The following is a 58,198-nucleotide window of genomic DNA, read 5'->3' as shown; positions in this document are numbered from 1 at the left end:
CTCAGTGATTGGTTCTGGCCATTGCAGCCATGGTCAAAATTGCCTCTAGTTACTTCTAGTTGTTTTTACCTATATTTTTTAATATATATATATATATATATATATATATATATATATATATATATATATATACACACACACATACACACACACACACACATATATATACATACATATATATATATATATATATATATATATATATATATATAAACAAATCACATCTCTATAGAACTTCCAGTTTTTCAGCACAATTACATGTAAGTGGAATGCATTAAAATAATACTCAAGGATTTAAAACCAGCTATGTTTTGAAACAATCACCATCTTGCTTTTGCGCCATTTTTTTAAAAAAATATTTATTTCCTTTTCATCATGATTCACAACACATTTGCACAGTATTTCTTACATGAGAAAAATTGCACAAAGGACGGTTTTTTCTGTTTCTTTTTAATTGTTCTATGGTTAAGCATAGGAGGTTATGCTAGTTGGCCTTTAATACATATGGGGGTATAACATTGAATTATTACAGTTGTGGAATATATGTGTGTGTTTTAAATAATATACATAACTAACAAACAATCCTAAATAAATTCTAAAGCATGTATTTATGTTTTTTTTTCTTCATTTAGCTTTTCCCAAAAAAAGAATTACTCAATGCAAAGAAGTCAAAAATATACACAGTATACAAAATGCATCAATTATTAAAAAGGGCGAAAGGGTTGTTATACTGTCATTTAATTTCTTTCAAACTTGGTGCTAATCTTATGCAAAGGTCATACTCTATATGTTTACATTGTTCTAGCTGCCTCAAAGGAATCAGCAAAGTAATTTCTTTAACTCAACTTTTCTTCCTCTTCAAAAAGTTCACTTGGCTGATGCTATCTCAGTTAGAAACAGCTTTCCTTTGGGAATAAATATTGTAGTGTGTGACATTCACTTTATATTTTAATGTCAATTGTAGTATAATGTCTAAGTCACTACACTAGAATCAACTTTGATGTATAATGGGACGTTAAATATACACCCAACGTTCATAATCTGTGATTCGTCTGCTTTTGATTTGGTGATGAAGTGATCAAACCTTAATTCAGAGTTAGTTTCTAAAATATCAAAAGTGGGAGGAGGATCAAATATACAGCTCCCCGGCCTGAAAAAACGTTTAAATGAATTATTTGTAGCCTCTCGGAAAATCAAGAAATGGTTACATGGGACATTTTTTATAATGGTAAGCTATTTTAAATTTATCTTTAATAAGTTTGATTTCAGAGGTTCATATCACAGCACTTTTATTTTATTCAGCATGTTTTATTTCAAGTTATAGCCATTCAGTCTTACATCTATCTGCAGACCTTTTCATAGTTTTCACTAATTTACCCTAAAGGAAGGTAATACTGGTAAATCTTTAGGACATTTCAACTCAGATCCTAGTAACACCTATGTTTTTTTATGCTTGTTTATTTCGCCCGGTGCCTTTGTGTCCAAGTGTCTGCATACTCTAACATGATAAAACTCCAGCAACTCCCATGGTCAAGAAGCTTTGGAACCTTCTTGATCATGGACCTTGCTATAGATAAACAGTGAACTCTCAATTCACATCCTGAAAGTAAGAAAGAGCTTGGGATCAGTCTAACTCACACATACATACTCATTATTGCATGACTGCCACCTTGTTTGAATGGGCAATGGAAGGCATATCAGGGGAATCAGGACACATATCCAGCCGTTGGCAAATGAAAAAAAAATATGCAAGTGTTGCACATGGTATCTTTGAAACTGCTATAACATAACGGTTACTATTACCACATGTTGTAAGAGTGATTTTCATTAGTTAATCATTAATTGGATGGAGAAGTAACTGGCACATTGTGATTTGCTCATTTGAGCTGAAGAAAGTGATGAACAGCAAACTCCAAAGCACATTCACTCAGAAGTTAAGTTTCCTATGAGCATTTCCTCGGCACTTTCTGAGTAAGTGTGCATATGATTGTGGCCCCAATGAAATTCATGTTTTGATTATTAAGACTCTGCACACACTACATAAGAGTAAGCTCCACTGAAGGTACTGCAACTTATATCTAAATAACCAGTGTGTATGACTGCATTTCATGTGTCATTCGTTTCAGTACAATGGTAAGCAACTGTGTAGAAATGAAAGGCAGAATGATCACTTCAGCTGATTTCCCTGTTATTTGGATTGCAGAGCCTCCAAGTGTCCCTATTTTGTAGGGACATCCCTGATTTAGAGAAGCCATCCCGATTTCTCATTTGATCCCGGAATGTCCCACTTTTCCTTAGGATGTCCCTATTTTCATTGGAGAAATGTTGGGGGTATGGAGTTAGGCAGCCCCCAAACTGTCTGAAAGCAATCCTGTAAAGGGAAGGGTTTTTTTTAATGTTTAATGTTTTATTATGGTTTTTATATATGTTGGAAGCTGCCCAGAGTGGCTGGGGCAACCCAGTAAGATGTGTGGGGTATAAAACCTACATTGAGCAATATACTGATTATATGCTGTGAAATCCTATTCATAATTATTCAGAAGTTGGATTGTGATATATGTGTGGGTATTGTCATATGTGTGGGGGCCCTGTTTCCACCAGGCAATTCATGGCAATATAGTATTCCTGTTAAAGCACTGGATTGCCCCAGATTATTCTGATTTTCCACAGCGTTGCTTAAGCAATTTGACTCCAATTGAATATGACCTGGTGGGTTAAACTTCCTTACCTGGTGGAAATTGTGTATCTTTGAAAGATGCAGTGTAGTTCTTGACAGTTCTGAAGGGAAATGCATAAATACTTTTTTGAAAGCATTTCAAAAGAAATGAACAGGAACTGAAAGGAACTGAAATTAAGGATAAAAATGTATAAAAATACCTCTACTCGTTCGCACTGCACAATAGTACATAGCACTGGATAAAATTTTCTGCTATAAATGTCTCCTCTCAAATATACAAGAAGAAGCAAGTCCTCTTAAATGAATATTCCTTCAGAACATGGGAGGGGGAATTGTGTCTTTATTGAGCTGTGATAAATATATTGCATGGCCAGGCAGAGACCCCCTGACCCCAGGCAACACCTGGGTGGAGTAATGACTCATGACAACATGCTATGGGATTAAAACTGGCCACAACTTTATTAAACTTTCAGATGTAGGGAGACCTTGACTTAGGAATTGGGCGTTTATTCCTCCCAGTCCCCAGCCGAGGATCTGGGGAACACCAGGGTTATGTAATCTGTGTGGGGTTAGGGCTGGCTCTGGAAGACGTATGTTTAAGCAGGGAGCCCCCCCCCCATTTCACTGCAACACAGGGGAGAGCACTGACAACCTTTCAGCGTATGGCCAGTGACTCTCCTCATCACAACCCCTTTAACGGGGAACCCTGGGATAGCCGCCACGGGGAGGGGGGAACGTGAGTCACCGCTCCCCCCCCCCCATTTAGGGAAGATAGACTAAAGGATTCCACCCAAGGCCTGAAACCACCAAAGTTGGACATTTTGCTGTGGGGAAGGCAAAACCTGCCAATGCAGGGAAATTCCTCCCCGGTCCTTCAACAGCAACCATTAATATTGCAGCAGCGCCTGCATACTTGTAAAGAAGAGGTAACCTGCAATAAGAAGGCATAAACTGAGGGAGGGTAGGGCAGGAGAAGCTCTGGAGCTGACTGAGGGCTCCCAGGTAAGTTCCACCCTCTATTATGTGTGCAGGGCGGTCCCAATCCTACCTGGCCCATTCCCCTGGCAACGTCTCCCCAGCTGGGATTGGTTAATTGTTTAAGGTTAGGCAGGAACCTCCAGGTATCTAGCTTGGGGAGGCAAAGGTGGGCTGCATTGCGGGGAATTGCGTAGGCTTGGGGGTGGCTGCGCACGACCACACAAACAGTGCCCCCCATTTCATGTGGGGAGTAGCCATTTCCATTACAATGTTATTTTCATCCAAATTGATTTAATGGCTTTATTATTATTTGTTGAGTCCAGATGCTCATCATGGCTTTACAGACTTGGGGGAAATTGCAAGTTTTGTTGTCAGAGAAATGAATAGGAGTAAAACAGAGAGAAATCAAAAAAAATTGTGTCCATATTTTGACTTTTTGAAATATGGCAACCCTACCTTACTCCTATATCCATATGATAAAGCTACAGAACTACAATCATTTGCATGCTTGTGTAGGAGTAAACCACATCAAATAAATTAATCCAGGGGCTTCTAACTGACCATGTATAGGATTTCAGGGTCTATACTAAAAATTACTGGCCTGTTACAAAATGTGTACTAAGCCCAAACTCCAACTATTTTCCCAGATCCCTGGTGGATATGAGGCCATAGCAGCTCATGCTGGATTGCAACCCTCTCTCAGTGTGCCTGCACAGCCCCTAACTTGACATTGTATATATACCCAGCATCAGCCAGATAAGTTGTAGCAGTTTTAGGACAGTGATTCCACAACTCTGGACAACAACACAGGCTACTAATTATTGTTTCTTCTCTATTTAGTAACATAGTACATAGGATATTCTGAAAGAAGCAGCTAGAAATACTTTCTGTGGTCTGAATTGTACTTTTATTTTATTCCATATAACTGTAACCATTTTACTGTTGTTGTAGTTGTTATTGTTTCTCTTCTCTTTGTTATAATTTTTTTGTTGCATTCAGATGCTCATTTTACTAGAAAACAATCAAACAACCATAACAGAATTTATTCTCTTGGGATTCGGGAATCTTCATGGTCTACAAATCCTTCTATTTGTGACATTCTTGGTTATCTACCTGATTACAGTCTCTGGCAACATCCTCATATTGATTACTGTATCACTCAGCCGAGGCCTTCACACACCCATGTATTTCTTCCTGTTAAATTTCTCTTTCCTGGAGATATGGTATACAACCTCAGTTGTCCCAAAGATGCTGAAGACTCTTCTTAAAGTACGTGAAGCCATCTCCTTCTCTGGTTGCATTACCCAGTTTTATTTCTTTGGCTCCATGGCAGTCGTTGAATGCTATCTCTTAGCAGTGATGTCTTATGATCGGTACTTAGCCATCTGCAATCCACTTCGCTACACAACCATCATGAACATCAAAGTCTGCTTTCAGATGGCAGCTGGTTCCTGGATAAGTGGATTCCTGACTCCCATAGTGACTATCGTGCTAACTTTCCGATTGCCGTTCTGTGCCTCCAATGAAATTGACCATTTCTTCTGTGATTTAAGCCCTATTATAAAGCTCTCCTGTGCTGACCCTCATATAGCAGAGATGACCACATTCATTTTAGCATCCATGGTGACAATGGTCCCCTTTCTTCTCACTTTGGCTTCATATGCCAAAATTATTTCGACTGTTTTGAGAATTCCATCTGCCAAAGGGAAGCAGAAAGCTTTCTCCACATGTTCCTCTCACCTCATTGTGGTGACACTGTTCTATGTCACTTTAGGTACTGTTTATGCAGCCCCATCAGCAAAACAGTCACCCATTCTCAATAAACTCTTCTCTTTGTTGTACACTGTCATCACACCCATGTTCAACCCCATGATCTATAGTCTGAGAAACAAAGATGTCAAAGAAGCCCTGTGGAAACTCATCTATAAAGAACCTTATTGTCCGTGCATGGCCACCACTGTGGAACCAGAGGCAGCATATAAGGGAACCCCAATAGAAGTGGCAATAGACCAGTGATCCTTACTTCTAATAAGTGAGGTATTGTTTTCTTTGAAGGGACAATTTACCAATTCATCCCAATCTTTTAATTTTAGAAAGATTTAGTATTAATTTCTATTGCGTTTCTGCATAGGCAATTGCTTGGGTCTATAAATGGACGTCATAATTTATGTCAGGGATTCCAAGCCATGTGGCTGCCAAATCTCCTTCCCACACCCACACCCCAAATGCCAGGGCTATATGGAGGCAGAATAGATGCAAAAGACTTTGATCAGAATTGGAATTAAAGGTATCATCATTTTTTTTCTTTAACTGCTCCTTCTATTCAGAGCCAGCATGGTGTAGTGGTTAAGAGTGGTAGATTTGTAATCTGGGGAACCGGGTTCGCTTCCCCGCTCCTCCACATGCAGCTGTTGGGTGACCTTGGGCTAGTCACACTTCTCTGAAGTCTCTCAGCCTCACTCACTTCACAGTGTTTGTTGTGGGTGAGGAAGGGAAAGGAGATTGTTAGCCACTTTGGGACTCCTTAAGGGAAGTGAAAGGTGGGATATCAAGTCCAAACTCCTCCTCCTCCTCCTCCTCCTCCTCCTCCTCCTCCTCCTCCTCCTCCTCTTCTCTGTTCTACATTCTACTGTTCCTCATTTTCAGTTGAACTAGAATGTCTAACACTGACATAATATATGCAGTTTGCCATAACATACAGTCCGTTTAGCCAAATTGCCCCCCCCCACTAATTTCTCAAGGTTACACTCAGACATAAAATGTTTTGATGCATTTTGATGTTATTAAAAGTATGTTTCCATCAATATTTTTTGTTTGTTTGGTCTTACATTGATATGAAAATGCGCTCTTTGAAAGTGGTTTAAAACAAATGTTAATAAATTTCATAAATCTATCCTTCACAAACTTTCCCAGATTGAGAAACAAATATGAAATCAAATATATATATAAATTAGGGCTGCCTTAAGACCAGATTTTCCCAGACGTTATTGGGATTTCAAAGGTGGAATTGATATCTGGGGAGGAGTTTCTGAAAGGAGACACTTTGTCAAGTCAATGATACAAACTTGTTTTATTGGCGTTTTTGTAAGGGGGGAGCTCAACAATTTTATTATGTTGATTAGAGAGAGCTGATGTTTTAGTAGCATCCAATGTAGAAGAAAAATCAACACTAAATTAATATAAAATGAAGAGGCAGTTTATAATTAGCATAACCCTGGTTCAATAAACTATAGAAACAAATATTTAATTCTTCAGTTAGTTCTTCGTATTAGCTGTTCCCTTTTGTTCAATTCAGGCTTCAACAAAATAATGTAGCATTTGGGTGAAAAGATGCAGACCAACAATCCAGCACTGGAGGCTAAGATAGAAAAGATCTCCACAGCTACCATGTATTTCCCCTTAGTGCTCAAGTAGGTTGGAACAAAGGATAACCACACACTGCAAAACACTAACATGCTAAAAGTGATAAACTTGGCTTCATTGAATGTGTCGGGTAACTTCCTGGCAAGGAAGGCCAAAGTGAAGCTGGCAATGGCCAGGAAGCCAATATAGCCAAGGACACAATAAAACATAATCACAGTCCCCTCGTTACATCCAAGTATTATTTCTTCAGCCATTGAGTGTACATCAGCCTCTGGCAACGGGGGAGAGATTACCAGCCACACAATGCAAATGCCTCCTTGTATAAGGGAGCAAGAAAGTACAATGGAATTGGCCAGCCTCTTTCCCACCCATTTCCTCATTCTGGATCCTGGCTTGGTGGCCATGAAAGCCAGAACCACAGTGAGGGTTTTTGCCAGCACACAAGAAACAGCCACTGAGAAGACGATGCCAAAAGCAGTTTGTCGGAGGAGACAGGTCACCATCTGAGGCTGTCCAATGAATAGCAGTGCAGAAAGGAAGCAGAGCAGGAGGGAGAGGAGGAGTGTGTAGGTGAGCTGCCGGTTGTTGGCTTTGACAATGGGAGTGTTGTGGTTCTTCATAAATGTGAAGAGGACTAGAATGGTGACCAAAGAACCGGAAAGAGCAGAAAAGGCTAAACTGAGCCCCACAGGTTCTTCAAAAGACAAAAAGCTTATTTCCTTGGGAATACAGAAATTATGGTTTTTATTTGGGTAAGTTTGGTCTGAACATGTAGCACAGTCAATCATATCTGAAAAGGAAAATATTTGGCTTAATCTCACAAACATGCCGTTAATCTCAAGAGCAGCCAATTTTACAATTTAAATTGGAGAAGAATAAGTTATTCATCCTGTAAAATGTAGTGTGACTACAGTAATTAAGGCTGAATCTTTCTAAAGTGGAAAGTTTCAAATTCTTCCCAACTTTAAGGCCTTAAGCAGCCATTTTGTTTAACTTGAAAACCAAGCAAACAGAAATGATACCACAGAGCCCTGCTATGCATGTTTGCTTATTGCACTAGTAATCTGTATTTCAGTGCTTCTACCAAGGCTCTTATACACATGCAATTCAAATTAGCTGACAAAAGCAATTGAAATACAACATATGGCTGGAAGGAAGTATATCTTGTTATAAAGGCAAAGGACCCCTGACAGTTAAGTCCATTCGCGAACGACTCTGGGGTTGCGGTGCACATCTCGCTTTAGTGGCCGAGGGAGCCGTCATTTGTCCACAGGCAGTTTTTCCGGGTCATGTGGCCAGCATGACTAAGCTGCTTCTGGTGAAACCAGAGCAGTGCACGGAAACGCCATTTACCCAGTGGTGGAGCTTCATGCTTCAGCACCGGGGGGGGGGGCAGAGAGTAGGCAGGGGTGGGGTTGGCACGCATCCTGGGGGCGTGGTACCCAGCATGGGCGGGAGGGCAGCAGTGATGGCACCCCATCAGGATCGTGCTGCCAGGGGCGGTGCGCTCCCCCCGCACTCCTCTTCCTCTGCCAGTGCATTTACCTTCCCGCCAGAGCGGTACCTATTTATCTACTTGTACTATGATGTGCTTTCGAACTGATAGGTTGGCAGGAGCTGAGACCAAGCAATGGGAGCTCATCCTGTCGTGTGGATTCGAACCGCCAACCTTCCGATCAGCAAGCCCTAGGCTCAGTGATTTATATCACAGCACCACCAGTGTCCCTTATACCTGCATCCCTTAAATAATCCCTGCAATTTCATCACATTAAGTTACAACACAAATACAGTGGTACCTCTGGTTGCGGACATTCTGGAGCTCCGGTCAGATACAGAGGTTTCTGCAAATGGAGGGACTGCTTCTATGCGTACACACTCAGCAAAAACCCAGAAATATACTTCCAGGTTTGCCGCTTACATATCCCGAAGTTTATGTAAGCGGAAGGATACGTAAGCAGAGGTATGGCTGTACAATTTTAGAGGTTAACAAAATTGCAAATGCATTTAGTACTGAATGCTAATGACATGGAAGTGGTAAAGAAACCTCCCTCTAAATTCTAGCATCTACTGTTACATCTTTTAAAAGGCCACATAAAAAAATTGAAATTATTAGCTAACAATGTTTGGAAAATGGAATAAAGTGTTATCTGAATGCAGTCCTAGTGTATACACACATCCTTATGCATTTTTAGCCTTGTTTCTCTGAATTTCATGCAATCTTCCTCTTTCTATATGCATTACTGCTTACCCTTCTGGTCTGAAATTTTCCCTTCTGGACAGGGGATGCAGTCGTAGCAACAAAACGGCTTCCCTTCCTTCATTTTCTTGCTTGAACCAGGAATGCACTTCTTACTGCATACAGAAATAGGCCTTGCCTAATCCATGAATGAAAAAAGAGAATATAGAGCTTGGAATCCTCGAGAACTTGTGGGGGGTCAACCTTAAATTGTTACCTTAATTTTAACTGAACTTTTGGTCACAATATAAAAGTGTTGATGCAGGTGCACCTTGTCTAGAATGCACACATTTTTAATCAAGGAACGGAAATAAGGGTGATTTGGGAGGCCAGCAAAGCGGTAATGAGAGGGTTTCTGATACAACAAAACACAATTAGGAGAAAGTCACAGAATGAGACTAAAGACAAAATTATGGAACAACTGAAAGATAAAGAGAAGAAGCTTAGAGGAAACCCAAAGAATTTGCAGATCCAAAAAGAAACTGAAGTCTTACAGGTTCAATATTCATAGTTAAGCAAGAAACTGAATGGAAGATAAGAAGGATGAGACAAAGAAATTTTGAATCTGCAAATAAATGTGGGAAATTACTAGCCTGGCAACTAAAGAAGAGACAAAAACAAAGTACTATTACAAACATTGTTACAGAAGGAAAATCGGTAGAGAACCCTGCAGACATCAGAAAATGTTTTTATAAATATTATAAACAACTGTATAAAAAAGAAAAAGAAGATTTAGGGAAAATCGAGCAATTTATAAAGAACAATGGACTGCAACAGATTCCAAAGGATAAAAAGAATCTACTAAAAGGCTTAATTACAAGTCAGGAAGTGGAATACGCAATAAATTCAATGCAACTTGGCAAGACACCAGGACCTGATGGTCTATCAGCGAATTTATTTATTTATTTATTTATTTATTTATTTATTTACGGCTATTAGCCCATAAAATATGTACAAACATAAAAACACAGAGACATAAAAACAGATATATCCGACAACAGAAGGTGAACACCACGATGCAAGGGTGGGTCATTGAGCAGAGCCAAGTGACAGCTTGGGGCCGGGAGAGCTCCAAGGGGCAGATCACAGAAAAGGAAAACTGAAGACGAACTCCGACATGCACTCTCATCATAACAGTCCAATTAGTTTTGATGTTGTTGTTGTTTTTTTGGTGGTTTTTGAGTGTGAGATAACCGCATTCAGAAATCTCACCACCTGCAGAGTTACAGAAGGATCTGTATCCTGCAAAAGCAGTGCGGCGTGTGACTCAACAGGCCTGCCAACCAAGCGCAGTAAAGCAGGACCCAGGAATTTAGCCCTGGCTATGCTATGTAGGGGACAGTTGAACATTATATGTGAAAGAGATTCAACAGTTTCCCCGTCACACACGCATAGCGGAGACACCAAACCCTTGGAAAATCTGTGGTTCAGCAGGTTTGATGGAAAGACATTGAACCTTGCACGAATAAATGCAAGTCGGTGTGGTACTGATGAAAGAGATGACATGTATGATGGAAGGCCAAGTGGTGGGGTTATTCCGTGATACCTGGGGGAGCAGACACCCCCACCCCTGGCGAGGTTGTGTTGATTTTCAATGTCCGCTAATCTTTGCTCAATAAGGCTTTTGGCTGAGCGTAAGTTCATCTTTAAGGAGTCCGCTGGGGAAAACTATCAGCGAAATATTATAAGACATTGAAAGATTGGCTTATGCAACCTCTGGTAGAAATATCTAATTCAATTTTACGGGGGGGGGGGGGCAAAGCACCTGAAACCTGGAAACAAGCTTACATTACTCTGATTCCTAAACAGGGTCTGGATAGATCCAACGTTAAAAACTACAGACCAATCTGTATCATATGTGTATTATAAATTTTTTGCAAATATACTGGCTAATAGGCTAAAGAAGGTTTTATCTGAGTATATTCATAAAGATCAGGCAGGATTTCTGCCTGGAAGACATATGAAAGACAATATTAGAAATGTTGTGGATATTTTGGAAAAGTTAGAAGCAAAAAAGAGTTGTAAAGCAATGTTAATGTTTATCGATGCTGAGAAAGCCTTTGACAATGTTTCTTGGAGTTTTATGTTACATAACTTAGAGAGTATGGGGATAGGTCATGATTTTCTAAATGGTATTAAAGTGATCTATCAAGAACAAAAAGCTAAAATTATTGTAAATAATGTGGTTCCAGAGGAAATTAGAATTGAGAAGGGAACCAGGCAAGGGTGCCCATTGTCCCCTCTGCTGTTTATCTCGATTCTGGAGGTCTTGCTAAGTATGATTAGAAAAGATGAACAAGTTAAAGGTATTACAGTAGGTTCGAAACAATACAAATTAAAAGCCTTTGCTGATGATTTAGTTTTGACATTACAAGATCCAGATTCCAGTACAGTTAAAGCACTGGAGCTAATACATGAGTTTGGTCAGGTAGCAGGATTTAAATTAAACAAGAGCAAGACCAAAGTAATAGAGAAAAATCTGGATAATGAAGAAAGGAAACTACCACAAGAAAAAACGGGCCTAGATTTTGTGAAAAAAGTTAAATATTTGGGGGTGAACCTGTCTGGGAAAAATTCGAATCTATATAAGGATAACTATGAGAAAATATGGAATGAAATTAAAAGAGATTTAGAGGTATGGTCTAACTTAAAATTGTCATTAATGGGCCGGATTTCTGTGATTAAGATGAATGTGCTGCCAAAGATGCTTTTTCTGTTTCAAGCCTTCCCAATTATAGATAATGTGAAATGTTTTAAAGAATGGCAAAAAGCTCTTTCTAGATTTATCTGGCAGGGGAGGAAACCCAGAATTAAATATAAATTACTTACGGATTCTAAAGAAAGAGGGGGATTCTATTTTGAAGCTGCTGTACTTTGTTGGATTAAAGAATGGATGAAATTAGAAGATACAGACTTATTAGATTTGGAGGGATTTGATAATGTGTTTGGTTGGCATGCATATTTGTGGTATGATAAGGTAAAAGCCCATAAAGCGTTTAAAATCATATAATTAGGAAATCGTTGTATAATGTTTGGATAAAATACAAAGACCTTTTAGAAAGAAAGACACCCAGATGGCTTTCACCAATGGAGGCAAAGGCCCAGAAAAAAATTAAATATGAATACCAAATGGTTGAGATATTATGATTTATTAATAGAGGAAGAGGAAGGTTATAAATTAAAACCATTTGAGCAAATTAAAGATAAGCTAAATTGGCTACATTATCACCAGATTAATGAATTGTATAAATTGGATAAGAAAACGGTTTTGCCTTGGAAAAATCTAAGTTGGAGACGGAGTTGTTGGATACTGAAGGTAAAAATTTATCTAAAATGTACAAGCTTTTGCTGGAGTGGCATACAAAAGATGAACAAGTTAAATCTGTGATGATAGATTGGGCAAGAGATTTAGGACATAATATAATGTTTGAAGACTGGAAAAGATTGTGGAAGAAAGGGGTCAAGTTCACCGCATGTACGTTGTTAAAGAAAAATATAATGAAGATGATGTATAGATGGTATTTGACTCCTGTAAAATTAGCAAAGATATATCATAATTGTTATAATATATGTTGGAAATGTAAAAAAAGGAAGGAACATTTTTTCATATGTGGTGGACCTGTCCCAGGGTGAAAGACTTCTGGGAAAAGATTTATAATGAATTGAAAAAAATGTTGAAATATACATTTATAAAGAAACCAGAGGCCTTTCTTCTTGGAATAACAGGTCTGGAATTGCCCAAGAAAGATGTTAAATTATTTTTGTATGCCACAACTGCTGCTCGTATTTTGTTAGCTAAAAAGTGGAAAACTCAAGAACTACCAACAGTAGAAGAATGGCAGATGAAGGTGTTGGATTTTTCGGAGCTAGCCGACCTAACCAGAAGAGTCCGCGACCAGAAGGAGGAGGAATACCACGAAGAATGGAAGAAATTTAATGATTATTTAGCTAAATTTGTTAAGCTAAACTAACTGGAAATAGCTTCCAGATATTTAATGGGTTTAGGATTGTATCTATGTTAACTGATAAAGTAATATGTTTAATACTATAAGGAGAAGAGTTAAAGATGTTAATGTTTAATTTAAAGTGTATAAAAATTGGGATTTGGGAAACCGTTATAAGGATATGCAATGAAATTCAACTAAGGGGAAACGAGGAAGTCGCTCTACAAAGTTAATAACTATTATTTTCAATTAGGTTATGAATTATGTTTGTTATGTTTGTTCGTTTTGTGTTTTTGTTTGTCGTTAATATTGTAAAAACCAATAAAAAAATTATGGGGGGAAAAATAGAATGCACACATTTTGAGCAGGTAACCTGTTGCCATTTTCTCAAATTAGGCAGTTTGGAGAAGACGGAGAGAGTGGGTGTTGAATGTTCAAAGCTGCTATCAGAAACAGAAGGGTGGTCATTAATGGTGGCTGCGTTCCAGGAGAAAGCCTGCATCTAGCACCTGGAACAATAATCTAATGCTGCCTTATAATCTTGCCAATCCCACAATCAAAGAGAGTGCTCATGGACATTTTGTTCCATATGAATGATTTAACTCTCGTTAATAGTCTCAACCCCAATTTTCAAACAATTTTAGGAAGAACAGTTTTGTTTTGTTTTTTCTTTTTTGTTTTTTTAAGAAACATGCATTTCTAATGGCGTGGACTGTAACCTCGCTTTGTCACTGAGACTACCCAATATAGTGGGGCGGCTGGAATCAATGTGTTACAGAGTATTATTTCTTGTTTTGATAGAAGCAAGTGGGAAATAAAGTTTTCCCCTTCAGAGGGTAGAAGACAACTATGAGGTAAAGCTAACTGGTTTGTTCACCACCCTCCCTCTTACTGCAAAGACTTCAAATAGCTGTCAGGAATTATTGCATGTATCCAATACTTATAGGGGACATATACTTATTGCATGTATCCAATACTTATAGGGGACATATAGTTTAGTCCTATGGATGAAATTTGAATTTTAACTATTTTGGGTGATATTCATTGTTGTAGTAATCTGAGCAGCCTCACTGAAATCAGTGTGTGTTTGCATTACGAGGTGCATGATGCCTGAAGCCCAGTGAGGGGAAAACCAGACATAAGATGGTTATTGGGTTGAAATAGGCCAAAACATTACTGATTACAGACGTAAATAGGTTTTGGCGAAGTGATTGGGTATGTACCTAGTATTAAGGAATCCACCTATTGGTTTATATGCAAGGTAGGATCAGTCCTAATCAGAGGTTACCCACTGACATGCACCAGGTGTTAGGATCCTGCCAGGACTGCCATTGGAAATGATGCTATGGCCCACAGGGGTCGTTTAACCAGCCCACGAGCCTCCCCTGAACCAAGCCACCCAATCAGTGAATCCCCAATCACTGTGCTAAACCGGTGCAGTGCAGCTTGGGGACTCTCTTCCACAGCTTTGGAAACCTCGTCTGCGCAGACGCAAACGGTGAAAATCATGGGTGCGCGCTCAAGGACGCGCACAATCCAGCCCATGAAACAATCTCTGCTGGAGTGAATCGCCACAGTTAAGGTAAACCTCACCAACCCAACTATGGCCCATCGGCCCCGATGTGGTCAGACAGACAATAACAACCCTTCCTGGGTGGGTGGGTGGTGAATCTGGTGGCAATCCAAGAAGTGGGACTCCGGGTGTGATTCTATTTTACAGGGTTGCAAGCCCACCTTCCTACAGGCACCTCATTGGCCTTTTTCCCTGGGATCATGCTGTGGCCTTGGCGGACAGCAAATGCTGCTTCTCCAGAGCCCCAAGACTACGTTCTGACCTCAAGCAATGATAATTATTTTACATATTTTCAATATAAAGGATGCATATTTTTTGTTCCTCCAACAACTTCTCAATAAAATCTAAAGCACATCCCCTGTTTCGGAACTTCACATTTAATTTCTTTAATCAACCCGTGAATTCTTTATAACATCCAAGCACATCATTGTCCAGTGAAACTGTGTTACAATCAGGACTCAAAATACCGACAATTTGATTGTACCTGATTAAACCACTTGTGCCATGTTATAGCATCCTCATGGATGGTGAACATTTTCCCCGAAGATGTCTGGGGATCCATTCTCCCAACTTTAACTTTGTGAAAGGATTGGTTTTGCAAAGCAATCCAATTAATAATATCAAGCCCAGCTTCCAACTCCCCCTTCTGGTTGAAGGAAACTTTGTCTCCCACACTATTATTAAATGACACACCCCTGAGGAAATGGTGGAACTAGATTTTGAAAAGAGAGAAAAGAGAGGTTTATGTCAGTCTTACAAATAAAGACAATGTTAACTGCATCTCACAAGGACCAGAACCATTACAGAGATTGTTTACTGCACTATTTTAACACCAATTAATGGCGCACGGTCTCAAGGGAAATCTGGCCACATTACCTGCCAAAGCTGATAAACCTGAGATGTCAGCTTCATATTGTCTTCCAGTAATCTTGAATTGATTCTGGATGAGAACATGACATGGAGAGCGTGGGCCATGGCATAAACAGCATTGTATATACAGTAGCTATGGCCCGTCATGCTCATTTCAAAAAAAGGTGTAGGAAGCATTTCCAGGTTCTCCTCTCCAGTGCAAATCTCCTGATCCATAACATCTGTGACTGTACTAGGGAAGACACAAGCAAAGGCTTGTTGCCAGAAGTCCTTGATGAAAAAATCACCATCTGTGGTGGAGGGACTTATGTGTTCAAGAAATTTGTGAAATTCTGGTAGAGCATTAGAATGAATTGTGAAAAGCAGAGCCCCATGGATTATTTGTGTATCCCAAGTCTTTTGAAAAACTGCAGAAGTCAGCTCCATCTGGGCTGTCATTATCCAAACTTTACCTCTTGCATCCTCTCCTATCTCTTCTTCTTCTGATAAATATGGAAACCATCTAAGAAATATCATTGAGTAAGATTCTCCATAGAGAACCATCACATTGGCTTTGCTACCCATTATTTTATCACGTATTTTCACACACTCCTGTATCATGTCTTTTAGTTCAGTGATGAAAGATACTTTGGGGATTCTTTCTATGAAGGCAAAACAGATACCACTAGAGGAAAACATTGGAACCACTGTTTGCACAAATTGTTCTCCATTCTCAAGTTCCATCGTAAAGAGCCCAATCCATATCCACTTGAAATGCAGAAGTAAGGAGAGAATCCCCTCATACTGAAGGGCTTCCTGGGGGACCATTTGGTAGAAGGAGAGGCCTGGAGTTTTATCATGCATGATGGGAGCAAGACCATATGTGAGCTAAAGGGAGGAGGGTGCAGAAAAGGAACAGAATGAATAGGAATGCTTTAATGGATATATCCAGTGAGTTTTTCTGCAAGATTTAAAAATGTAGAGCAGCACAATAAACAAAACTGCAAAACTACGAGAACTACCTTATCCCACATGTCCCTATGTGACCGCTATAATATATGTTCTGCGTTTGTAAGAAGATTGGTTAGTTTGGCAGTGCTTTCACTTTGAAACTCCCTGCCTGTTTTAGATCAAGCAGTCGGCTTCACTGTGGTCTTTTTAATTGCTGCTAAAAACAGTTTTCTTTAAATTACCCCACTCAGTTGCTTAGAAAGCTGAGGTAAATTTATATTGTTGCAGTATTCTAACCTTTATATGTTTTAAGGTTTGGTTGTGATTTTCTTTCTTTTTTTTCTTCTCTTAACTGATTTTGAGGTTTCATTTGCATTCAAGCGGTTTTAAGTAATAATAAGTAAACAAATTGTCATGGCTTATGGAGTTGGGTCCCTATGCTTCAATTAATGACTGTAAAATATTTATTAAGACTTGTGTTCTATTTCAGTTATGAATGGACACTCTCAAATGGAATTGAGAGAGCTGGAGCTTGAGGACTGTATATATGAATATTGATAAAGGAGATGAATGACCTTTGCTTCCTTGGTGTCATTTGTACATTCTTGCCCAAAAGATTTGGGCTGATTTCATATATTTCTCAATAATTGTCTTCTATGAAGATTAACAAAGGTGCAACTCTGTTAAATCACATTGTTCTCTGCTTTGAGTTAATGCATCTAACCTCCTTTTGGTGATTGCCCAGCTGCATTCAAGCTGATCCTCAATTTTCTATAAGCTCAGATGATGAAAAAACTAGAGGAATGAAAAAGTATGTTGTTTTGTTTTTCTTAATTGTATTAATAATTTCAGGATTTTTTATTTAAGGTTATGCTTTATTCACGATACCAGTTTACATATTTTAGCATCTATACCATAAAGTGAAACATGGTTGACAATACAAACATTAAGAGAAAACCACCTTAAACCCATAGTGCTCAGCACAGAGACTGTTATACCTGTGGAATTTTGTAGATATCCAAGACTGTTGCTGCATAAAGAGAGGTTAGGGGATCAAGTCCCCCAATGACACCTATCAAATCATTCTGAGTGTCACATTTGTAGTTGGGGACGAATCTGTCTGGGCTGGACGTAAGGAGCAGTGTGGCATGATAAGTCCCCCTTGCAATGAAATAGCTGTCAAAGATGTGGAAGCCCAAAGTGGTATTAGGTAACATCTGAGGGTTGCCATTGATCTCCTTTACTGCAAATGCCAAGGCCAGGACATGCTGGTAATTCTTAGTCACCACGCTAGAATGAGAATTGCAATCTGCATCAGAAAGATATCTTACATTGTGTAAAATTAGAATTACAACATTTTAACCAATGTAATAATAATAATAATAATAATAATAATAATAATAATAATAATAATTATTATTATTATTATTATTATTATTATTATTATTATTATCTTGAAACCACCAACCCTGCTCATTTTATTGGCCAAAATCTGAAATTTTGTATCTTGAAACACCAGCCCTGTGTTGGCCAAAAGAAAATTCAACATAATGCTTGACATCTTCAGGTCTCATACTCAATTTTGGCCAAAGGAATGCTCATCAAAAATATTTGACTTGAAAAAATAAAATGTATAATGTAAATGGCATATTTAACTTTAAACCTGTGATTCTAACATTCACTTAATGTATAACAATAGGTTGTATTCCTGACAGTAATCTTATGCATTTTTAAAGTCAATAGTCTTTTCGCATAAGAGATGCTTAAAGGAAAATAACAAGGTTTTGTTTTTGTTAGCCAACCATTCTGAGAAATAATCAGCATTTCACCTAATCATGGAAGTATTAGTGGACAATAACCAAAACAATAAATTATCTAGTGCAGGGGGAGAGGATGGAGAGGATGTGAATATGAGATCAATAAGTACCATTATCAGGAATATATGAAGGTAGAAAAAAGAAGAAGATTTAGGATTTAGGATTTAATTTCATTTACAGAATAAGGTAGACAATGGTTTTTAAAATTAATAGATATGCAGTTAGAATATTCAGGCTTATATGTCAATTAAATCAATTAATCATTATTATAGTCTTCCTTATTTTATTGTTATGGGGAACAGGAAGTTTTAACCCATTCAGTATACCATTAATTGCATTGTTATTATCGTTCTATGATCACAAGAATTAAACTTAGCATTTTGCATATTGCCCTTGCAACAAAACAAAACTCAACATCAAATTGACCAAAGGAAAGGCAAAACTATTTGATTTATTTTCCTAATGTGAAGTCCATTCATTTAATACATTTGGTGATCTATGCAACATCCTCATCTGTTTTCCTAAGATTGTGGAACACTGGCAGATGAGGTCTCTGTTCTCATTCATTCAGACAATGGATTCATCTGATTTATGTATCCTCAAAATTTTCTCAACTGCTTCTCCTTCTACAGCTGGGCATTTGGGAAATTACCTGTTTTAATGTTTCTATTCTTTTTTTGAAAATAACAGAAGATACAGAAGAAAAAATCAGTAAGGCACAGCTCCCAGATTTGAGTTCTGGGGCTGACTAAACAAAGGGACAAAGGAAGAAGTCCTTACACCAGCTCTTCGGGCAATACCTGTGGGGGATCTTCAGCGAAGGCTAAGGCATTAGAGATGATGTAGCTGTGAGAAGCTATGCCACCAAGGATGAGGTCTCCTGACTTGTGATACTTGTGAAGTGGAGGGTGTGGATCATGGACATGACATTTCACAATGTGAGCCTTGCATGTTGTGTGAGGTGGCAGTACAAGAAGCATCACCAGAAATATCAGCATCCTGAGTACAAGAAAAAATCCCCACTCAAGGGCTATCACACTATGTCCACTGTCAACTCCCTTATTAGAGTATCTATAGTTTCAAAGGCAAATATAAATGCTCATTCAGTCTTTAAAGAAGTCTGAACCCTGAATAATATATATTGTTAATCTCTAGGAGTAGCTCTAAACTCTAATTGGTATATTTACTAAATAACATGTTTCAAATTCTTTCCTATTCAGATTCCACAGGGAGTTTGATAGGCAACAGAATTAATTATTGCCATTTTTCCAATGACAGGGTTTCACTATGGAATAGCAGAAGGGAGCTAGTTTGTCACATTTGAACAAATTTCCCCCTAATTATTCTGGTATCAGAATAAGAGCAAGTCATCAGATGTACAATACCATGGTCTAGAAATGGAAAACACATGGACATGTATTAGGGGGACCACACTGAAGTTTCATACAGAACTTTATTAGCTCATTCTGGAAAATATCAAACACCCTCTCATAGATTAGAAATGTGGGCAAACCATTGGTAGGAGGAATTATCAGTCGGTGTTTGTGTGTGCAGGGTGGTTTTGCTTACTTTTAACAAAGACATGCCTCTTCTCTAATCAGCAACTCAGTTGCCTTTAGAAACCCAACTGCTGAGTCCTTTGAAACTCTATACTCAAATGTTCCTGGGAAAGACAGTATGTAACTAGTGCTGTTTACATGTTACATAAAACAAGAAGCTTATATTCCTGGGAAATACAGAAATAGTGTTTTGTATTTGGATAAGTTTAGTTTGAACATGCAGGAACTTCAATCAGCAAGTGGAAAATATCTGACTTGATCTCACAAACATGACCTTAATCTCAATAGCAAGCCCTTTCTTCTCATAGAAATATTTGTTGCAGTATCGTGATTGTGGAGATTTCTAGGGTTGCACACCAGAGTCAGCAGAAGACTGAACACAATCAGACCTGTTCAGTGGAATCTGAGCTTCACAAGAGTCCTGTGAAAATAGCTCCTTATCTCCCTTGGGTGGGTCACCCAGAGTGATCTGCGAATGGACTCTGCATTGGGTGGGAAGTATGTCCCTTACAGGGAACACAGTAGTGAAAGAGACCCAAGCAGGATTGAATCCACCACTCATTGCTGGAATGAGAATTGTTAAACTGTACCCTGCAGGATTCAATGCTCCTGCTTTGGCTTGTAGAGGGGAAGGAAACACAAGTTCTCTTTCCACCTCATGACTGTTACAGTAGGGTTTTAACAACATTTATGACTGATTATATTACTATCCTGCATGTTTTCCCAAAGGAGCTCCAATTAAACATTAGCCCTGCATTCTCACAGTTGTTGGTAATTAAGCAGGCCGCTGTGGTGACCTTGTGCTGTTAGTATCCACAGATGATAGTGACTGATGGTCCAAGCTTGCATTCAGTGGAAATTCTTTAATCTGGAAAGCAAGTTCATTTAATTTTTCCTCCTCGAAAATATATGTAATGGGTGCCAACCCAAAGACCCCTGCACTTATTTGCCAGGTTTCATTCTTGGCATTCATTCTTATTTGCCAGGTTTCATTCTTTATTTTTATTTGATATTATTGGTATTATTTTCAGAATCATAGCATATTTATTCTAGAGATAAAGTGAAGCCATACGCAACAAACCCAGCAAAGCATTCCCTGGAAATTCCCGAAAGTACATTATAAAAGCCTGTATTTCCATACATATTGTTATCACTTCCATCATACAAAAGTTGCTTTTTTGCTTGACTGCTATGGTGCTAAATCAGTTTTTGCTGCTGGGTAACCATAACTCATTTCAGGCTATCATTGTGCCTAAACATGGGATTATTAAAACTGAATAGAGTTATGGGCACATATAGGTCAGCTTTGATCCCAATTTATATGTGCTTGGTATATCCTCCCATATTTTTTCACATTTAGCACAGAGGTCTGAAGGTGGCTTGTGATAAATTCTATGGGTTCTTTACTGGACAAACCATTTTCTGTATAAGGATTCACACCCTCAAGAAGTATCAATATCTTTTTATGAGGCAGTATTATCCTTTACCTCACCCGATTCTGTCCAGCTGTATGAATGATATTTTAACCCTATTTTCAGGGCTCTCACAGCAGCAGCCCAACATACTTGTGGGGTACAATATGAACCATGAGTGAAGTTCTGAATTTACTCTCCTCAAATCCAAAGTTCTTATAGAACTTTGAAGCTTAGGAGGAAGCCAGTGAGAAATTCAACTGAATTACCTTTCAGAACCAAGGAAACCAAATGTTAATATATAAAAACCTTTACTAAGAAGACCAGGAAATGGTAGGGAAACAGAAGGAAAACAATTATACACAACACAGGTTTGTAAATGAAACAAATAAATTCACTCTTATTGAGCTAGATGTTACTGAATTGAGCAGATTTGGGTTTCAGTACATGTGAAGAGTTCCTTGTAAAATGGAAGTTCAGAACCAAATATTTTGGGGCTCCTTATAATATGCTTATAGGAAAACTAAAGCTTAAGGTAAAGCTGCACAAATTTATAGGCATCTGAGACCAGTAGAAGATGGTATTCACCTTAACAAAGACTGGTGCCTAGCCCAATCAGGAAATACAATTAATCTGTGATGTCAATGAGCTCTTTGCCTGACAAAAAAAATTCAATGTCCCTAACAGCCCTAAATTGTCATTACTGTAGGCTTTGCTTGTTCAGAACACTTGATCCATTGCTTAGAACAGTTTAATTTCAGGATGTGTATTCAGAGACAATGCATTGGCATCTACCCATTAAGAAATCAATGCAGGTGGTGAGAATTGCATATATTCTAAGTGGTCCAGTTCTGCTGTGTCAATATATTGCCATTCTTCAAAAGACTTATCATATTTACCCGAGTCAAATGCACCATTGAATCTAATGCACATCTCAATTTTCAGAATTTTGACACCTAAAAAAAGTATTTACTGCTGAATGTAAATGTGACACTGAATTTAATGCGCACCTTAATTTTCACAATGTAATTTGGTCAAAAAAGGTGAGCATTAGATTCGAGTAAATACTGTATATGTGCATTCTGCAAGATATACAGTACTTAGATGTCACCAAAATTGGGAAACCAGATCAGGAAGAATTCCCTGTAGTGTGCAAGTTGTTAAACAAGTTAAAGCAAAAATGTGTGGAAGCCCCCTTCAGACCTTCACACCTTCAAATTTCTCAAAAGGGACTTAATTCAAGCAAATATAAAAGGGGGGCTGAGATCTCAGTAGAGCACCTGACACAGAGCACTCTATTACACTGGATCTGATACTGTGGAAAATAGACTCATGAGCAAAAAACAAACAAATATACTGAACATACTGAAATGTAAAAGACCAGGTTCATCCCCATAATAATTTTTTTTTTTTTTTGAGTACGGTACTTCTAACCATGTCTACTCACATGTCTGCAAATTCCCGCACTGTGGAGGGTCCCTTCCAACTCCATAATTCTGTGATTCTATGTCAGTATCCCAAAGAATGGAGTGAGAATTACTCCCTGATAAAGGGTTAGCATTGCAGCCCTGACTTCAGTGTTTTTGGGATGGGGGGAAAAATGTTTATTAGAGAGAGCTGACTTTTTAGTAGCATCCACTATAGAAGAAAAATCAACACTAAATTCTTATGAAACGAAGAGGCAGCTTTTAATAAGCATGGCACTGGTTCACTAATTAAAGAAATTCAATTAGTTCTTCGTATTAGCTGTTCCCTTTTGTTCAATTCAGGCTTCAACAAAATAATGTAGCATTTGGGGGAAAAGATGCAGGCCAATAATCCAGCACTGGAGGCTAAGATAGAAAAGATCTCCACAGCTACCATGTATTTCCCCTTAGTGCTCAAGTAGGTTGGAACAAAGGATAACCACACACTGCAAAACACTAACATGCTAAAAGTGATAAATTTGGCTTCATTGAATGTGTCGGGTAACTTCCTGGCAAGGAAGGCCAAAGTGAAGCTGGCAATGGCCAGGAAGCCAATATAGCCAAGGACACAGTAAAACATAGTCACAGACCCCTCATTACATCCAAGTATAATTTGTCCAGCCACTGAATGTACATCAGCCTCTGGCAACGGAGGAGAGATTGCCAGCCACACAATGCAAATACTTCCTTGTATAAGGGAGCAAGAAAGTACAATGGAATCGGCCAGCCTCTTTCCCACCCATTTCCTTATTCTGGATCCTGGCTTGGTGGCCATGAAAGCCAGAACCACAGTGAGGGTTTTTGCCAGCACACAAGAAACAGCCACTGAGAACACGATGCCAAAAGCAGTTTGTCGGAGGAGACATGTCACCTTCTGAGGCTGTCCAATGAATAGCAGCGCAGAAAGGAAGCAGAGCAGGAGGGAGAGGAGGAGCGTGTAGGTGAGCTGCCGGTTGTTGGCTTTGACAATGGGAGTGTTGTGGTTCTTCATAAATGTGAAGAGAACTAGAACGGTGACCAAAGAACCGGAAAGAGCAGAAAGGGCTAAACTGATCCCCACAGGCTCTTCATAAGACAAGAAGCTTATTTCCTTGGGAATACATAAATCATGGTTTTTATTTGGATGTGTTTGTTCTGAACATGTGGAACAATCACTTATATCTGAAATGGAAAATGTGTGGCTTAATCTCACAAACATGCCATTAATCTCTCTCTTTTTTTCAATTTTTTTTATTGATTTTCACAAAATTAAAAACACAGTAACAAATAAACAGACAAACATAAATCATAACCTTATTGAAACTAATCTTCTTAACATTGTTAAGTGACTTCCTCGTATCCCCCTAGTTGAATTTCAATGCATATCATTTTAACGGTTTTCCAAAAAACATGCCTTTAATCTCAAGAGCAGCTGATTATACAATTTGAATCTATAGCCCTGTTGTGATTAAATATCACGTAAACTCCCTCCTATTTCTAAAGACATTATTGCTTACCCTTCTGGTCTGAAAACTTCCCTTCTGGACAGGGGATGCAATCATAGCAACAAAATGGCTCCCCTTCTTTTGATTTCTTGCTTGAACCAGGACTGCACTGCTCACTGCATAGAGAAATAGGCCTTGCCTAATCCATGAAGGAAAAAAGAGAATATAGATCTTGGAGTCATTATGGGGATGGCTAATTTTAAATTATCTTATTTTAAACTGAACCTTTAGTCACCACATAAAAGTGGTGATACAGGCTGACCTTGTCCAGAATACACTCATTGTGAGGAAGGAACCATGTGCCCTTTCTCAAAGTGAGACACTGAGGAGGATGAGGAGAGGGTGGGCATTGAATGCAGAAGGCTGTTTTCATAAACAGAAGGCTGGTCACAGCTGCATTGCAGGAAATAACAATTTACGGCTCCCCTTTATCCAGCAGCTGAAACAATGATCTAATTGTGCCTTACGATAATGGCAATGCCACAGTCAAGGAGCGTGGTCATGTCCATTTTGTTCCATTTGAATTAATTAACTCCGGTCTCATTGCCAATATTCAATATTCAATCAATATTCAATCAATTATAGGAATAAATATTTTTAAAGAAACATGCTATTGTGATGGTATAGTGTCAGGATGCTGTCATCGGCTCCCGAATGGTTACCCAGGAAAGTATAAGACAAGGAAAAGTTTCTTACAGTCCTTTTTTATTTCATACAGAGAGAGGCTATAGAACCCTTCCTCTTGGATAATGGCGTTGTTCCAAGTGAATCTCCACCCTCACTTTTTCTCTTTCCAACTTCCCCATCCATCAACATAATCACCTCCTCTACAGGTGCTCCTAAGTGCCCTCTGTCTTTGAGCTCCTTGCTCTCATACATTTAAGGCTAACCAGGTTCTGGGAGATGGAGGGTCTGATATGATTTCTAATGACAAGGTGTCAGCCAAGTGTTGGTCCAGCTCTCCTATGATTTCCCAACTTTCCCCCTCATCTGTCTCTGAGCTGTGACCTCCCTCAAACGCCTGTTGTACATACAGTATATGCCATCTACCTCTTCTTCAGGGCGTGGATATTAGGTTGAACTAGGCAAAAAAAATAATGATCAGAGAAATAGGTAGGTTTCAGCCAAGGTATTGGATATGTCTGTGGTATCAAGCAACCCACTTCCTGCCAGTACAGCCAGGGGGAGGGGATGTGCATCCAACCACCAGCTGCGCAGGAAGGAAAACATGGCCCTGGGATGATGTCACAGCCATGCTGGGAACCAAATGCCACTTCCTTGGACACCAAACTAACTATTTATTTCAACCAATAATGAATATTTTACACATATTCAATGCAAAAAAGGCATATTCTTTGTTCACCCAACAACTTATCAATACATAAAATCAAAGAGCTTCTGAGGAGGAATTTCATGAAGTGTACTTTGTATAATCAGTTCCCAAATTCTTCATAAATTCCAAACTCAACATTGAGCAGAGAAACTGTGTTAAAATCAGGACTGAAAATAGCTACAATCTGATTGTACCTGATTAAACCACTTGTGCCAAGTTATAGCATCCTCATGGATGGTGAACATTTCACCCGAAGATGTCTGGGGATTTATTCTCCCAACTTCAACTTTATGAAAGGATTGGTTTTGTGAAGCAATCCAATTAATAACATCAAGCCCAGCTTCCAACTCCCCCTTCTGGTTGAAGGAAACTGTGTCTCCCACACTATTATTAAATGACACTCCTCTGAGGAAATGATGAAACTAGATTTTGAAAAGAGAGAAAAGAGAAGTTTGTGTCAGTTTTACAGATGAAGACAATGCTAACTGTATCTAACAAGGACCAGAACTGTCTGAGAGATAATTTATTGCACTATTTTAACACCAATCTATGGCACAAGGTCTCAAGGGAAATCTGGCCACATTACCTGCCACAGCTGATAAAACTGAGATACCAGCTTCCTATTGTCTTCCAGTAATCTTGAATTGAGTCTGGCTGAGAACATGGCATGGACAGCATGGGCCATGGCATAAACAGCATTGTATATACAGTAGCTATGGCCCGTCATGCTCATTTCAAAAAAGGACGTAGGAAGCATTTCCAGGTTCTCCTCTCCAGTGCAAATCTCCTGATCCATAACATCTGTGACTGTACTAGGGAAGACACAAGCAAAGGCCTGTTGCCAGAAGTCCTTGATGAAATAATCTCCATCTGTGGTGGAGGGACTTATGTGTTCAAGAAATTTGTGAAATTCTGGTAGAGCATTAGAGTGAATTGTGAAAGACAGAGCCCCATGGATTATTTGTGCATCCCAAGTCCTTTGATAAACTGCAGAAGTCAGCTCCATCTGGGCTGTCATTATCCACACTTTACCTCTTGCATCCTCTCCTATCTCTTCTTCTTCTGATAAATATGGAAACCATCTAAGAAATATCATTGAGTAAGATTCTCCGTAGACGACTATCACATTGGCATTGCTACCCATTACTTTATCACGTATTTTTGCACCCTGTTGTAACAACACTTTTACTTCAGTGATGAAAGATACTTTGGGGATTCTTTCTATGAAGGCAAAACAGATACCACTGGAGGAAAACATTGGAACCACTGTTTGCACAAATTGTTCTCCATTCTCAAGTTCCATCGTAAGGAGCCCAATCCATGTCCACCCGAAATGCAGAAGTAAGGAGAGAATCCCCTCATACTGAAGGGCTTCTTGGGGGACCATTTGGTAGAAGGAGAGGCCTGGAGTTTTATCATGCATGATGGGAGCAGGACCATATGTGAGCTTCGTGGAGGAGGGTGCAGAAAAGGAACAAAACAAATAGGAATGCTTTAATGGAGATATTCAGTCAGATTTTATTCAACATAGCAGCACAATAAGTGAAACTGCATAACTACGAGAACTACCTTATCCCGCATGTGCCTATGTGATCGCTATGCTCTGTGGAATTGGCATTGCCACTGGTGCATCATAATATATTTTCTTCATTCATAAAAAGAACGTGATTGTTTAGTTTGGTAGTGCCTACACTTTGTAACTCCCTGCTTGTTTAAATCAAATGGTTGGCTTCACTGTCCTCTTTATAATCACTCTTAAAACATTTTTTTGTTTAGATTAGCCCACTCCGATGCTTAGAAAGCTGAGGTAATTTTAATTTGCTGCTGTATTTTAACTTTTATATGTTTTAAGCTATGGTGGTGATTATTTTCTTGATTTTTTAACTTCTCTTAACTGTTTTTATGGTATTCTTTACCATCAAGTGTTTTTTTAAAATAATAATAAATAAATAAATTATCATGGCTTATGGAGTTCATTTCCTATGGTTCAATTAATGAATGCAAAATATTCTTTTAAAAAATGAAATGTGTTTATTGTATTCTTCTTTGTTATGAATGGATGCCCTCAAATTAAACTCTACGAGCTGGAGCTAGAGGAGTGTAAATATGAGTATTGATAAAGGAGATGAAAGAGGATGCCATGTTTCAGAGAAACAGTCTCACTGTGTTTCAACCCCGACATCCTACTTTACTGTGTCATTATTATTATTTTCATTTTCCAGATTTTGTTATAACATCTGCTTGTATTTGCAGAAGAGTGTTAATGCCATTTGGGATGGTTATCACTGCACAAATGGCATTAACAGTATTTTTCTGGACCAGGGAGATTCATGCAGGATCTATCCTGATCCTTTTCTATGACACCTCAAATCCTTTAAATATATGCATTCCCTTCATATAGGCACCCTCCTGCCTGCATCTCTACAAAGACAATGGAGAGAACATCAAATTTAAGTGGTGCAATCTAGTAGGCATGCAATGCTACTTGTTTGCTAATTTTAGCATAGTCTCCCTAATTATTAACGAAATGTTCCTTAGTTGGGGTTAATGCTCCATAACTTTCCACTCCCCTTCTGAGAAGTGCACTCCAAGATCTGCCTCCCATACCATTTTCAACTCTCACTCGACCTCCACCACAAAATCAACCATCATATTCATAGCTGTCAACTTTTCCCTTTTCTTGCGAGGAATCCTATTCGGAATAAGGGAATTAAAAAAAGGAAACCGTTGACAGCTATGATCATATTATAAGTTTCTGAGGCTATGACCTTTGCATCCCTGGTGCCTTTCGCATATATCTGCCCAAAGATTTGTGGCTGATTTAATATATTTCTCAATAATTGTCTTCTATGAAGATTAACAAAGCTGGAACTCTGTTAAATCACCTTCTTCTCTGCTCTGAGTTAATGCATCTAAACTCTTCTTGGGGAGTGACTGGTTTCATTCAATCTGATACTGAATTCTGTATAAGCTCAGATAACGAAACACATAGAGGCATGAAAAGGTAAAAGAACCTCATGCATGTTTGTGTGAGAGAGAATGTTATTTTGTTTTTCTTTATTCTATAAACAGATTCAGGATTTTTTATTTAAGGTTATATTTTTCTTCACAACACCAGTTTCCATATTTTAACCTTTAAGCCACAAAGTGAAATATGGTTGGCCATACAAACATTAAGGGAAAACCCCCTTAAACCCATTGTGCTCAGCACAGAGACTGATAATACCTGTGGAATTTTGTAGATATCCAAGACTGTTGCTGCATGAAGAGAGGTTAGAGGGTCAAGTCCCCCAATGACAGCTATCAAATCATTCTGAGTGTCACATTTGTAGTTGGGAACAAATCTGTCTGGGCTGGACGTAAGGAGCATTGTGGCATGATAAGTCCCCCTTGCAATGAAATAGCTGTCAAAGATGTGGAAGCCCAAGGTTGTATTGGATAAGATCTGAGGGTTGCCATTGATCTCCTTTACTGCAAATGCCAAGGCAAGGACGTGCTGGTAATTCTTAGGCACCACGCTGGAATGAGAATTGCAATATGAATCAGAAAGATAACTTACATTGTGTAAAATTCAAATTACTGATTTTTCACCAATGTAGTAGTAGTAGTAGTAGTAGTAGTAATAGCAGCAGCAGTAGTAGTAGTAATACTCTGCCCATCTGACTGGGTCACCCATGGCACTCTGGTGGCTTATCCTTTGCCAATTACCAATGTGATCCAGAAGGTAGTTTCAAATTACTCATGACCCAGAAAATTTTCACATAATAAGCAGAGGCGTTCTGTTAAAGGTACAACAACATAGTTTTACTCAATGTGATACAAAGTCTATGTCTGGCCTCAAATAAGCTTTTAAACCTACAGTCACACATCTGGGAATAAGTCTTATTTTACTCAATTTCACTGTTGGATTATGCTGTAAACCATTATTTGAAATGTAGCGCACAAGGGCAGGAGATGGTATTATGACATTCAAGTCCACATTTGCATATTGTTTTTCTAAAGTTTTGGTTATGGGTTGTATTTTTTATAATAATAATAATAATAATAATAATAATAATAATAATAATAATAATATTGCAACCCACGCTGGGACCTTATGATGAAGTACAGGTAAGAATAAAATTGATTATGATGATGATGAAACCACCCTGCTTATTTTATAGACACAAAGCTGAAACTTTGCATGTTGCTTTTCTAAAGTTTAAAGCACCATCCTTGTATTGGCTAAAATCCAACCTAAATGCTTGACATCTTTCCCAGAAGTGAGAATGGATTTAGGTCTGATACTCATTTCTGGCCAAAAGAAAGTTCAATAAAATTGTTTGACTTCAAAATAAAAGTAATTGGTATCAAAACATAATTTAATTTGCATATTTATCTTTAAACCCGATATTCTTACATCCACTTTTTGTATAAGGATAAACAGCTCCTTTGACCAACTCTTTTGGACCCTGAAACAGCACAAAGAAATTGAAAAATTACATTCATCATTTTCAGTATTGCCTTTCTACAGTTGAAGCCACAAGCCTTGCTTTTCTATGGGTTAAAATAAAATTAAATGAAATAGCTTAGCATTTTTGAAAATAAAAATTGAACAGGTTGTATTCATAATTATAATTTTACGTTGGACACTCATTTTTTCAACCCAAATAAAATGTTACAATGTTTAGGTTTTGGTAGCCAACCATTCTGAGCCATTAATCATCACTTCACCTAATTATTGAAGTATCAGTGGTCAATAACCAAAACAATAAATTTTGTAGTGGGGGGTGGGTTGGGGGAGTGGAGAGGATGTGAATATGAGACCAAATATATGTTCTTATCATATCACACTTGCAAAAAACTAATTCATATTGACTGTTTGAATCCCCCCCCCCCCAAATGTGGAGTCCATTCATTTAATACATTCGGGGACCTATGCAACATCCCCACCATCCATCCATTTTTCTAAGATTATGGAGCACTGATGGGTGATGTCTCTATAATCCTGCATTCAGACAATGCATTCATCTGATTTATGTATCCTCCAAAAAATTTTCAACTGCTTGTCCTTCTATGGGCTGGGCAATTGAGAAATAACCTGTTTAGCTCTATTCTTTTTTGAAAGTAAAAAAAAATAAATACAAAAGGAAATAAGACACAGTAAGACACAGGTGTAAGGTTTAAGCTATAGGGTGGACTATTCAAATGAACAAAGAAGGGATTCCCTTACATAAACTCTTCAGGCAGTACCTGTGGGGGTTCTTCAGTGAAGGTTAAGGCATTGGAGATGATGTAGCCGTGAGAAGCTATGCCACCAAGGATGACGTCTCCTGACTCGTGATACTTGTGAAGTGGAGGGTGTGGATCATGGACATGACACTTCACAATGTGAGCTTTGCATGTCGTGTGAGGTGGCAGTACAAGAAGCATCACCAGAAATATCAGCATCCTGAGTGCAAGGACAAATCTTCACTTGAGGGACATTACACTATCTCCATTGTCAACTCCCTTCTTAGAGTGTCTATAGCTTCAAAGGCTAATATGTATGTTCATTCAGTCTGTAAAGAGGCATGCTGCCCTGAATAATAAATATTGCTGGTGGAAAGCAGTAGTTCTAAACTCTCATTGTTATATTTAGTAAATGGCATCTTTCAATTTCTTTCTTATTCAAATTCCACAGGGAGTTTGAGAGGCAGCAGAATTAATTATTGTCATTTTTTGATGTCAGGTTTTCACTGTGGAATAGCAGAAGGGAGCTAGTTTGTCACATCTGAGCATATCTCCCCTAATCAGTTGAGTATTGAAATGAGAGCAAATAATCAGATGCACAACACCATGTTTTGGAGTTAGAAAACACATAGTCGAGACGAAACACAGCTTTCAGAGGCTGAGCACGCTGAGAGCCAAGGAGAGGAGATAAGCCTGGAATGTGAAAAGGGGGAAAGGGCAGCCAAGCTGCAGTAGAAAACTAATCCCTGAGTACAAAGAGCAGGAGGGGGGGAGTCCAAGGGGGAAAACACAAACTGTCAGTTCAAATTCGGGCTCAGAAGCAGGGGCACCGGAAATAGCCTGTCCAAAAACACGTAGGCTCGTGAGAATATGTGAGAAGCAGGAAAAAGAAAGAAAACGAAAGTGGGGGTTTTGTTGCTGGGGGAGGAAGAGGCGGAGCTCAGACATGCCAACAGCAAACTTGGGAGAAGACGCTGAGGACTGAGCTCTGCAGTGATTTACGTGTTTAAGCAATAAATCTGAGATAACTACTTCCAGAGTTGTCTTGCTTCTGTGGGAGAGACCGAAGCCATTACACACATGAACATGTCTTAGGAGGACCACACTGAATATTCATACTGAACTTCATTAACTCATTCTGGGAGATATCAAATGCCCTCTCATTGATTACAAATGGGGACAAGCCATTGGTGGGAGGAATTATCAGTCAGGGTGGGGTGTGGGGAAGCTTCACTTACCTATAACAAATACATGTCTATCCTCCAATCGGCAACTCAGTTGCCTTCAAAAACCCAACTGCTGAGTCCTTTGAAACTAGACTCAAATGCTTCTGGGAAAGACATTTCCTTAGTATGTTACTAGGGCTGTGTCCATGCTACATAGAATAAGAAGCTTATATGCTGCGGAATACAGAAATAGTGTTTTGTTTTGTGTTTTTTTTAAAAAAAAAATGTGAATAAGTTTAGTTTGAACTTGCAGGACCTTCAATCAGCAAGTGGAAAATGTCTGGCTTGATCTCACAAACATGACATTAATCTTCATAGCAACCAACCCCTTTCTTCTCATAGAAATATTAGTTGCAGTATGGTGATTGTGGAGATTTCTAGGGCTGCACATCAAAGTCAGCAGAAGACAGCAGAACACAATCAGACCTATTCAGGAGAATCTGAGCTTCCCAAGAGTCCCATGAAGATAGCTCCTTATTTCCCTTGGGTGGGTCACACAGAGTGATCTGGCACTATCAGTGTACTGTGTGTTGAATGGGAAGTCTACAATGATAAATCCCCTGCAGGGAACACAGTAGCGAAGAAGTTCCGAGCAGGATTGAATCCACTACTCACAGCAGGGCAGATTATTGTGAAGCAGTACCCTGCAGGATTCAATCCTCTTGCTCTTGGCTTGGAGAGGGGAAGAAAACATAAATTCTCTTTACACCTCATGACTTTTAAATTAGAGTTTTGAAAGGACTATTGTTTGATTATATTTCCATCCTGCATGTTTCCCCAACTGAGCCCCGATTAAACTTTAGCTCTGCATTATCACAGCTGTTGGTAATTAAGTGGGTGCTGTGTTGACCTTGGACTACTAGTATCCACAAGAAAGTATTCAAGAAAAATTAAAATTACTGTATTTTAAACATCTTTTCCATGAATTTATATTTCAGTATTTCATACCACATTTGTGGTACTACTCTAAGGCAGTGGTTTTCAACCAGTGTGCCATGGCACCTTGGGGTACCTTGAATGATGGTCAGGGAGGGTTCCCTCCCTTCTTTGATGCCCTCATGCATCTGCCTCCCAATGGCTTGTGTGGCTGTTTGTTGCTGCAGCCCTGGCTACAAGCTCCTCAGGCGAATGGTGCCTCTGGGGCTGGCCAGGAGGTGCTGTTTGCCTAGAGCTGAGGCGGCCTTGGAGTAGACAAGCAAATGGGTGAGGGATCCCAGCCAGCCAGTCTGCTAGCTCTTGCTGTTGGGAAGGAACAGACAAGTGGGAGGCTGGGCAGGCATGCACCACGCTGGCCTTTCTTGTGTTTGCTGTGTGAAAGGCCTATCTGGCAGTTGAAGGGGAACCCTTCCACCATGCAGGCTCAGTGGCATCTGCTGTTGTCACTGCTGCCTCCCAAGGTGAGTAAGCTGCTGTCCTCATGTTCACCTTTGACCAGTCTCTGTCGGGCCACTAAGGCTGGGGGCATCTTCTTCCCAGGCCCCTGTGGGATGTTAGGAGAAGTCACCTCTCTTGGGGGGTGGCTCATGGACCAGGGGTAGTTGCAGCTGCTCCCTGAAGGACTCTCAAGGAAAGATGAGGAGCCTGAGGGAACACTCCACAAGGGAGGGTGTTCAGAATTGGGTGGTGGCCTGCCAGCTCTGCAGCTTTTGAGGCTTGGAGCGTGTTCTCCCACAGGAGAGCCACGGAAAGAATGTAGTTGATCATGGAAGCCGTGGACTCAAAAAGATTGAAAACCTCTCATCTAAGGTGTCTTATTTAAAAAAAGAAACAATTAAGCAATACATTACATTACAGTTAACCAATGTAGTATATAAAGTAATTTCAAGTTACTCATGACCTGGAGCATTATTCAGCTTATGATCAAAAACATTCTGTTAAGGTGTATCAATATAGAATCCCTCAAAACTGTACAAAGTCTGGGCTTCAAGAAGGTGGCAATCCCTTAGTCACTCAGTTGGGAGTAAGCCTTATTGAACTCAAAGGCAGTGTTGGATTATGCTTTAAGTGATTACATAAATATTTGAAAAGTAGCACATCATACCAGAATATTTCATTATGAGATTAAAGTCCAAACTTCATATATTACTTTTCTAAAGTTGTGTTGTGATTTTTTTAATATATTTTTTTAAAATGTTGTAACCCACCCTGGGACCTTACAGTGAATGCTAGGTAATGAAATACATGATGATGATGATGATGATGATGATGATGATGATGATGTAACCATCTCTGCTCAGTTTACTGACCCAAAGGCCAAATTTTGCATATTGCTTTTCTAAAGTTGAAAGCACCATCCCTGTATTGGCCAAAAGAAAGGTCAACAAAAATGCTTGACATACGGTATTTCCTAGAGGGGTGAATGGATTTAGCTCAGATACCCATTTTTGGCCAAAAGAAAATTCAACAAAATTGCTTGACCTAAAAAAAAGAAAAGAAAAGCGAGAAATTGATATCAATTTAAAACTGAGATTCTGAGGGTTTTCATTGATCTCTTTCACGGCAAATGCCAAAGCCATGATGTGATGGTAATTATTAATTATTACACTAGAACAAGAGTTGCATTCCACATCACACATGTTTCCCATGTTTTGTAAAATGATCACCAATGCATCTATATATATATATATATATATATATATATATATATATATATATATTGCAGTATTGCCATTTTTTTTCATAACCCTTAACCTAAATTGCCCTAAGCAGAAAGGAAGTATATTTGTACTTAATAATAGGTACTGTGCTTCTCAGTATGGTAGGGTGTATGGGCTGATAAGGGAGTGGTAAGACCTCTGGTGGGGAACAGGTCATGCTGCTTCAGGGATAGTTTGTCCACCTTTGGCTCCCACCCTACCCTCAGTTCTCATTTGTGGCTCCTAGAAGCTGTCACCATGCCAACGTGACCACATCCCAGGAAATCTCTTTGCAGCTAAACCAGGTGAGTGTAGTCGATGGGTCTCAAACCCTCAGCAGCTTCCCACTGAGATGATACTGAAATTGGAGATTAGCTGTTAAATTATTTACCATGTGTGCAAAACTACAACACTCACCTGCATAGATAGCAGCTGCCTAGTTGGAATAAGGCATCTCTAGCATATCTACCTAGGCCCACAGAGTCATGATGCTTTGTCCATGGTCTAGAGAACAGGGAACCTCCTCCCTAGTCCTGGCACACCCTTCCCCATACCTTTATTTCCCTGAAGCTTTCTTCAACAGTCAAACCCCAAAGCCACCATTATGAGGATGCCGGTATTAGACTGTTCACAAAAAGTAGGTAAATCCCTTACATAAGTTCTTCAAACAATGCTGGTGGAGGTTCTTCAGTGAAGGATAATTGTTTGGAGATTATGAAGATCTGAGAAGCTAGGCCACCAAGGATGAGGTCTCCTGACTGGTGATACTTGTGAAGTGGAGGGTGTGGATCATGGACATGACACTTCACAATGTGAGTCTTGCATGTCATTTCAGGAAGCAGTGCCAGCAGCAACACCACAAATGCCACCATCCTGAGTGTAAGGAGAAATCTCCACAAGACTTATTATATTGTGTTTCCACTGACACCTCCCTTAATGTATTGTCCATAGTTTCAAAGGCAGGTATTGAATACTTGTCAGTCTGAAATAAACCTTAAACCTGAAGAATAAGATTTTGTTAGTCCTGAGCCATATTTTGAACATGGCACTTATATAAAATACTTCACTGTCTCCAACACTAAAAATTGTAAGGTGGTTTTGCATGTGGCAGAATTAATTACAGTCTACTTTATAATAACAAAGGAAAATAATTGCAAAGTCAAGGTTGGAGTTTCCCCTGAGGAATTGCAGAAGCTTTCAAAAAATTATGTTTGTCACACCTGGACATGAGTTTTCCTTTGTTTCATTTTCTGCCTTGTAATTTTGATCTGATGTGCAGCTCAGAGCTTAGCTTTCCATTAGTTTTTTGCCCTTCCTGAATGGTCCAGTTGAGTTTTGGTCTTTATTTATTTCTCTCTTTTTTACTTTACAAAGTTGTTATTGTACTTCACCAGACCTTAACCTATTATACAGTATTTGTAAGGATGGATTCCAAATATAATTGAGTTTGTCCATGGCAAGTCTGTGTTTATATGCAAGTTGTTCACATGTTTTGAGTTTGTAAAAGTCTTCCATCCAATTGTATGGATTTTTATTTTTCCAATTCATCGGTATCAGTCTTTTTGCTGTGGTAAGAGCATGGAGAGTCCACTCATATTGTCCTTTTGTAAGATTTCATATGCTGGACATATAATTCAAAAAGATATTTTGCTCTGTAAATGTTAGGTTGTTCCGTACGGTTCTGTTGATAGTTTCAGTTACCTTCTGCCAACAATCTCTCAGTATAGGACAATGAAAAAACATATGTTTTAGAGAAGCATTATCCCTATTGCATCTTCAACAGTTAGATACCCTAGATAGCCCTTTTTTTAGACAAACATAATGGGGTCCAGTATATTCTGAATGCTATTTTTTGTTGTATGAGCCTCAATTTAAGGTCCTGAGATGCCCTTGTTATAGCACTTAAAACAGTTTCCCACTGTGTGGTCGAAACAGAGATCTCTAATTCTTTATTTCATTCCTCCCTCAATACCTGTATATCAAATTGGTTTGCTAGTAACAAAGATTTATATATGTTGATGGTTGGGTTTTTTGTTGCACAAGAATTAATCAGCTACTTCAATATCTCTGGGGTCTCTGAGGCTGTAGAAGCTGCTGATCCATAGATGGTGGTTGGCAAGTGTTTTATCTGGAGATATTGGCAGTGAGCATTTGCGTGCCAAGACCCCATGCCCCTCAATTGCCTATTGATTAATAAACACAGAGATGCGAATATTTAGGTTAATAGGCTAAAACAGACCACAACTTTATTGGTTACAGATGGGAGTGGTTGGGCTTAGGGTGAAGCCAGGCAGTATCTTGACTCCCACCTGTCTGCAGGGAGTCCAGCTAAGGGTAAGCTACCAATAGGGGGAGCCCTATGACTTACACCAAATAGAGACACCACAAGGGATCCCGGTTGGGGTCATGGCATGGCCGTAGCCCACGCCTGGGCTTCAGACAAGATCCACACCCCTGGATCCTGTTAACAGATTGCCCTTATAGAGGTGGGTCAGGTGGAGGATACAACCTCTCCTCCATTAAACAAAGGCTTACTCAATGCCTAACCTGTTGTGGTAGGCGAAAACCAAATGGCAGCTGCTAATTCGCTAAGTGGAAAAATTCCTTCCGGCCCCAACAATAAGGTGGCCGACATTTGTCCATAGCAAGATTGTGTCATACAAAAGCTTAAAAAGAGGATGGGTGGGTTGGGAGATCCAATGAGGAGGTGAGAGAGGGAAGTCCCCTGGCAGTGCTGCAGTTTAAAACACCCATGGCCATGCCCTTCTCCAGCATTGATTGGCCAGGTGGGTGTGACGTGGCTGGGGGTTGACATGAGGGGGCATCAATCCCCTGCCCCTGAGCCAGATCACCACAAGCGCCCTGATGCCCAGCCATAACACCTCCCACCGTGAAAGTTGAGTGGTCTTGCGTGCCAAGGGCCCATGCCCTGCAGTTCCCTATTGTCCCTAAACACACACTGACATGAGCATTTAGGTTAATGAGCTAAAACAGACCACAACTTTATTGGTTACAGATGTAAGTGGTTTGACTACTTCAATATCTCTGGGGTCTCTGAGGCTGTAAAAGCTGCTGGTCCATAGATGGTGGTTAGTAAGTGTTTTATCTGGAGATATTTAGAGAAGGAATCAGCTCAACACTATTCAACCATGCTTATATTACTATTATTCCAAAGCCCAGCAAGGAGTTTTGGTCTTTCTTTAAATATTTTTTTTTAAAAAAACATGTGCATATGTATATTAAAAATGCTATTCTGTGCGTATTTTAAAAATCAAATTAATGTGAAAACAGGACAGAACAAATGCATGGAGTGTATTTCCATCCATAAAAAATGAAAAAGACCCCAGGAATACAAAACCATGGTCTTCAGCATGAAAAGAAACAGACCTTTCAAATGCTATTTAATCGGAAAATGTGGGATACTGACCTCCAGGAAAAAAGATGGCTGGCTTGTTCTCGATTGCCAACTCTTAGTCGGCAGATTATTATGAGGTGATTAATGATAGCAAAGATGTAAGTTTTGCTTATTATGGTCTTCCTTGAAGATAGGGAGATCAAGAGATTAACCTCAAATATTCTGGGGGGGGGGGACTTTTCTTCTCAGTGGAAACAAGAGGTTTGGGGATGTGGGGAACATCTTAGTGCGAGCAACCACCATCATGCTAGACACAGGAATTATAAAACTATGATGAAGAGCTATGTAGGAGAACAGTTCCAAATATCCAGCACACAAACTATAGCCAAACATGCAGATACTTAAATGCTTCAATAACCTCTTTTTATTAGTTGTTCCCTCTTGTTCAGCTCAGGCCTCAACAAAAGAATGTAACATTTTGGGGAAAATATGCAACCCAACAAACCAGCACTGGAGGCTAAAATAGAAAAACTCTCCACAGCAACCATGTATTTTCCCTTGGAACTCAGATAAGCTGGAATAAATGACAACCAAACACTGCAGAAGACCAACATGCTGAAAGTGATGAACTTGGCTTCATTGAAACTGTCAGGTAACTTCCTGGCAAGGAAAGCTACAGTGAAACTGATAGTGGCCAGCAAGCCCATGTAGCCCAAGACACAATAAAACATAGGTACAGATCCTTCATTGCATTCTAGTACAATTTCTTCAGTAAGTGATTTTGTGTCAATGTCTGGGAAAGGGGGAGTGGTAGCCAGCCACACAGTACAAATGGCTGCTTGAATAAAGGAGCAGGAGAAAACAATGGTGTTGGCCAACTTCTTCCCCACCCACTTCTGCATCCTTGATCCTGGTTTGTTGGCCATGAAAGCCAGAACCACAGTGATGGTTTTTGCCAGCACACAAGAAACAGCCAATGAGAAGATGATGCCAAAAGCAATCTGTCGAAGACACACCACCTTCTTAGGCTGTCCAATGAATAGCAAAACGCAAAGGAAGCAGAGCAGAAGGGAGGAGAGGAGAGTGTAGGTGAGGTCCCTGTTATTTGCTTTGACAATGGGAGTGTTGTGGTGCTTCATAAATGTTCCTAGCACCAGAGCGGTGGTCAAAGCAAAGGAAAGAGCGCAACAGGCCAAGCCTATCCCCAAAGGTTCTTCATAAGACAAGAAGATGACAATCTTGTGAAGACAGAAATCCTGTTCTTTGTTTGGATAGCTTTGCTCCATGCATTTGTAGCAATCATTCATGTCTGAAATGAAAAGTTATTGACTTTCTCTCACAAAATCTGAACAGTACATATTGCCGAGTAAGGGAGGATGCAAGAATTGGGGGTGAAGTGAGACACCCATGGGAGCAGCTACCTAATATTTTGTGGCAAACTCCCTCTCAGTATTGGCTCATGTAGACCAGTCTGTCATTGCCCACTCCTCCCCTGGGAATATACTACTGAGTCTTCTTTTTTAGGGGAGCCAAGGTGTGGCTATGGTGCTCCCATTTTCGTTGGGAGTGGTACTGTACCATAAGCAATATAAACAGTATATTCAATAACAATTCTTTGAAGCAGTATAAATGATAGTTCTATATAATTCATTTCTTACCTTTCTGGTCTGAAATCTTCCCTTGAGGACATGGGATGCAATCATAGCAGCAAAATGACTCCCCCTCCTTCACTTTCTTGCTAGAGCCAGGATTGCAGCTTTCACTGCACACAGAAATGGGCCTTACCTAAGTCATAAAGGATACAGTATAGCAATAATCAGTAGAATAAGAAATATTTTGTGCTGAATCCATAAAACAAAAAGAACAGAGTGAGAATGAGGAGCTTGGAAGCCTTATACTGGGCCCTTTTTAAATGTTACTATAGTGATGTTTTCCCACATTTTTCTACATCATCATATTGGTAATGGTTGACTTGTTTCCTGTTTTCTTTTAAATTATCCACTGTTGCTATTTCTTCATAGCAAGGCAGAATTGATTGAAATTCCTCATTCAATAATATCAAAAGAGCGGAACCTTTGGAAGATAATTTAATACAGTACAGTGCTACCTCGGGTTACATACGCTTCAGGTTACATACGGTTCAGGTTACAGACTTCCCTAACCCAGAAATAGTGCTTCAGGTTAAGAACCTTGCTTCAGGATGAGAACAGAAATCGTGCTCCAGCGGCACGGCAGCAGCAGGAGGCCCCATTAGCTAAAGTGGTGCTTCAGATTAAGAACAGTTTCAAGTTAAGTACGGACCTCTGGAACGAATTAACCACCTAACCCGAGGTACCACTGTATTTTATATATTTCTGTGGGGTTTTTTAACCTTCTCGGTTAACACACTCTATTTTAGAGCAGTCATTCATTGTCCACTAAAAATCATTTTACATATCAGAACACAGTGTCAGTGCTCATTCAAACCTGGAAGTCAATCTAGATTCCATACAATTAGATTCTACCTGGTTAAACCATGTATGCCATGTCACAGCATCTTCATTGATGGTGAATAGTTGGTCGGAAGAACCCTGGGGATCCACTGTCCCAACCTTCATCCCCTGAAAGGATTGGTTGGAGAAAATAATCCAGTTGATAATATCAAATCCAGCAACAAGCACCCCATTCTCGTCAAAAGAAATCATGTCCCCAGCACTGTTGTTAAATGAAATGCTTCTCAGAAAATGATGCAGCTAGAATGGAAAGAAAAGGCAAGAGTTTAGAACCTTCTTTAGTGGCATCTTTCAGACTAAATTCAATACCATCAGTTCAGTGATGGCATGGGTGGGTTTTGAGTGGAGGAAGACAGATCAACAAAATTACATCAGTCTCCACAGATAAAGGCAGAAAAAACTATTTTCCATTTCATGGTAAGAGGAAGGGAGATGTAAATGCCAAGATGAAAAAGGTTCTTTGGGGTCTTTCTTAACACACAGGATAAAATACAATGTTGGATAAAACATCAACCCATTACCTGCCACAAATCTTGAGTCTGAACTGTCCATCTTCCTCTATCCACCTTTGCCCTCTTTTTAAGTCGAGATGAAGACACAGTTTGTAGAGTATGTGCCATGACATAGACAGCATTATAGATACTGTAGCTGTGGCCAGTCATGCTCATTTCAAAATAAGTGCCAGGAAGGCTCTCCAGCTTTTCATCCCCTGTGCAAATGTTCCCTTGCACCTCGTCAACAGTGGTATTTTGGAATATACAGTCAAAGGCCTGTTCCCAGAAGTGCCTGATAAAACCATCACCTTTTGTGCTGGAAGGGCTTCTGCTGTCAATGAAAGTTTTAAATCCTGATAGATTATTGGAGTGAAATGTGAAGGACAGAGCACCGTGCAGCATTTGTGTCTCCCAAGTCCTCTGATAGACAAATGAGACAAGCTCCATCTGGGCTGTCATTATCCATACTTTGCCTTTAGGTTTTTTAGACACATCTAGATTTGACAAATATGGCAACCATCTCAAAAAAACCAAAGTATAGGATTCTCCAGAAGCCACCAACACATTTGTTTGAGAGTCCATGATTTTATCATGTATTGTTGCCCCATCTTCCATCATGCTTCCCATTTCAGTGACAAAGGACAACATGGGTAATCTCTCTATGAAGGCAAAACAGATGCCATTCTGGGAGAACACTGGAAGCACACTTTGCAGAAATCTTTCTCCACTGTCATTATCCATCACAATTATCCCAATCCATGTCCACCAGAAATGCAGAAGCAAAGAGAGAATCCCTTCATACTGAAGGGCTTCCTCAGGGACCAGCTGGTAGAACAAAAGGCCTGAGGCTTTGTCATGCCTCACTGGAGCAGGACCATATATTAACTAAAGAGAGATATGGAATGGAGGGGTGTGTGATGATAATAGTAACAACAATATTGAGAAATATGAATGTCCAAAGTTCAGCACATACACTATTCAAGCAGAAATTACAACAACCTGGCAAGCAAGTGAATGTTGTTATTTTCATGCTACAAAGAGGGGTCTTATACTGATCAAATGGTGGCTAGCATGTCCACCTTGCAGAGGGAAGCTGAGTAGAACTGGCTGAGGGACCATCCTTGTCTCCCAACTTTAACCACAAACTTGTTTTAAACACAATACAACACAATTGTCAATATAAATTAAGTTTGTTTGCTTATTGCCCATTCATTTCTTGGTTCTATTTAAGGTGCTCAAGCTAATATTTAAAGCCATAAATGTCTAAGACCCCAAATATTATAAAAACTGCCTCCTTCCCTACAGTCCCACTTGGCTATTAAGATTGGCAGTGTGGTCCATCTTGCTTGTTCTACCATCTCAAATACCTGGGACTGGTGGCATGGGAAAGGACATTCTCTTTGGTAGCCCCTAAGTTGTGGGTCTCCCTCCCCACAGAGGTACACCTGGCAAATTCAGTATGTAGTTTACACTGAGAGCTGAAGACACATTATTTTACCCTGGCTTTTGACACCTGATATGTTTATTTTCATGACCTAGCTTCTTCCCATTATATATCAGATAGGTGGCATCATTGTTATCTGTTTGGCACCTACTGGAAATTTTCTATTTTCAATCAGCCTTTTAAGTGGAGATGTTTATCTCTATCTTTATCCATGTTGGATTTTAAATTGTTTTTATGTGTGAAATGATTTTAGTTTTCTTTTTATATGTGGAACCTACTGTACATACATGATTTAATTGTTGAATATTTTTATTGTTAGATGACTTTGAGGTGTTTCATAGGAAAGGATTAATAAGTGGAAATAAATAAATAGTAAATAAACGCAATACATAAATAATGTATAATTACTTTGAACAGCACACATTTCTCACCACCTAGCCTTACCTGTATTCAAGTTACTCAAGTATGGAGCTTCTTGCTCAGTTCAATGAAAATCAGGATCTACATACTTTTGAAAATGGGTCACCTTCCTACATGTGGTCCAGTCTAGAATAAGAACTTCAACATATATATATGGCTCCTCTCCTATCCTGGCACAATAATGTGTATAACAGATGGCAAAAAGGAGAATAAATTAAAACACTGAATTTCACTCATCCAAATTTAGCCAGATGCTGTAGATCTTTTGTTCTTCTGTTTAATCTGCACAAGTACCCAGAAGAATATCTTCATGAATCTCAGCTCAGCCTTTTATGGATTCCCATTTATGAACAACCAAACAAAAAATGAAGAAACCCTAATGGCTGTTTCTCCTGATCTGGACATGAAAGGTACAGAAAAGATCTACCTCATTAGATCTACCCCATTACCTTCATTTTACACATTTATGTCACTAAACAATGAAATGGAATCTGGAAGGATAAAGCAGGTATGAAAGATGTTCAAAACTGCATGTTTCACACACACACACACACACACACACACACACACACTACCTGTGGAATTTTATATTGATCCAAGATTGTTGCCACATGAAGAGAGACTGGAGAGTCCAACCCACCAATAACTGCTATCAGGTCATCCTGATTGCCACATTTGTAGTTGGGGGGAAATCTGTTTGGTGTGGATAACAGGAGCATTGTGGCATGATAGGTCCACTTTACATTGAAATAGCTGTCATAGATGTGGAAGCCCAAGGTAACATTGGGTAAGAGGTGGAGGTTTTCATTGATCTCCTTCACTGCGAATGCCAAGGCTAGGATGTGTTGGTAATGCTTCGGCACTACTCTAGAACAAGAATTACATTCTGTTAAGCTTCTAAAAAATACAAGTATGTTACGTGTAAGCTTCTTTAAATATTGTTATATATTTTAGTATTTACACAACTTCTTTCTTCATGGCACACTCTTCCACTGTCTCCCAAGATGGCAGGTGTCAACACAATACATTCCTTGATGTAATCTTTCGCATAACATGGTCTACACAAAGGTGAAGCTACCAGAGTGATAAACTTTAGGAAATGATATTGCCTATACCTATATGTGCAGAGATGACAGAACTAAACAGCATCAGTGTTCATCTTCAGAACTGTATGCTAGCCTTTATTGTACAGTTTTATGTTTTATAGCTGTAACCTACTTTGATGTATATTTTTATGACACAGTGGTATATAAACATTTTTATAACTAAATAAAAAAAAATATTGCACAGCATGACTTTTCTTCAAAATGACATTTTCTTGGTAATGACCTTCAAAATTTAAAGTGTTATATAAAAACATATAATCTAAACACAATAAGAGGTGCTGTTTAGTATTTAACTCTAACAAATATACAGTGGTACCTCGGGTTACATACGGTTCAGGTTACATATGCTTCAGGTTACAGACTCCGCTAACCCAGAAATATTACCTCAGGTTAAGAACTTTGCTTCAGGATGAGAAGAGAAATCGTGCAGCGGCGGCACAGTGGCAGCAGAAGGAGGCCCCATTAGCTAAAGTGGTGCTTCAGGTTAAGAACAGTTTCAGGTTAAGAACAGACCTCCAGAATAAATTAAGTACTTACCCCGAGGTAACACTGTACATTTATTCCAGTTATATTCTTATTCTAAATTAAATGTCTTTGGTACCGAGTGCCTTATGAAGATCTTCTGAACAAATCAGAGATGTAGAAAACAATGAAATCACACCAAACAAGGAGACAATGAGCTTTTTTTGTTTCCTTGCTTATCATCAGGAATCAGATTTGAAGGAAGATAGTGGCGACTCTCAGGTGAACAATTTCTACATAATACTTTCTTAGTCACATCTGAAAACAAGCAACTCTTCCTTGATATTTTGAAAGATGGCAATTAGGGTACCAAAATTATGAATGAACGAATAAATAAAGATGAGTAAAGTAACACCTGCTGTATTTTATAGAAGGAGGGGAGCAGAATGAGGGCTTTAACCTGAGATTTTGCCATCTGTGAGATGGAATCAGAAACATTCATGAAGTATAGGGTGATCAATGACTTTTTATAATGATAGATATATAACCAGTAGCTGGGAATCATGAGCAAGATGTTCCATAAGTATAGCAGGTTAAGAAAAGCAGTTCTGAATCAGACCACAGGTCCATCTTTTCCAGTACCCTGTGCTCACAGGGGCCAGATTGATTCCTACTGTTCTATTGTGCTCACCTCCTACTTATGGTCTTCCAACTGAAATGGTAGTATAATTGGGAATTAGCTTTTAAATAATATACCAGGTGTGCAAGACTATCATACTCACCTGCAAAGATAGCAGGAGACAGAGATAAAAGCTTTGCTGGTTACAGGTGCCTGGTTGAAATAAGACACAAAACATCCCTAGCATATCTAATTAGGTCCACAGTGTGTGTGTGTGTTTGCTCTAGAAAACAAGGAGCTTCCTCCCTGCCCCTGGAACAACCTTCCTCAGACCTGAAGCTTTTTCCACAGTCCTAACCCATAAGTCATCATAATGAAATGCAGATCTAAGACTGATTTAAAAAATGAAGGGAAATCCCTTACATAAGTTCTTCAACCAATGCTGGTGGGGGTTCTTCAGTGAAGGATAATTCTTTGGAGACGATGAAGTTGTGAGAAGCTATGCCACCTAGAATGAGCTCCCCTGACTGGTGATACTTGTGAAGCGGAGGGTGTGGATCATGAACATGACACTTCACAATGTGAGCCTTGCACATGTGAGGAAGTTGTGCCAGCAGCAACATCACAAAGGTCTCCATCCTAATTGTAAGGACAAACCTTCACTAGACTTACTTTATCATGTTTCTACTGACAACTCCATTTTTTCAATGGCTGATCTGAATACTCATCTGTATGCAATACACCTGAAACCTGAAGAATAAATACTGTTATTCCTGAACAGGACTTTTTTTCAGCCAGAACTCACCATGTGGGCGCTGTTGCCATTATAAAAGAACAAGGGAGGTGTTCAGGGTAAGTTCCAGCACCTCTTTTTTAGAAAAATAGCACTGGTCCCGAGACATATTTTTTAACATGGCACATAGATAACATCCTTTGCAGTCTCCAGCACTAATACTTGCAAGTGGTTTAACATGTGTCAGAGTTAATTACAGTCTACTTTATAATAACAAAGGAAAATAATTACAAAGTCAAGGTTGAAGTTTTCCCTGTGGAATTACAGAAGATTTCAGAAAATCATGTTTGTCACACCTGGGCAGAAGTTTTCCTTTGTTCAGTTTTCTGCCAAGGAATTCTGATCTTATGAGCAGCTCACAGGATAGTTTTCCATTAGGGTTTGTTTTTTGTTTACTTCCTGAATGGCCGAATGGATTTATCTGCCTTTTAAAAAACTTTTCAAAATACTTTAAAGAATGGGTATTTGGACACACACACACACACACACACACACACACACACACACACATGTAAATGCTATTTTTGTCTATTTTCCTATCATTTTAATGCAGAAACCAGAGAGAACAGACCCATGGACTGTATGTCATCTATAAAAAATGAAATGGGCCCCAGAAATACAGAACAATGATCTACAGCAGCAAAAGAAAGTGTGTGTGTGTGGGGGGGGTGTATCTATCAATATCTATATCTATATCATCTATATCTATTTCTATCTCACTTTGTTGGATAATGTGTGATACTATGTGTACCAGCAGGCAGCAAGAAGGGATGGACAAACATATTAGCAAGGAGGGCAGGGCAAGAATAAAGGGAACATCAAAATGAGCTAGTTGAGAAAAGAGACAACAACACATGGTGTGAGACCTAACTGTGAGGGTAGGGGTAGAAGAGAGATTTTAATATTAGCCTACCTAATTTGCAGTTCTCAAAGCAACATGTAAACTGAAATTTTGTAATCCTTGGAAATTTTCATGAAATATAGTTCTCCAACAAAATAACATTTCCAAATGTGCATATATTAAACAGAAGTTGTATTAAAATGCATTTATTCATGAAAAATGCACACAGAAATACATTGTATTAGGGAGCATGGGAAGCTGCCTTATGCCAAGCGCTATATTTACCATATTGTAGGTTATGTTTTTTCTAGTTTTTGTTCCTGTAGCTTGCTATTTCTATTGCATTATTTTGGATTCCAGGCACTTTGTTGTGTGCATGCAACTTAAGGCCCTGATTCTGAATTAAAATTTAGAAATCAAAATATTTGGTCCTGACATTGACATACTGTGGTCCTCACATTGAGAAAGCACAACCCATTCTATTTAGAATTCAGGATTCATCTGAAGCAGTTGCACAGCCCTACTGATTTGGCAGGAGGTGTCTTTAGCAGTAGTTGCCATTGAAGTGTTTGATGGGCTACATTGGCAGGTATGTGTGAGAAGTTATCCGGTAGCAAAGGTTCAGTGAGAACAATTAATCACTTTAACGGGGAAGTGTGTAGTCTCCAGTCTTGTATTCAATGCTGTGGGACTCATTGGCAGTGTGGGTAGCACCTTTGAGGTCAACCCCTCGAGTTGTGGGGCCCTGGGAAGGGGTGAAGCAGGAAGGCCTTAATCCTCACCTGAGAGGTAGAGACTTAAGGGAATGGGTAGGTGAAACACAACCTAACAGTCTTGTCAAACTGGGCACATCCACAATTTGTTGCAAGTAGGTTTTTTCTTTCAATAAACTTTATTGAAAATATTAAAATGATTACCAAGCAAAAAGTCTTGTCTTCCAAGATAAATACATGTGCAGATGATAAGTTTTCTATGCAATAATCGAAATGGCATCAAAACAAACTGGGAAAATCATTACAAATTTAGATCATGAGTAGTTAACATTCCACACAATTGTCATCTACTGCAGACCTGTTAAATTCAATCAAACAAAAGTAGCCCAGTTTGAGCAAACATGTCCCTTGCCTATTTCCTTGCGTGATCAGGTTATGTTTTATGGTTATAATCCAAAGGGTGATGTTCTGCCATTGATGTATAAACTAACTTCCAAGAGACGTTGTATATCCACAGCTAAACCAAATTATAAACATATGAACAGGAGAGTAGCTAAAGGGGAACCAGAGGGCAAAATGAGATACGTTGCAAGTCAGTTTGCTTTTAAGCAAAATTTTGTTCCATTCCTCTCCACTATAGATAATTCTCTTTTCTTCTAACTAGGCAGGACTTGTAAAACTATAAGGAAGATCTATGCAGGAGCTACAAGCGAAGCTCACTTTACAATTCTGTGGTTTTTTTACAAATTCAAATATCCAGCACGCAAACTATAGCAAAACATGCAGGTACGTAAATGTTTCAGTAACCCCTTCTTGTTAGCTGTTCCCTCTTGTTCAGCTCAGGCCTCAACAAAAGAATGTAACATTTTGGGGAAAATATGCAACCCAACAAACCAGCACTGGAGGCTAAAATAGAAAAACTCTCCACAGCAACCATGTATTTTCCCTTGGAACTCAGATAAGCTGGAATAAATGACAACCAAACACTGCAGAAGACCAACATGCTGAAAGTGATGAACTTGGCTTCATTGAAACTGTCAGGTAACTTCCTGGCCAGGAAAGCTACAGTGAAACTGATAGTGGCCAGCAAGCCCATGTAGCCCAAGACACAATAAAACATAGGTACAGATCCTTCATTGCATTCTAGTACAATTTCTTCAGTAAGTGATTTTGTGTCAATGTCTGGGAAAGGGGGAGTGGTAGCCAGCCACACAGTACAAATGGCTGCTTGAATAAAGGAGCAGGAGAAAACAATGGTGTTGGCCAACCTCTTCCCCACCCACTTCTGCATCCTTGATCCTGGTTTGTTGGCCATGAAAGCCAGAACCACAGTGATGGTTTTTGCCAGCACACAAGAAACAGCTAATGAGAAGATGATGCCAAAAGCAATCTGTCGAAGACACACCACCTTCTTAGGCTGTCCAATGAATAGCAAAACGCAAAGGAAGCAGAGCAGAAGGGAGGTGAGGAGAGTGTAGGTGAGGTCCCTGTTATTTGCTTTGACAATGGGAGAGTTGTGGTGCTTCATAAATGTTCCTAGCACCAGAGCGGTGGTCAAAGCAAAGGAAAGAGCGCAACAGGCCAAGCCTATCCCCAAAGGTTCTTCATAAGACAAGAAGATGACAATCTTGTGAAGACAGAAATCCTGTTCTTTGTTTGGATAGCTTTGCTCCATGCATTTGTAGCAATCATTCATGTCTGAAATGAAAAGTTATTGACTTTCTCTCACAAAATCTGAACAGTACATATTGCCGAGTAAGGGAGGATGCAAGAATTGGGGGTGAAGTGAGACACCCATGGGAGCAGCTACCTAATATTTTGTGGCAAACTCCCTCTCAGTATTGGCTCATGTAGACCAGTCTGTCATTGCCCACTCCTCCCCTGGGAATATACTACTGAGTCTTCTTTTTTAGGGGAGCCAAGGTGTGGCTATGGTGCTCCCATTTTCGTTGGGAGTGGTACTGTACCATAAGCAATATAAACAGTATATTCAATAACAATTCTTTGAAGCAGTATAAATGATAGTTCTATATAATTCATTTCTTACCTTTCTGGTCTGAAATCTTCCCTTGAGGACATGGGATGCAATCATAGCAGCAAAATGACTCCCCCTCCTTCACTTTCTTGCTCGAGCCAGGATTGCAGCTTTCACTGCACACAGAAATGGGCCTTACCTAAGTCATAAAGGATACAGTATAGCAATAATCAGTACAATAAGAAATATTTTGTGCTGAATCCATAAAACAAAAAGAACAGAGTGAGAATGAGGAGCTTGGAATCCTTATACTGGGGCCTTTTAAAGTGTCACTATAGTGATGTTTTCCCACTGTTCTACATCATCATGTTGGTAATGTTTGCCTTGTTTCCTGTCTACCGTAAATTATGAACTGTTGTTATTTTCTGATAGGAAGGCAGACGGTAACCTGGGTGTCTCTAAACTGATTGTCACTTGAGTGGGAAAGGAAGATGCAAGTTAGATGGGTAGAATACATGTGATTGGTTGAATCCATTTATTTCTGGTCTTTCCAATGTTGCCACAGTAGTATCAGGTGGGGCTATAGAAAAATCCACATTCTGCAATAGTACTATATGAATGGGTTCAATATAGAGAACTAACTATTGCATTCAGATTAAGGAGATGACACTGCATTATACATATATCTGCAATATATGTAAAAATTGTTTCTAAAGAGACATATACTTTTTCCTTTGAAAAAGTTCTTACATAGCATGCTAAGAGTTGATTAAAATTCCTCAGTCAATAATATCAAGAGGAAAGAACCTTTGGAAGATAATTTAATATGGAAATTTTATTTTATTTTATTTCTTTGGTGTTTTTTTTAACCTTTTCAATTAACACACTCTATTTTATAGCATTCATTGTCCACACTCTATTCATTGTCCACTAAAAATCATTTTACATATCAGAACACAGTGTCAGTGCTCATTCAAACCTGGAGGTCAATCCGAATTGCATACAATTAGATTCTACCTGGTTAAACCAGGTATGCCATGTCACAACATCTTCATTGATGGTGAATAGTTGGTCGGAAGAACCCTGGGGATCCACTGTCCCAACCTTCATCCCCTGAAAGGATTGGTTGGAGAAAATAATCCAGTTGATAATATCAAATCCAGCAACAAGCACCCCATTCTCGTCAAAAGAAATCATGTCCCCAGCACTGTTGTTAAATGAAATGCTTCTCAGAAAATGATGCAGCTAGAATGGAAAGAAAAGGCAAGAGTTTAGAACCTTCTTTAGTGGCATCTTTCAGACTAAATTCAATACCATCAGTTCAGTGATGGCATGAGTGGGTTTTGAGTGGAGGAAGACAGATCAACAAAATTGCATCAGTCTCCACATATAAAGGCAGAAAAAACTATTTTCCATTTCATGGTAAGAGGAAGGGAGATGTAAATGCCAAGATGAAAAAGGTTCTTTGGGGTCTTTCTTAACACACAGGATAAAATACAATGTTGGATAAAACATCAAGGATTGGTTGGAGAAAATAATCCAGTTGATAATATCAAATCCAGCAACAAGCACCCCATTCTCGTCAAAAGAAATCATGTCCCCAGCACTGTTGTTAAACGAAATGCTTCTCAGAAAGCGATGAAGCTAGAATAGAAAGAAAAGGCAAGAGTGCTTTTTTGTTAATTATTTTTATTGATTTCATCTTTTCAAAACAAATTTCCAATATCAATAATAAACATTCCTTTTTCAATTCACCCCCTCCCTGTTGACTTTTCTCAGCTTCCATTTCTGGTTTATTACATCAGATGATACATTCTGCTGTTTGTATATAATACTATATTTTCACATTGTTATATTTCTTGTTTTTTGTAGATGAAGTTGTAAATGTTTATTTAAATCCTGCCAACGAGTCCATTATTTTTTGTTTCTGCGAATATATTGTAAAAGTTTCCCATTCTTTTTCAAAGCCCCTATTGTCCTTTTCTTGCAGTTTGTCCGTTAACTTTGCTAACTCTGTGTAGTTCGTCAGTTTTTCTTGCCATTGTTTTTTAGATGGTACTCCATTCTTCCAATTTTGTGCTATTAGAATTCTTGCTGCTGTTGTAGCATACATAAATAATGTTCTTTTTCTTTCGGCAGCTCTTGTCCTAAAATAACTAACAGAAAAGCTTCTGGTTTTTTTAACAAATGTTATTTTAAACATTTTTTTTTCAGTTCATTGTATATCATTTCCCATTTTTAAAAAAATAATCTTGCAATCCCACCACATATGATAAAATGTACCTTCCCCTTCTTTACACCTCCAACAGTTCTTTTGTTCTGTTTTATACATTTTTGCAAATTTTACTGGTGTGATATACCATCTGTACATCATTTTCATGTAATTCTCCTTCAACCATATGCAATCCTTAAACTTCAAATTCACTTTCCAAAATCTTATCCAATACTCAAACTATTTATTATGGCCTACATCCTGTGCCCACTTAATCATTACTGATTTGACTTCTTCATATTTGGTTTCCCATTCCAACAATATATTATACACCTTCTTTAATAGTTTGGAATTATCATCTATAATATCCTTTTGGAATTTAGAAACCATATAAGTAAACCCTTTCTTATTGTCTTCTTTAAAAACTTCATTTAATTGTCTATGTTGCAACCAACTCTGAAGGTTTTCTTTTATCTCATCATAGTCTTTCAATTTTAACTTTCCTTGTTGTTCTATTAATAAGTCTCTGTATGTTAGCCATGTTTCTTTCATTGTTGAAGTTTTAACTGATAGTGCTTCAATGGGTGATAACCACCACAGAGTTTTGGGTTCCAGTAATTCTTTGTATTTTTCCCATACCTTTATTAATGATTTACTTATTATATGATTATAGAATCCTTTGTGTACTTTAGCTTTCCCATACCACAGGTATGCATGCCAACCAAATCTGTTACCATGTCCTTCCAACTCTATTGTCTCTCTCCCCCCCCCCAATTTTATCCAATCCTGAATCCAAGTAAGACATGCTGCTTCATAGTAAATTTTAAAATCTGGAAGGGAAAAGCCTCCTCTTTCTTTTAAATCTATAAGTATTTTATGTTTTATCCTTGGCCTTTTCACACTCCAGATAAATTTTGAAATAACTTTTTGCCATTTCTTGAAAATATTGGTATTGTCTGAGACTTAGAAATTTGGTCAAATTTGAAGCTTTCCTTGTTGGGTCGAATTGCAGCTATAAAGATGAATGTATTGCCTAGAATGCTGTTTTTGTTTCAAACACTGCAAATTGTGGACAAGATGGATTGTTTCAAGAAGTGGCAGAAAGATATCTCTAGATTTGTCTGGCAGGGCAAGAAGCCCAGAATAAAATTCAAGATATTAACTGATGCAAAGGAAAGGGGTGGATTTGCCCTGCCAGACTTTAAACTTTACTATGAATCAGCAGCATTCTGCTGGTTGAAAGACTGGATGCTTCTTGAGAACACAGACATTTTGGATTTAGAAGGTTTTAATAATGTTTTCGGGTGGCATGCATATTTGTGGTACGACAAGGTTAAAGCACATAAAGCATTTAAGAACCATATTGTCAGGAAAGCTTTGTTCAATGTTTGGATAAGATATAAGGATTTATTGGAAAATAAAACCCCAAGGTGGCTGTCACCAATGGAAGCAAAAGCCCAGAAAAAGCTCAATATGGAGGCCAAATGGCCGAAATATTGGGAAATTTTGGAACAAGAGGGAGATAGACTAAAACTGCAGAGTTTTGAGAAACTAAAAAACAAAGTGCGAGATTGGCTTCATTATTATCAGATAATGGAGGCATATAATTTGGACAAGAAAATTGGCTTCCAGGTGGAAAAATCAAAATTAGAAACAGAACTGTTAGAACCCAAAACTAAGATTTTGTCAAGGATGTATAACTTGCTGTTGAAATGGAATACTCAGGATGAAATGGTGAAATCTGCTATGATTAAATGGGCACAAGATGTTGGACATAACATTATGTTTGCTGACTGGGAACAGTTGTGGACCAGAGGTATGAAATTTACGGCATGTAATGCCTTAAGAGAGAATATTATGAAAATGATATACAGGTGGTACATGACCCCAGTCAAGCTTGCAAAAATATATCATTTGCCCGATAATAAATGTTGGAAATGTAAAGAAACTGAAGGTACATTCTTTCACCTTTGGTGGACGTGTCCAAGAATTAAGGCTTTCTGAGAAATGATCTATAATGGAATGAAAAAGGTGTTTAAATATACCTTTCTGAAGAAACCAGAGGCCTTCCTTCTGGGCATTGTCGGCCAATTGGTGCCAAAGAAGGACAGAACTTTTTTTATGTATGCTACAACAGCAGCAAGAATACTTATTGCAAAGTATTGGAAGACACAAGATCTACCCACTTTGGAAGAATGGCAGATGAAGGTGATGGACTATATGGGATTGGCAGAAATGACTGGCAGAATCCGAGACCAGGGAGAAGAGTCGGTGGAAGAAGATTGGAAGAAATTTAAAGACTTTCTACAGAAATATTGTAAAATTAATGAATGTTAGAATGATGTTGGATAGAAATTAAGTGGTTTCCAGCTGTAATGCTTTAAGAGAACATGAAAAGAGGGTTATAAATAGGTAATAAGATAATGGTAAGGATTTGCTGAACCAACAATTTGTGGTGGAATACAAAAAAGGGAGGTATGAGGAGGTCTGGGAAACAAGCTAAAGGAAAATAAGCAATGGAAAATTTGTGTGTTTTTAATTATTTTTATTTTGTATTTTTGTTATTCATTTTTTTCATTTTATTGTAATACTTTAAAAAATCTTAATAAATATCTTATTAAAAAAACAATATTGGTATTGTCTGAAATAGGAACAATATTTTTGGTAGTACATTCATTTTAATTGCTGCAATTCTTCCTAAGAGGGAAAGATTCATCCTATTCCATATTTCTAGATTCCTTTTTATTTCATTCCCAACTTTTTCATAATTACCTTTGTAAATACTGAGGTTCTTTGTCGTCAACCATATTCCTAAGTATTTTACCTTTTCGTGGATTTCTATATCTATAGATTCCGATAGCTCCTTCTTTACTCTTTCTTTAAGATTTTTAACTAACAATTAAGTTTTAGTTTTATTGAGTTTAAATCCTGCCACCTGTCCAAACTTCTAAAACATTTCTAATACTCTAGGGAGAGAATTCTTTGGATCCTCTACTGTAATAACCAAATCATCAGCAAAAGCTTTCAATTTGTGCTCTTTTTTATTATTCTGATTCCTGCCCCTCTTTGTCAGCCCTGATATTTCTGGATAAAACCTCCAAGACCAGAAGTTATATCTGAATCTTGTTTTGGGATTAATTTTATAAACGCCTTTAAGAAAAGGCAAGAGTTTAGAACATTCTACAGTGGGATCATTCAGACTAAATTCAATACCATCAGTACAATGATGGCATGGGTAGTTTCTGAGAGGAGGAACACATCAGTGTTCACAGATAAAGGCGGAAAATATGGAACTATTTTCCACCTGATGGTAAGAGGAAGGGAGATGTAAATATGAAGATCTTTGGGGTCTTTCACAACACACAGGATATAATACAATGTTTGATGAAATATTAGCCCATTACCTGCCACAGGTCTTGAGTCTGATCTGTCCATCTTCCTCCATCCACCACTGCCCTCTTTTTAAGACTAGATGAAGATACAGTTTGTAGAGCATGTGCCATGACATAGACAGCATTATAGATACTGTAGCTGTGGCCAGTCATGCTCATTTCAAAATAAGTGCCAGGAAGGCTCTCCAGCTTTTCATCCCCTGTGCAAATGTTCCCTTGCACCTTGTCAACCAAGATATTTGGGAATACACAGTCAAAGGCCTGTTCCCAGAAGTGCCTGATAAAGCTGTCTCCTTTTATGCTGGAAGGGCTTCTGCTCTCAAGGAAAGTTTTAAATCCTGATAGATTATTGGAGTGAAATGTGAAGGACAGAGCACCATGGAGTATCTGTGTATCCCAAGTCCTTTGATAGACCAATGAGACAAGCTCCATCTGGGCTGTCATTATCCATACTTTGCCTTTTGGTTTGTTGGAGTCATGTTGTAGGTGTGACAGATATGGCAACCATCTCAAATACATAACAGAGTAAGATTCTCCAGAAGCCACCAATACATTTGTTTGAGAGTCCATGATTTTATCATGTATTCTTGCCCCATCTTCCATCATGCTTCCCATTTCAGTGACAAAGGATAACATGGGGCATCTCTCTATGAAGGCAAAACAGATGCCTCTCTGGGACAACCTTGGAAGCACACTTTGCAGAAATCTTTCTCCACTGTCATTATCCATCACAATTATCCCAATCCACCTCCACCTGAAATGCAGAAGCAAAGAGAGAATCCCTTCATACTGAAGGGCTTCCTCAGGGACCAGCTGGTAGAACAAAAGGCCTGGGACTTTGTCATGCATCACTGGAGCTGGGCCATATATTAACTAAAGAGAGAGATGTGGAATGGAGGGGGAGGTGGTGATGATAATAATAATAATAGTAACAACAACATTTATTGCGAAGTTTCAAGTGTCCAGCATTCAGCACAAAATAATGCAAGCTGGCAAGCAAGTGAATATTGTTATTTCCATGCTATAAAGAGAGTTCTGATACTGATCAAATTTTATGTCCACCTTGCATCAGGAAGATAACTGGCTGAGGGAATAACTGCATTGGGGAGTACTTTTCCCCCTTTAATCACGCAATGTTTTAAACCCAATGCAACACAAGCAGTCAGAAGAAAAGAATCTAAATATAATGTAAGCATGTTTGCATGTTGTCATTTCTGAGCATTAAAACCACAAATAATTTATACAGTGGTACCTCGGGTTACATATGCTTCAGGTTACAGACTCCACTAACCCAGAAATAGGGCTTCAGGTTAAGAACTTTGCTTCAGGATGAGAACAGAAATCGTGCTGTGGCGGCGCGGCAGCAGCAGGAGGCCCCATTAGGTAAAGTGGTGCTTCAGGTTAAGAACAGTTTCAGGTTAAGAACGGACCTCCGGCACGAATTGAGTACTTAACCCGAGGTACCACTGTATCTCTAATACATGAAAGACTGCCTCCTTCCCTATAGTTTCCTCTTGAGTGTTAAGACTGACAAGAGGGCTCTGAAAAATTGGCAGAGGAGCCCCTCTTGTTATTTCTGCAACCTCAGCAGCTCTGGGACTTATGGCCTGACAAAGTGCATTCTACCTGTATTCAAGTTATTCAAATTCTGAGCTTTTTGCTCAGTCCAGCTAAAATCAGGATCTACTTTTGAAAATTTGGGTACCTTCCTACAGGTGGTCCATTTTAGATTCAGGACTCATGTAGCTCCACTGCCAGATTTATGTATAAGCTAATCAAGCTATAGCTTAGGGCCCTACTTTCTTGGGGCCCCCCAAAAAAATTGAGGGGGAAAAACTGGATATACATTTCTAAAATATAAGATAAAAAAAAACAAATAAAATAACAGTGTTTTGTTATGTGCAAATGGCTTTAGATACCTATTAGGTCCACAAGTTGCCACACAGCATATATTCAACACAAAAACCCGCAACAATTTGTTGTTGACAAAGGACAGCTGGGCATATAAAGGGCCCCATTACCTTCAGAAGCTTAGGGCCTCATCAAGCCTAAATCCGGCCTTCTTATCTCACCACAGGAGTGTTTATAACAGATGACCAAATAAAATAGAGTTTGAATTAAAACCTTAAATTGCACTCTTATCCAAATTGGCCAGATGCTGTAGATCTATTCTTCTGTTTGAACTACATGAGTACCCAGAAGATTTTTTTCATGAATCTCAGCTCAGCTTTTTCTTTTTCTCATTTATGAACAAACCAACACAAAATAAACAAACCATAATGGCTGTTTCTCTTCGTCTGGACATGACAGGCACAGAAAATATCATAGCTACCTCATTACCTTCATTTTACACAATTATGTCACTCAACAATGAAATGGAATCTGGGAGGATAAAGAAGGTATGAAATAAGTTCAAAATTTCATGTTACACACAAACTTACCTGTGGAACTTTATATAGATCCAAGATTGTTGCCGCATGAAGAGAGATTTGACAGTCCAGTCCACCAATAACTGATATCAAGTTATCCTGATTGCCACATTTGTAGTTGGGGAAAAATGTATTCAGTCCAGATAAATGTAGCATTGTGGCATGATAGGACCACTTTGCAGTGAAATGGCTGTCATAGATGTGGAAGCCCAAGGTAACATTGGGTAAGAGGTGGAGGTTTTCATTTATCTCCTTTACTGCAAATGCCAAGGCTAGGATATGCTGGTAATGCTTCGGCACTACACTAGAACAAGAGGTATATTCTGCTAAGCTTTGCACAAATATCACAACTGTGTTATGCATAATCTCCTTTCAATATTATTATTCATTATAGGATTTACACAACTTCTGGAGGCATTCCTTAGCATAACATGGTCTACACAAAGGTGAAACTACCAAACAGAATTAGCCATCATCTTCAAGAAGTGAGGTGATAGTACTAAGCAACATCAGTGATCATCATAAGAACATTTTATCTTGCTCTTATTGTATGGTTTTATGTTTATGGCTGTGAATCACTTGATATATATTTTTTCAATGACATAGTGGTATATATTCTGAGATTCTTGCATTGCTGGGGTTGGACTACATGAGCCTTGGCGTCCCTTCCAACTCTAAAATTCTATGATTCTATGAATTTTTATATATAAATATTTAAATAATAAAACATAACAGC

General features: G+C 38.9%; 5 protein-coding genes across 5 annotated transcripts; 1 reads left to right on the top strand and 4 right to left on the bottom strand.

The window, feature by feature from the left end:
- Positions 1-4,654: 4,654 nt before the first annotated feature.
- LOC128398659 (olfactory receptor 10A2-like) lies at positions 4,655-5,671 on the top strand. Its single transcript, XM_053359909.1, has one exon. The coding sequence runs from the start codon at positions 4,655-4,657 to the stop codon at positions 5,669-5,671; it is 1,017 nt and encodes a 338-aa protein (XP_053215884.1).
- A 1,235-nt stretch (positions 5,672-6,906) lies between these two features.
- LOC128398658 (vomeronasal type-2 receptor 26-like) lies at positions 6,907-19,386 on the bottom strand. The gene is made up of 6 exons (XM_053359908.1): positions 19,169-19,386; positions 17,570-17,861; positions 15,648-16,508; positions 15,256-15,483; positions 9,267-9,393; positions 6,907-7,808 (listed from the first exon to the last, which is right to left on the bottom strand). The coding sequence occupies exons 1-6, from the start codon at positions 19,384-19,386 to the stop codon at positions 6,907-6,909; spliced, it is 2,628 nt and encodes an 875-aa protein (XP_053215883.1).
- Positions 19,387-23,084: 3,698 nt separating this feature from the next.
- Positions 23,085-35,587, bottom strand: LOC128398657 (vomeronasal type-2 receptor 26-like). The gene is made up of 9 exons (XM_053359907.1): positions 35,370-35,587; positions 34,261-34,497; positions 30,875-31,073; positions 30,029-30,093; positions 28,869-29,160; positions 26,229-27,089; positions 25,837-26,064; positions 24,322-24,448; positions 23,085-23,986 (listed from the first exon to the last, which is right to left on the bottom strand). Exons 1-9 carry the CDS (start codon positions 35,585-35,587, stop codon positions 23,085-23,087), a joined length of 3,129 nt encoding a protein of 1,042 aa, XP_053215882.1.
- A 2,893-nt stretch (positions 35,588-38,480) lies between these two features.
- On the bottom strand, positions 38,481-45,745 carry LOC128398656 (vomeronasal type-2 receptor 26-like). The gene is made up of 5 exons (XM_053359906.1): positions 45,531-45,745; positions 43,496-43,787; positions 40,575-40,802; positions 39,729-39,855; positions 38,481-39,379 (listed from the first exon to the last, which is right to left on the bottom strand). Exons 1-5 carry the CDS (start codon positions 45,743-45,745, stop codon positions 38,481-38,483), a joined length of 1,761 nt encoding a protein of 586 aa, XP_053215881.1.
- A 2,508-nt stretch (positions 45,746-48,253) lies between these two features.
- LOC128398655 (vomeronasal type-2 receptor 26-like) lies at positions 48,254-57,825 on the bottom strand. The gene is made up of 5 exons (XM_053359905.1): positions 57,475-57,825; positions 51,900-52,280; positions 50,447-50,542; positions 49,502-49,628; positions 48,254-49,152 (listed from the first exon to the last, which is right to left on the bottom strand). The coding sequence occupies exons 1-5, from the start codon at positions 57,823-57,825 to the stop codon at positions 48,254-48,256; spliced, it is 1,854 nt and encodes a 617-aa protein (XP_053215880.1).
- Positions 57,826-58,198: the final 373 nt, after the last annotated feature.

Source organism: Podarcis raffonei, chromosome 13 (assembly GCF_027172205.1).
Source record: "Podarcis raffonei isolate rPodRaf1 chromosome 13, rPodRaf1.pri, whole genome shotgun sequence".
NCBI classification, from domain to species: domain Eukaryota; kingdom Metazoa; phylum Chordata; class Lepidosauria; order Squamata; family Lacertidae; genus Podarcis; species Podarcis raffonei.
Note: the sequence above shows the minus strand (reverse complement) of the source record. Positions and strands in the feature narration are given on the sequence as shown.

What these genes read in the sequence shown, in the direction of transcription:
- LOC128398659 (XM_053359909.1), top strand. Translation starts at nt 4,655, where the DNA reads ATGCTCATTTTACTAGAAAACAATCAAACAACCATAACAGAATTTATT.
- LOC128398658 (XM_053359908.1), bottom strand. Translation starts at nt 19,386, where the DNA reads ATGCTGATATTTCTGGTGATGCTTCTTGTACTGCCACCTCACACAACA. An exon ending in AGGTTTATCAGCTTTGGCAG is followed by an intron (nt 15,484 to 15,647) that starts GTAATGTGGCCA and finishes TTCAAAATCTAG; the next exon opens with TTCCACCATTTCCTCAGGGG. An exon ending in GAAAATTTCAGACCAGAAGG is followed by an intron (nt 7,809 to 9,266) that starts GTAAGCAGTAAT and finishes TTTCCTTTTCAG; the next exon opens with ATATGATTGACTGTGCTACA.
- LOC128398657 (XM_053359907.1), bottom strand. Translation starts at nt 35,587, where the DNA reads ATGGTGGCATTTGTGGTGTTGCTGCTGGCACTGCTTCCTGAAATGACA. An exon ending in GCATTGTTTGAAGAACTTAT is followed by an intron (nt 34,498 to 35,369) that starts GTAAGGGATTTA and finishes TCTTTTTTTTAG; the next exon opens with GTCAAGCAATTTTGTTGAAT. An exon ending in ATATCTACAAAATTCCACAG is followed by an intron (nt 27,090 to 28,868) that starts GTATTATCAGTC and finishes TCCTCCACGAAG; the next exon opens with CTCACATATGGTCCTGCTCC.
- LOC128398656 (XM_053359906.1), bottom strand. Translation starts at nt 45,745, where the DNA reads ATGGAGACCTTTGTGATGTTGCTGCTGGCACAACTTCCTCACATGTGC. An exon ending in GCATTGGTTGAAGAACTTAT is followed by an intron (nt 43,788 to 45,530) that starts GTAAGGGATTTC and finishes TTCTTGTTCTAG; the next exon opens with AGTAGTGCCGAAGCATTACC. An exon ending in GGCATACATGGTTTAACCAG is followed by an intron (nt 39,856 to 40,574) that starts GTAGAATCTAAT and finishes TTTATGACTTAG; the next exon opens with GTAAGGCCCATTTCTGTGTG.
- LOC128398655 (XM_053359905.1), bottom strand. Translation starts at nt 57,825, where the DNA reads ATGCATAACACAGTTGTGATATTTGTGCAAAGCTTAGCAGAATATACC. An exon ending in ATCTATATAAAGTTCCACAG is followed by an intron (nt 52,281 to 57,474) that starts GTAAGTTTGTGT and finishes TCATTAATAAAG; the next exon opens with GTATGGGAAAAATACAAAGA. An exon ending in GAAGATTTCAGACCAGAAAG is followed by an intron (nt 49,153 to 49,501) that starts GTAAGAAATGAA and finishes TTTTCATTTCAG; the next exon opens with ACATGAATGATTGCTACAAA.